We start from the raw sequence: 63,770 nt of genomic DNA, 5'->3' as shown, positions 1-63,770 counted from the left end.
CTCTTAATGATATTGGAGGACGAAGGCAAGGGTGTAACAGAAAACTACAAAAGAGAAGTTCCTTGAATTGTTTATCATTGGATACTTCAATGAAACGGCTGTAGTCCAAGGAGAATGGCCAACAATGTGACAACGATGTGATAGATGATTCATTTCATAGGGATTTGTGGGATTTTATTTCCTGCTGCATTCGACTAGAGAGATTCAGCTATACAGAATGTGCCTCAGGACTAGAGAGATTCAGCTATACAGAATGTGCCTCAGGACTAGAGCGCTATATAAGTCTCGGAGAGTGTGAATGGATTTATATGAGTTGACACATAGGGTTGATGAGGTCTATAGTGGGTCCTTGGCACCCGGGTTACAGCTGAAGGATTTAAGGTCCAAAATGATGGTGTGTCCTGTCCTGAAATGGAGTCTGTGAGACGGTGTACTGTCAGTATATACGATATACTATATATTTACAGTATATGACTAAGCATCTCCAACCAACTGCTAGAGGTTCAAAACCAGCTGTGAACAGTGTAAAGGCCCACGAGCAAATCTACGCTTGAAAGAGGGAGGATCGAATTTGAGGTAAACCAACTTTGACATCTGAACAGACTACAGTTTAAGTACGAGCCCTAACAAATGGTATTTGATGTCAGTTTGAGGGGTTGAAGGTCAAATCCACGAACATACTCAGACAATTTAGAAACACACACAACCTTATGAAAGACGCTTAAAAGAATGCAATCACTGACAGAAAAGAGGCCAACATGCCGTCTAAACAGATTTAAAACCTTAGGATAATTTGTAAGCCCCTTGTAATTGATCTTAAATACACTGTAATTAAATGTTATTAAACAGTCTCTTCTGGAGTTGGAAGAATTTTATTCACAAGTAAATATGCCTGACTATTGAAAGACATTGGTAAACATCATTTAGGCATTGTGTGTGGTCCCCAATTCAGCAACTTGATCCCTGTCTGTGTACATGCGTATCCAGATTAATTTCACTAGTGAGAATGCACACAAGATCAATCCCCTATTGAAAGGAATTCTTTCTGTGTGAACTTTTCAATACAGGTTGGGAAAGCTAGTAAGTATGGAAGAAAAGCCTACATCCCTTAAGAAGCACTTTTATAGCGTGTAGGCTACAGTTGTCTGTTGTAATACACTGTCAGTCTGTTTTATTGAAACAGGCTACGCACATACAGGTCCTTCAGAAAGTATTCACACCCCTGGACTCTCCACATTTTGTTGTGTTACAGACGGAATTTAAAATGGATTAAATTGAGATTTTGTGTCTCACTCTGTGTGCAATAATAGTGTTTAACATGATATTTGAATGACTACCTCATCTCTGTACCCCACACATACAATTATCTGTAAGGTCCCTCAGTCGAGCAGTGAGTTTCAAACACAGATTCAACCATAAAGAGCAGGGAGGTTTTCCATTGCCTCACAAAGAAGGGCACCTATTGGTGGTATAAAATCAAATAAATCAGACGTTGAATATGGAGCTATGGAGCTAAGCACAGGCAAAATCGTATAGGAAAACCTGGTTCAATCTGCTTTCCACCAGACACTGGGAAATTAATTCAACTTTCAGTAGGACAATAACCTAAAACACAATGCCAAATGTACACTGATTACCTAGAAGACAATAAATGTTCGTAAGTGACCGAGTTATAGTTTTGACTTAAATCTGCTTCAAACTCTGTGGCAGGACTTGAAAATGGCTGTAAATTTACAAAGATTTTGAAAACCATGTTTTCACTTTGTCATTATGGGGTATTGTGTGTAGATGGGTGTGGAAAAAAACATACATTTATTGCATTTTGAATTCAGGCTGTAACACAACAAAATGGTTATGGTTCATGGTTATGATCAGGACTTTTTTTTTTTTACTGAAAATGTGAATCAGTCAATATTTCATAATTTGATACAAAACAAAATACATCTGTATCCTATTATGTTGCAGTCCAACCATAGACACAATGTACATGCATTATTGATACAAACTCAGCGTTTTAAAAATGGCTGCTTCAGAGAAAGAGAAGAAGACGGCAGTAAGTAAGTAAACCACTTCCCGCCGGTCTGTCTGTGGCCTCTGTTTGTCAGGTGATTTGAAGTCACTCCACCAACATGCTGTGACAGGAAAGGAATTAACTGAGAAGAGGGAAAAAAATAAAACACTAGAAGAATAGGCTAATAAAACAGTGAAGAGCAGTGATGTTGGATTGGATTTAATCCGTATTTTCATTGGTATGACCGACAACAGTTAAGAAGTGTTTCCTCTCATTTGGCAAACGTAAGAGGAACAGCTATGTATATGGGCACCACTGAGCTTTGATAAGGCACCTACACTGCCTGTAACATGCAGAAGATGGAAGTATATGATACTGTTTTGTAAATTGTGGTTTCTTGACGGTTGAGAATTGAACTGATACTGAAGGTTATATAAACAGGTTACAGTAGATTGTGTATGCATAACAATTAAGAGATACAATCTGTGCTATAGAGACCTGTTGCCAGTAGTTTACATAGGATGAAATAGGAGCCTACATGGTGACCAGACCAGTGACAATAATGACCAATGCAATGTTATCAGATGTCACTGTGTCACCATGGGGTCAATAACATGGGTGACTTGTATTGGTGAACTCAGCTTTGATATTTTTGAATGATTCATAGCTTATTCAGTTATAAATTATTTATTATTTTTAACAGGCAATCTAATAAAAAAGTAGGCTACTGTATTGTAAGTGACTAGCTGCTAGCAATGCATTAGTGCATTGCGACATAATTCTTTATAGAATTGCTTTGAGTAAAGTTTTTCTGAGAGTAAGTCGCAGTGGGCAAATATTAGAGCCATTTGAAATACAAGTATTATACACTGAGACAACCCCAAATGATGTAACAAGAGAGTTCAAAGAGTTGTCAACTTTCTAATGGGTCCGAATGTTGTAACGTAAGTGAGCCATGCCCATGTACCATCTTCAAAGGAAAGGCACACACCGAAAGGGGGCGGAGCCTGCGAGAAGAAAAAGAGACATAGCCTATTATAAACTTTACCACCATTGAGTATGCTTACCTGTACGTGGAAGCGTTGTCTTGTCTCACCTGAACTGCTCGAGATGGAGGGAACTTTATGATATATCAGGATATCTATTTCTTTATTCGAGTTTTTTTTATTTTACCAAAGGCTTTTACTTGACTTCTGCCAAGGTGATTTATTTATTTTCATACCAGTGAATATAATAGGCTACAAAAAGCTATTCGTACATCGCGTCGGAATAGAACTACGGGCACCATTGGATAAACAGGTAGCTATATATGTTTCAATATAAAGTTTTTTGTTTCATAAGCATCGCATTGTTTACCAACGATGTAACCGTTGCATTGTATTTCTTGTGTAGTGGAACAATATCGAAGTGACGGGTACATCCTTTTGACAGTTGCATGAACAATGAAACAGAGAGAGGACTGTACCTGGAATAACTAGAACCACTTGAAATAAAGAAATATGGTAAAAATTTAAGCATTTCTTTTAAAGAAAAGTAATATTGGAAATATCGTAGTGTAAGTATTTATTATCTTCAATTTGTATTTTAATTTAGATTTAGAAAGACATATTTCAATTCATAATCTGTAATGAAAGTCGTGAAGTCATGAATATATATATAAATATATATATTATTGTAGGCCTAATTCAAATTCCTTCCCCACTCATGGAAAGGATTGGGTTTGAGTGACAGGTTGTGCATTTGATACCATATTTGAAAATAGAAAAATGTGTACAATTTGCATCAAAATAAAGTTAGAATAAAGTAGAAATTTGAATAAATCTCCTTTCCAGTTTGAGTTCATAGTTAGGGGAATGTTTCCTGGTGACAGATGAAACATAAAGCAGGAGGTAGAGTCCCTAAAAGGTTGTTGAATGTCTCGTGTTTTTATGTTTTCACCACCCCAAAGACCTCGATTTAGAAATTGGTTATCGCACACAAGGGTATTCATTATGATTGAGGGAACAATTAGCACCAGTAATCTGTATGCCTTCCAATGTTGAAAAGCACACCAAGGATGATGGTGAACCATCATCACCATCAAAACCAACAATCAAAATCAACGAAAAAGCATTTTAGGAACTTTTTTAAATATATATATTTTTTTACAATAAATGGTATTCCAATTATTAGAATATGTTATAGTGAATCTTTTACCAATTTATATAGGGGGGTAGCCTATCTTGCACTCTCTCGTACAATATATTCCAATGCTGTAGTAGACTACAAAACTACAGTATGAATGTTATGGTGACTGAAATGCATCACAAGGTGACTTTTAGTTGACAGAAATAAAACAACATTACATCATGCCTCACATAGAGCTGCGTAGGCCTGATTCTCTTCAACCCAAATTGATCCAAGACATTCAGGACCTTGATAATGTATCTGTAATCAACGGGGGCAGGGAACAACGCATTCAGTGAAAGGGAATGATATAATCCTAGGTGATTTCAAAAATAAAAAATGAAACAGGAAATCACAAATGTCAGAACTAATCCAGTTGACAACCCAAATAATACTGTATTAGAAATCCAAATGCAATCTATGTGTATATACACCAAAAACAAGCAGTACATTGAGAAGCAGTAGATTGACAATCCAGTATATGTAACAGAATGCAATGTACTGCAGTAGATACAGTGCCTTCAGAAAGTATTCACACCCCTTGACTTTTTCCACATTATTGTTATGTTACAGCCTACATTTAAAATGTATTCAATTTAGATTTTGTGTCACTGGCCTATAAACAATACCCCCATAATGTCAAAGTGGAAAAATGAGTCAATAAGTATATTATGGCAAGCCTAAATAAGTTCAGGGGTAAAAATGTGCTTAACAAGTCACATAATAACTTGCATGGACTCACTCTGTGTGCAATAATAGTGTTTAACATGATTTTTGAATGACTACCTCGTCTCTGTACCCCACATACAATTATCTGTATGGTCCCTCAGCCGAGCAGTGAATTTCTAACACAGTTTCAACTACAAAGACCAGGGAGGTTTTCCAATGCCTCGCAAAGAAGGGCACCTATTGGTATGACTGTAAGTCGCTTTGGATAAAAGCGTCTGCTAAATGGCATATATTATTATTATTATTATAAAACGGTTTTAAAAAAGCAGACATTGAATATCTCTTTAAGCATGGTGAAGTTATGAATTACACTTTGGATCAGGTGTCAATACACCCAGTCACTGTCACGTTCTGACCTTTATTTCCTTTGTTTTGTATTTATTTAGTATGGTCAGGGCGTGAGTTGGGTGGGCAGTCTATGTTTGTTTTTCTATGTTTTGGGGTATTTCTATGTTTCGGCCTAGTATGGTTCTCAATCAGAGGCAGGTGTCATTAGTTGTCTCTGATTGAGAATCATACTTAGGTAGCCTGGGTTGCACTGTTTGTTTGTGGGTGATTGTCTATGTTGATGGCTTGTTTCAGCGCAGCTCACATTAGCTTCACGGTTGTCATTTTGTTTACTGTTTTTGTATAGTGTTTCAGTGTTCAGTTCTTTCTTTAATTAAACATTCAACATGAACACATATCACGCTGCATATTGGTCCTCCGATCCTTCTCGCCTCTCCTCTTCAGATGAAGAAGAGGACGACCGTGACAGTCACTACAAAGATACTGTCGTCCTTCCTAACGCAGTTGCTGGGGAGGAAGGAAACCACACAGGGATTTCACCAGTCCAATGGTGACTTTAAAACAGTTACAAGTTTAATGGCTGTGATAGGAAAAACATATGGATGTATCAACAACATTGTAGTTACTCCACAATACTAACCTAAATGACAGAATAAAAATATTCCAAAACATGCATCCTGTTTGCAATAAAGCACTAAAGTAAAACTGCAAGAAATGTGGCCAAAAACACAACACATCACTGAGTACCACTCTTCATATTTTCAAGCAAGGTGGTGGCTGCATCATGTTATGGGTATGCTTGTCAAGGACTAGAGAGTTTTTAGGATAGAAATAAACGGAATAGAGCTAAGCACGGGGAAAATCCTTGAGGAAAACCTGGATTAGTGTGCTTTCCACCAGACACTGGGAGACAAATTCACCTTTCAGCAAGTCAATAACCTAAAACACATGGCCAAATATACTTACCAAGACGACATTGAATGTTCCTGAGTGACCTAGTTACAGTTTTGACTTAAATTCTCTTGAAAATCTATGGCAAGACTTGAAAATGTTTGTCTAGCAATGATCAACAACCAACTTGACAGAGCTTGAAGACTTTTAAAAATAATAATGTGCCAATATCATACAATCCAGGTCGGCAATCTCTTAGAGACATACCCAGAAATATCCACAGCTGTAATCGCTGCCAAAGGTGACTCTAACATGTATTGACTCAGGGGTGTGAATATTTACACTACAGTTCAAAAGTTTGGGGTCACTTAGAAATGTCCTTGTTTTTGAAAGAAAATCACATTTTTTGTCCATTAAAATAACATGAAATTGATCAGAAATACAGTGTAGACACTGATAATGTTGTAAATTACTATTGTAGCTGGAAATGGCTGATTTTTAATGGAATATCTACATAGGCGTACAGAGGCCCATTTATCAGCAACCATCACTCCTGTGATCCAATAGCACGTTGTGTTATCTAATCCAATTTTATAATTTTAAAAGGCTAATTGATCATTAGAAAACCCTTTTGCAAATAAGTTTGCACAGCTGAAAACTGTTGTCGGATTAAAAAAGCAATAAAACTGGCCTTATTTAGACTAGCTGAGTAATTGGAGCATCAGCAGTTGTGGGTTCGATTACAGGCTCAAAATTATCAGAAACAAATAACTTTCTTCTGAAACTCATCAGTCTATTCTTGTTCTGAGAAAGGAAGGCTATTCCAAGAGAGAAATTGCCAAGAAGCTGAAGATGTAGTACAACGCTGTGTACTACTCCCTTCACAGAACAGCACAAACTGTCTCTAACCTGAATAGAAAGAGGAGTGGGAGGCCCCAGTGCACAGCTGAGAAAGAGGACAAGTAAATTAGTGTCTAGTTTGAGAAACAGAAGCCTCACAAGTCCTCAACTGGCAGCTTCATTAAATAGTACCCGCAAAACACCAGTCTCAACGTCAACAGTGAAGAGGCGACTACGAGATTCTGGCCTTCTAGGCAGAGTTGCTAAAAAAACAAACATATCTCAGACAGGCCAATGAAAAGAAAAGATTAAGATGGGCAAAAAAACACAGACAACTGACAGAGGAACTCTGCCTAGAAGGCCAGCATCCTGGAGTCGCCTCTTCACTGTTGATGTCGAGACTGGTGTTTTGTGGGAACTATTTGATGAAGCTGCCAGTTTCCAGCTACAATAGACAATTACAACATTAACAAAGTCTACACAAAAAAATTGTTTTTCTTTCAAAAACAGGGAATTTCTAAGTGACCCCAAACTTTTGAACGGTAGTGTATGTAAATTAGATTTCTATGTATTTCGTTTTCAATAAATCTTCAATAGATTTCTGATTTTTTTCTTCGCTTTGGGATTATGGAGTATTGTGTGTAGATGGGTGAGAAAAAACATCTATTTAATCTATTTTGAATACGAGGCTGTAACAAAATGTGAAATAAGTCAAGGGGTGTGAAAACTTTCCGAATGTACTGTATATTACAATGCCATATGAAGCTATATGAAGAATACAGTATATTAATACACAGAGTAAACAAAAATATAAAATAAACGGTCCAGTGTTTAATGTCTCTATATACATGGGACATTAGCGTTGGCTGTGTGTGTGTGTGTGTGTGTGTGTGTGTGTGTGTGTGTGTGTGTGTGTGTGTGTGTGTGTGTGTGTGTGTGTGTGTGTGTGTGTGTGTGTGTGTGTGTGTGTGTGTGTGTGTGTGTGTGTGTGTGTGTGTGTGTGTGTGTGTGTGTGTGTGTGTGTGTGTGTACTATGTGCATGTGTTTGTGAGTTTGTGAGCCTATTTGTGAGACAGTGTGTGTATGAGGTGTGTGTGTGCGTGTGCATGTAAGCTTGTGTGTGTGTTTTGTGTGAGTGAGTGAGTCTATCTTTGTCTCTTGCTACAGAAGATGGCTCGATGGATGTTGATCAGTCTGATGGCCTGGAGATGTCCCAACTTTGATGCACCTGTACTGTCTGCTAAATGGTAGCAGAGTGAACAGACCGTGACTCGTGTGCCCCTGGTGATGTGTTGTGCTGACCACACCACCGTCTAGAGAGCGATTTGGTTGAGGGTGGTGCAGTTGCCTTACTAAGCGGTGATGCAGCCCGACAGAATGCTCTCAATGGTGCATCTGTAAGGGTCTTAGGGGCCATGCTGATTTTTTTCAGCCGTCCGAGGTTGTATAGATGCTGTTGCGCCCTCTTCACCATGGTGTCGGTGTGGTGGGACTAATTCAGGTCCTCAGTGATGTGTACTCCAAGGAACTTGAAGCTTTTGACCCTCTCCACTGGGAGAGGGTCACGATCAACTCCTTTGTTGTTTTTTACATTGAGGGAGAGGCTATTTTCCTGGCACCACTTTGCCAGGCTCTTACCTCCTCCCTGTAGACTGTCTAGGCAGGTTTCCATTGACCCAGGTTTATTCGACAAAAGCAATGTTGAATAAATCATTGCGACATGTATAATGGAAACTGCAGTAATAAGCACATTTTTATAAAGATCGACAACATTTTATTCCATTCGACGGGTGGATATTTATTTTGTCTAACTTTCTTTATTGTGACAAATGGTGATGGAAACTGTGTTTTTCAAATAAATGATGATTGACAAATAATTGTTTATTATCATCACTTAACATAAAGCTCTTCAACCACTTCCTGTTATTCGAAGTAGGGGTGCGGAGGGTGCTGCAGCACCCCTTTGATAAATACAAATGGAATACAAATCAAACATTTCATAAATCACAAAATACTTTTACTGTTGTGTGAACTAGAGCTTTTACTACTCCTGTATGAGCGAACAAAAAAATAGTCCTCAGTACAAGTTACATAGCTACTTGTGAGTTTGAGTAGAATACTGATCAACCAGTGTATGGTAGGCCTACACAATAATCACTATACTAGCCCTACTTGTGTAAGCTCAACCTTGGAGATCAATTTAGGGCTTATTGTCAAACAGCTACAGTGGGGAAAAAAAGTATTTAGTCAGCCACCAATTGTGCAAGTTCTCCCACTTAAAAAGATGAGAGAGGCCTATGACAGACAACTATGACAGACACAGTGAGAAGAAAAAAAATCCAGAAAATCACATTGAGGATTTTTTATGAATTTATTTGCAAATTATGGTGGAAAAAAAGTATTTGGTCACCTACAAACAAGCAGGATTTCTGGCTCTCACAGACCTGTAACTTCTTCGTTAAGAGGCTCCTCTGTCCTCCACTCGTTACCTGTATTAACGGCACCTGTTTGAACTTGTTATCAGTATAAAATACACCTGTCCACAACCTCAAACAGTCACACTCCAAACTCCACTATGGCCAAGACCAAAGAGCTGTCAAAGGACACCAGAAACAAAATTGTAGACCTGCACCAAGCTGGGAAGACTGAATCTGCAATAGGTAAGCAGCTTGATTTGATGAAATCAACTGTGGGAGCAAATATTAGGACATGGAAGACATACAAGACCACTGATAATCTCCATCGAACTGGGGCTCCACGCAAGATCTCAAAATGATCACAAGAACAGTGAGCAAAAATCCCAGAACCACACGGGGTACCTAGTGAATGACCTGTAGAGAGCTGGGACCAAAGTAACAAAGCCTACCATCAGTAACACACTACGCCGTCAGGGACTCAAATCCTGCAGTGCCAGATGTGTCCCTCTGCTTAAGCCAGTACATGTCCAGGCCCATCTGAAGTTTGCTAGAGAGCATTTGGATGATCGAGAAGAAGATTGGGAGAATGTCATATGGTCAGATGAAACCAAAATATAACTTTTTGGTATAAACTCAACTCGTCGTGTTTGGAGGACAAAGAATGCTGAGTAGCATCCAAAGAACACCATAACTACTGTGAAGCATGGGGGTGGAAACATCATGCTTTGGGGCTGTTTTTCTGCAAAGGGACCAGGACGACTGATCCGTGTAAAGGAAAGAATGAATGGGGCCATGTATCATGAGATTTTGAGTGAAAACCTCCTTCCATCAGCAAGGGCATTGAAGATGAAACGTGGCTGGGTCTTTCAGCATGACAATGATCCCAAACACACTGCCTGGGCAATGAAGGAGTGGCTTCGTAAGAAGCATTTCAAGGTCCTGGAGTGGCCTAGCCAGTCTCCAGATCTCAACCCCATAGAAATTCTTTGGAGGGAGTTGAAAAGTTGCCCAGCAACAGCCCCAAAACATCACTGCTCTAGAGGAGATCTGCATGGAGGGCCAAAATACCAGCAAGAGTGTGTGAAAACCTTTTAATTTTATTACCTTTATTTAAACAGGCAAGTCAGTTAAGAACAAATTCTTATTTTCAATGATGGCCTACGAACAGTGAGTTAACTGCCTGTTCAGGGGCAGAATGACAGAACGACAGATTTGTACCTTGTCAGCTTGGGGGTTTGAACTTCCGGTTACAAGACCAACTCTCTAACCACTAGGCTACCCTGCCGCCCCTGAAAACCTTGTGAAGACTTACAGAAAACGTTTGACCTCTGTCATTGCCAACAAAGGGTATATAACAAAGTATTGAGATAAACTTTTGTTATTGACCAAATACTTATTTTCCACCATAATTTGCAAATAAATTCATTCAAAATCCTACAATGTGATTTTCTTGATTTCTTTTCCCATTTTGTCTGTCATAGTTGAAGTGTACCTATGATGAAAATTACAGGCCTCTCTCATCTTTTTAAGTGGGAGAACTTGCACAATTGGTGGCTGACTAAATACTTTTTTGCCCCACTATAAATACTTACCTCAAACATAGGCGTTTAAGAAGGATACCGTAATTTGTAATTAAGTCTAAAAGGAATTTGGGTGCCAAACCTACCAGAGCACTTGACTTTCTAAATGACATTTAAATGTCAAAGTTGACAGGCAATATGCCTCAGAGGACCCTAAGCCTCACGGGTTTTCACAATGGCTAGGGAGTTTTCCCATTCAATTACCATAGAAAATGGAAGGTGTATTAGAAGTTTCTTTCGTTGTCTAATACAATGAGACAGGAGGTGTCATATCTCTCGTGTACTCTATGTCCAACTGTCAACACATGGGTTGTGCTCCTCTGTGTAGACCTGCCTCGATATGAGTCATGATGATTTATTGACACACTAGTTGAGACACTTCCTCTACTCCATCTTCACATGTTGATTGAGTATTTGAATTGGAATTTCATGTCTGTGCAAGAGTGTTTACAAATATGCTCCAATTTGGACACATAATGCGTAACATTTACAACATTTGATGTAAAACCACATGAACATACAACAAATCAAGGTTGTTGCATTTGTCCATGATACTAGTAGACAAACAACTGTCAGGCAGTCACTATCCTACAGGGATCTTAGTCTTCTATAACGTCTTGGAACCTGTGACGTTATATCACATATCAGACTAAACTACAAGATTTTCTCAACTCAAACACCATTCAAACACAAACACAGATATTTAGAAGTAGGCGTACAGATACGTTATACTGAACTGACCATTCTAAATGTCTGTGTTTGATAGAAATACATTTTGGATGGTAAAAAAGAAAAGTATGGAGAATCCACAAACTCCGGTCCATTATCAGTTTTTATTCATTGGTGTGACAGTTAAGATTGGGAATCTTATTCTGCTATTAAATTGAATCTGTACTTTTCCCTTTACTGGCTGAATCAGAACGATAACCAACATGGAATAACCCCAAAGTCAGTTCGTCATCTACCGTGATGCGTTCCTCCCCTGGAGCACCTCCTCCTCTCTGGCAGACTAGTAAACCGGGGGGGGGGGGACTTTGTTAAGTCTTGGTCGGGCAGGTTTTACGATACAGCCCTGTCGTCCTGCACCTTCCTCCTCCCCGGCTCCCCACCCCCAGGGGCCCCATGCCAGCTGTTACTCTCAGGATACTCTTGAGTGTTCCAGCCAGCCACTTTTGTGAATGGAGGAGGATCGGCCACTTTCTTACTTGCTTACAGGGCTATTATATCAGAGAGCGAACGAGTGGAGGGGGAAGAGAGAGAGAAAGAGGGGGACGCTTCACGCCACAGTGCATCTGACTCGCATTCCCCCAAAATTACAGAGCATCGGTGGAGCTCTGGCTCCAGGGCGACGTGAAATAAACCAGCTTGACCTTTAACACCAGACCTCTAATTCTGGAATTCCAAACTAATCGCTTTACGATTTCATTCCAAATCAAGAGCATCTCCTCTCTAGTGTCTGAAGAGGGCCATGGGAAGACCAGTTCAAAGCATAGTTCGTAATCCTGTTGGTCTTCAAGGCTTTGTTTGTTGTCTCAGCAAATTGAAAATCAATTGAAGGGATCTGCGCTTGAGTTAGCCCCGTGCTCATTGGTAGGGAGTACCCGCACCCCAAATGTTCTATTGCTTGAGTACCAGTACCTAACATGTACTGATACCTTGTCCATTCCCTTTCAAGCACTGGAAGGGATAAGAGTGAATCTGAATCTCACAAGTTGTATGCTATCTTTTCAAAGTTTCTGTAAGTTGTGGAAATAACTTGGCTTTAATGGTTTTGTGGACAAGGGACAGGATGCAGGTCTACCATTGAACCTTGACCTTTCTATTGAAGCTTAATTGTCTGGGTGCTGTATGGTCTCTCCCTCCCAGATATGGTATCACGACCTAGGATCTTCAGACAAACAAGATAGTAACCTCTTCCGACCCTTACTGCTTTACTGTTTCCTGCAGTAAAAATAATGGCATATATTTGGGGGGTAGACGACAACTCATAATTTTGGGCCAGAACATTTTTTGAATCATTTTCGTGTCTTGAACCAAGTAAGCGTCTCCTGTAGATTGGGTTACAGCTTTTTGGCAAAAATGTCTCTCGACTCCTATAATTTGAACAGGTGCATTCCGTCACCTCTCAAAATTCTAAGGTAACCTAATTTGTGGGGTATGTTTTATAGCATTTGTATGGTCCATTGGAGTTTACCCACTGCAATGGAATGGGGACAAGATGCTGACTGTCTTCGAGCATGCTGCCATAATTATATGGATAAAGTCATTGTTCTTGTGTTATTGTTGGACTTGTATTCGCAGGCTCCTGAAAGCCGTCAGTCAGAAACGGCTGCCGCCAGTGTGTAGGAGGCGGGTTTTTCATCGCAACGTCTCTTTTTTTGTTAGTCGCCTCGAAGGGATGTTGTTGTAAATCATGTGTGATTCATAAAAAAACTGGTTCTTCTGTCTGCTAGGACTCATCTCCAAAAATCTCAGAGATGTACAAACACTGTAGATCTTGGCCCGCAGCCATTACCTCCCTGGATCTTCTTCCTTTTTTTTAACCTCCGTCTCTGCACGGGGCTGTTCCTGTCAACACTCCTCTCTCTCTTTCTTGCTCTCCTCCTCCTTCCTCCGCCACCTTTCGTATTTATCTCCACTCTGCCTCTGCCTCTTCATAGGGCTGCTCAAGTTGTTTTCTTTAGCTTTCTCTTTGACTGTCCTCCGCCATGGGAAGTACCTGGCATCGGATGCATTTGGCAGGTTTCTGTCCGGACACGTTTCTGTTCCCCTCGTCTCCTTCCCCTCATTCCGTCTGCTCTCTCCTCGGCCACGCAGCGTGAGAAATGGGGTGGGTGTCCATAAAGACAGGGGCGTGTCTGTTGGGTTTGGAGGGGGTGGGGGGGTTACATGTGGTTGGAGGATTTGAAATCAAGTATTTGCATGTTTTGTGTTTGTTACATTGTAGCCCAACAGTATTTCAAGTCATTTGGCTAGAAGCAGTAATCTTACAATAATTTACATTCCGTTTTTTTTGTCCACAGGTCTGTAATCGTGGACAGAACCCTCAAGCTCTCCATCCAGCCATGTGGTAGTCTACACATCTTTACCCAGTTATCAGTCAGCCCACCACACCCTGGACCCACCCGGCTACCGCTCACTCCTCACCAGACACAGCCTTCAACACCAGTATCCCACAGACAGCAGCTGGTCTCATGGCCCACCCCTATGAACCCTGGTTACGGACAGCACCCCCTGGGGGCAGCTCAGATGAGATGAACGTTCCCTCATGGTGGGACCTCCACACCGGGCCAGGGAGTTGGATGGACCTGCAGGCGGGCCAGGGTGTGGGCTTACAGGCAGTTGGTCAGAGCTCCATGGGGCTGCAGTCTTCCCTGGGGCCTTACGGCTCCGAGCCCCAGCTGTGTTCTTCTGCTCAGCTAGCCCAGCTCGCCCCAGCCTCACACTCAGCTCACTCTCACCTCTACCCCCAGGATGGCTTCAAGATGGAGCCGCTGGGAGGACCTGAGCTCCTGCAGCCGGAGTCATACTCCCTGGAGGAGCCACAGGAGGGTGCCACCTCGGTCCGGCCCAAGCCCCAGCGCCGCTCTGCCTCCAGGGGCTCAGGCCAGTCTGTGTGCCGGTGCCCCAACTGTGTCCATGCCGAGCAGATGGGCCAGAGCACTGATGACGACCGGAGGAAACACATGCACAACTGCCACATCCCGGGCTGCGGCAAGGCCTACGCCAAGACCTCTCACCTGAAGGCCCACCTGCGCTGGCACAGCGGGGACCGGCCCTTCGTCTGCAACTGGCTCTTCTGCGGCAAGCGCTTCACACGCTCTGACGAACTTCAGCGACACCTGCAGACACACACCGGTGCCAAGAAGTTCAGCTGCACCATGTGCCCCCGCGTGTTCATGCGCAACGACCACCTGGCCAAGCACATGCGTACGCACGAGTCTCCATCCGGTCCAGGGGAGGAGAGGATGTATGGAGAGGGGGGCCGGATGGGGAAGAGCTTTGACACGCCTTCTCCTCAGCCCTCCCACGCCACTGCATCTGACACAGAGGCACCCCTTAAGCAGCCGAAATGTGAGAAAGACCCCTCTGGGACAGGACAGTCCAGCTAACTGTATCCCGTCCACATCTGGAATGCTATACAGATAACGTACAGTCGGTGGGCTACTATCAGCCCCTTTCTATCAGACAGAGAATCCATAGTTTATAATACATGTAGTCCAGTGGAGGTAGAATCATAGAGGGTTTTATATTATAAATTGACAGTTTATTTCTACCAGATGCATTCAACAACATAAGGCAACAAAGGCCCCTCTGATTTTAAGAATGCATCATATCACACATAACAGCACCATACAGCATAGACAGACATAAAACCAAAGAGCATATGTTACATCACCAACAGAGGACAAGCTGTCAAGTACCTTACTGGAAGGATATCCATCTAAGGAATCAAGGAAAATGATTTTTTAGATGTTGTCTTCCATTTAAGGATAGCTTTGGTGGCAACCAAACCAGAGCCAAAGCTTGCTAGGTGCTAGGACTTCCGTTGCTGCTACTACTATTATACCATCCATCCACAGAGACTTTGAGAACGAGCTAAACTGAAGATGGTGCTTGATGTGTTTACAGTAAAACTACTAGCTACTTGGAGAGATATTTATTTCCAGGAAGCCATCAATCTCTCCAGTCTCCACTGCACACATCTAACTGAATTTAAGGCAATGGAAGTAGAGGGTTAGAATATGTTGGTATGTTGTGTTGGCTGCCTTTCCCCACCCTTTAACCCACCCCCTTGCCTTGCTGTGTATAATATACTGTACGTGAGTGTATGAACATGTCACTGGAAAATTCCACACTTTATTTTTGGTTTTGACCACGCATAATGTTGGCGTCAACCTTTCGCCAAAGAGCACCACAGTAAAGCACCACTAAAGTTCTTTTTGGTGCGGTATGTGGGCGGTTCAAATAAAAAGGACGGCATTTGCTCTGTAGACGGCAAATGAATAGAAAGTATGGCACTTGAAGTGCAGAGATGTCCCACTACAGCACATTACAGCATGGTATTCATACTCCGTGTTTTACGTCAACAAATATATTTTCTGTTTAATGTACATTAAGAAGACATTAATTGTGTTATCCATGTATTTCACTTACAGTAAATGCACCGTATGTATCATCACGTTTAAATATCCCTCAGCTGTGACTGAAAAGCACCGTTGCTCATCTTTTGACACTCCTTATCTCGGCTATGCTGGTGTGAATGTCACATGATGACAGCATATCTCATTCACAGGAAATGTGTAATTCCTTGGTCTTGTCGCTGATAGTGTACGATCCACACAATACCCATTTCACACTTCACAGAACCTACTGTAGTAACAGGCTGATAAGGATTCCCTTGGACAAAAGACAGGCTGGATACATCACTAATCATGAAATGTATGCTGCACTGAAATGTAAGCTGAACTGAAATCCCTAATTGAGAGGAACTTATGTAAACCATATTTTGTCACAATAACAACTTCCAGGGTAAGCAACAATTCTTCCTCCAAGGTTGTTCAAGCATAAAGCCAAAAACAGATGGAGTGGAATTGTTTAGAACCCATTTTGATATTAATAGTCATAAATAACCATTTATATCTTGATAGAAGATGCACTTCGATAAAGTTTTAGGAATCCAGTATAGACCTTTCTAAATAGGCTTAGGCCTGTGTGCCGTGGTTTAGGCTTCTTAGCTTATAGTGCTCACTGTAAAACAAATTAGCCTTGTTAGAAAAACATTGTTGCATTTTGAGTCAAAATGTGCTTAGCTATGTAGAGATCTCTTACTGAGGTGTTTATTGAACCCCGTATTAGAAACATCCCTAAATAAAATAAAATGTGTTTTTTTGATGGTTTTACTTGCCTTTTGTGTATCAAATGTGATGAAATGACATCACTTTGAGACTCATCTATTGCAAATCTCTTGGGGCCTGATTCAGACTTAGGAAATGTATGCCTTTGCTACACACGTCTTTCCTACGCACTTCACAGTAGTTGGTATTCAGTCTTACCTTATGCAGGTGCAGTTCTCTTGCGCGTGCTGATACATATAATTAAACCGCTGAAAACCCGCCCACTTGCTGGCCAATAAATTTTGTTGTGGAGTTTTCTTCCAATAGGGTTTCCAGTACATTTATCTAAAGCTATCCCTTTAAATGTGGTGTACCTTTAATAGAATTGTCTTGACAGACTCATTAGAATATATGGATAGAACAGTTCAGAATATTAGGGATCAATGAAAGAAAGCCATGTAGGCCTAAATACACACATATTCATCTCCTTTTCAGCACCAATTGGTAGATCTTGTATATTATTTAGGGTTAGGAAACGATTTATGAATAATCAGTTATGAGGGAATTAAGTCAAGACAAGGTTCAAATATGGCATATCTGAGGGCCTCCCAAGTGGCACAGCTGTCTAAGGCACTGCATCGCAATGCTAGAGGCGTCACTACAGACCCCGGGAAGTCCCATAGGGCGCCACACAATTGGCCCAGCGCCCTCCGGGTTAAGGGAGGGTTTGACCAGTGGGGCTTTACTTGGCTCATTGTGCTCTTGCGACTCCTTGTGGTGTGCCGGGCGCCTGCAGGCTGACCTGGTTGTCAGGGTTTGGCGGGTCATGTTTCGGAGGACGCATGCCTCGACCTTTGCCTCCCGAGCCCATTGGGGAGTTGCAACGATGAGACAAGATCAAAATTGTGGAGAAAAATACTAAAATAAAAAGAACATGGCGTATCTGTAGACACACCTTCACCACACCTTCTTTAAAAAAAAATGTCCACCCCAAACAAATAACAAGTGAATAGCATGCTATTCTCATGCTTACGTTCAAGGTCAGAATACCTGTAGAGAGAAAAGTGCATAAAAAAGGAATGACATTCCCTACTACACGCGCTTAACTCGGGTCAGAATTCCCCTGTTGTAGTGCATTTCCAATAGGCCTACCTAGGAACACTTGATACATGTATAAAAAAGGCCTATTGGCTATCTCTATTATTATTATCATCAATGCTATTATTGAGTTGTATGTGTTAGATAGGAGCAGATTGAAGATTATTAAAATATTATTTAAAACTTACCTTATTTTAAGGATTACTGTAGTATGTTGTCGCAGTAGATATGAATTTAAACAATATTTTGTAATAATTTAAGTACTGCTGTACTATTGCTTGGTTTTAAGACTTGCTTGTAATTTTAATAGAGAAATGTCCTTTATGGAAATAAAAATAGAAAGAAGTATGACGTATGTTGTCTATTTATTCAGTACTTCATCATGATTTATTATAAGACGCACTGCTGGAACCAGCTCATGTGTGTGTGTGTGTGTGTGTGTGTGTGTGTGTGTGTGTGTGTGTGTGTGTGTGTGTGTGTGTGTGTGTGTGTGTGTGTGTGTGTGTGTGTGTGTGTGTGTGTGTGTGTGTGTGTGTGTGTGTGTGTGTGTGTGTGTGTGTGTGTGCACAATGCTGCGCTGTGCATTGTCCTTGAACGCACCTGGAACAGGTTTTTGATGTGGCTCTTGTCTTGAACGCATTCTATGAGTGAGAGGAGACATAGGGAAAGTTAAAGGAGCATTGAGATGTCTTAAAGAGGAAATGGGAGTCAGGAGATGCAATGGATGCAGAGTTTTCTATGTTTGAGACGACAAGGGCGTTGGAGAGCTGTGGAGAAGATCAAGTGTGTTATATGATGTTTAAGCATGCACTGGACAGTGTGTTGGAAACAGTGTTAGGGTTGTATACCTGCTGGGTGGAAAATGTGCAGTGATATTGCCATCTGTAAAACCAGGTAAAGATCCGACTAGGGCGGGCAGTTATAGGCCTATCGCACTTACAGCCAACGTGTAAGTTGATGGAAAAGATGATAGTGAGTAGGATTATGTATTTCTTGGGAGTTAGGGGTTTGATGAGCTTAGCACAGAGTGGGTTCAGGACAGTGGAGGCTGGTTGGAGGAGATATAAGAGGACAGGTTCATTGTAATGGATGGAATTGGATAAATGTAACGGAGTCAAACGTGGTTGCCATATGTTTGATACCGTTCCATTTATTCCATACCAGCTATTACAATGAGACTGTCCTCCTATAGCTCCTCCCACCTGCCTCCTCTCATTCAGGAGAGGGAGGTCTGCCATGGTTGCCCTGGTGACAGTTAGTACAGAGATAACCAAGGCCCTGACAATAAAAGAGGTGATGAGTGTTGTGTATTTTGACATTGAGAAAGCTTACGATATTGTGTGGAGAAAAGGGTTGTTGATCCAGTTGAGTTCATTGGGAATTGGGGGACGTCTGTATAACTGGATCATGGATTTCCTGTTCGATCGAGTCATACGAGTGAGGGTGGAGTTAGAATTATCATTGCGGTTTGAAGTGGACAATAGTACTCCTCAGGGAAGTGTGGTTAGTCCGATGTTGTTCAACCTGATCATAGATGACAGATTTAAGGAGGTGGGACAGGGAGACTAAAGACGGAAGGAAGGAACGAAGACGGGCAGGTCGGATAGAGGAGACTTGTTGCTGTTAATGAGACTCGAAAGGATGGGAGTGGTGGCAAGCTTTTGTTTGGTTCCTGCCCACGTGAGTGTGGAGGGTAATGAGAAGGTTGATGTGGTGACTAAGAGTGCTGTGAGGAGAGAGGGGGTAGATATTCAGGTCCCACTGGGTCACAGGGAAGTTAAGTCCTTGATCTGGGCAAAAGGGCTCAATTTTTGACAAAGGGAGTGGGATGCTAGTAGTAAGGGGAGGCCATTTTATTGCGTGCATCGATCAGTAAAGGAAGAGGTGGGGATTCTGGGATGTAGGACAGAGGAAGTTGTGTGCAGTAGACTACAATTTGGGCACACAGGTTTGATTGCCATGTTGTGGATAATAGGAAGACGTGAAACAGGTCTGCATGATGAATGTTTAGTGGAGGAAACGGTGGAGCCTGTGTTGATATTTTGTGAATTGTATGACAGGGAGAGATTGTGTGAAAGGGTCTGAGAGGCTGGATGGGGTTGGGGTTTGGGTGGTGTAGTGGGGGAGGGAAGGGGAGGGAAGTGGTGTCTACGGCTCTATTTCACTTTCTTAGAGGAACAGGACTAATGAAGGGAATTTAATATAGTTACACCGTGACTAGCCTCACACTCCAGTACAGTAGGTGGCGGTGTATGCACCTTCAAAGTTTGATGCTATCCGCCAACCCAATCCCCAAGAAGAAGAAGAAGAAGCCAAAGAAGAAGAAGAACGCACTCTTCAACAACCAGACAAATATTCAGAAAGTCCGGAAGTACAAAGAAAACACAACACGCTAACCTAGTATGCAAATGCCGATGTTATTTAGATAATAACATAGATTTTTTTTGTCAGATACAATAACCACATAGGTAGAGGACACGTTTATTCATATCTTATTACTCAATTGGACGATCTAAGTCAAGATGGGAGGAGGTGACCTCGTAAGTATGATAAAATATTAGATTTAAAAGCTAACTAACTTAGCTAGCTACGCATGTTTGTTTTGTTTGTGTCTAGCAAGCTAACTAATCACAAAACCACCTTATTGTTCGACACAATTCAATTACTGCCAACTTCTGAACTAGCGTTAAGTGAAGAGAAACGCTATTACTGCCACGACAACGATGGCTAGTTGGCGTAGCTAGTTAACTAAGTTGACTCCTTAACTAATTATATTTTGAAGGTGTGTTTATTTAATATTTTCCCAGTTATGTTGTTACACAACTACCTAGCTAGTTAACGTCACTCAGAAGTAGTAATTCCTTGCCTTCCCTGAGGAACAATTGGAATTCAGAAATGATGGTTGTATTGATCAATTGTAGCTGTCTTTCCCTGTTCCGTTTAATTATATCGAATGTCACTTTCTCTTATCTCTGTCAGAACTTGAAGAAGAGCTGGCATCCCCAGACTATGAAAAACATAGAGCGGGTATGGAAGGCTGAACAGAAGCACGAGGCTGAGGCAAAGAAGATCGAGGAGCTTCAGAAGGAGCTGAGAGAGGAACGAGCTCGAGAAGATATTACCAGATTCGCTCAGCAGACTGGGGCTCTAAAGTAATGCTCCCCTCACTGACCCTTGTGATGAGGAGGAAGTAGTAGGTCTCACCTTGATAGAGAAACCACTGTCATGTCTAGGTTTAAAAGTCAAATGAGTTAGCTTTATTTGATATTATCCTATTTTCAAGCGTGCCCTCACCACAGACAAATGGATAGAGATACTCCCCTTGGATGTTGTCGCTAACACTCAACTGCTTTTTTGTTGTTTTACTCCAGGAAAAAAGATGACCGGTTGGACTGGATGTACCAGGGGCCAGGTGGTCAGGTGTCCCGTGATGAGTACCTGCTGGGCCGCCCCATCGACAAGCAGATCACCCAGCAGTTTGAGGAGCCAGAGAGCGGTCCATCCGAACAAACCGGCCTGCTGCCTGGCTCAATCTTCAACCCCTCCACCCCTGCATCCAACCTCGACATGGCCGCCAAGATCAGAGAGGACCCGTTGTTTGATATCAAGTCAGTCACTCTTGTCTCTTTCTTTACCATTTAGTGTGTCCAGCTAGCAACTGTTATACCATACACTGATGTTCTGCTGTTAGCCAAGAGCTGATTATAATGATACGTCTTATTTTTCAAGGAAACGGGAGGAGGAGAAGAAGAGGGAGGTCTTGACAAACCCAGTGAAAATGAAGAAGATCAAAGAAATGGTAAGTTGGATGGCTCCATTCAAACTGGGATGAAATCAGTTTCAGCCTGTTGTTGTTTCAGATTAACTGGGTTCTAAAGCAGCAACAGTTTTTCACTTTTTATTTTCTTTCAGCTGCGTCAGAATCTTGAAAAGAAAGACAAGAAAAAGAAGAGGAAGAAGGACAAGAAGGAGAAAAGGGAGGAGAAAGAAAGGAGAAAGGAGAAGAAGCATAAGAGAAGGAGCTTGAGCTCAAGCTCTGTGGACGAAGACAAAATACACAGGTGCCCCTGAATCCTAACTTCAATAGAGGTTTCTCAGGATCAGTAAACAGATGCCAATATGACCAGATGTTCAGTTGAACTGTTTTGATCTTGTAAGCATTTTGTGATAGTTTACAAAATATAGCTTGCCGCTTCTATTGATGACAGCAACTTCTGGATGGGGTAGATTGTTTGTTTATTTTTTAAAAAAAAAGATACATTTTTATTTAACCCAGTTAAGAACAAGTTCTTATTTACAATGATGGCCTAGGAACAGTGGGTTAACTGCCTTGTTCAGGGGCAGAACGACAAATTTTTACCTTGTCAGCTTGGGGATTCGATCTAGTAACCTTTCGGTTACTGGCCCAACGATCTTAACCACTAGGCTACCTGCCGCCCCAATCCTTAGACCCCAGCAAAATTCTGCATGTCTAGCTCTTATGTTTAGCCTCTCAGTGAAGTGTTTTACTCTTTTCTTTTCAGGACAACCAGGGCTACAAGTAGAACACAAAACAATTTGACTTAAGTAGTTGCGTTAATTGACAAATGTCCATAAAGAAAACAGGTCCGCCAAAGCAAAAACCTGATAAAAATGAATTTATATGAATGCTGTAATTACAGAAACTGTTTGCTCACTGGGAAATGGATATCCAACTAGTCAGTGACAACTGAGCTTATTTCAGTGTCATGGACACTATGTCTTGGGATGTCCTATGATATTCTATGTAGAAGAACCTCTTACCTTCTAATGACCCCTTTGTAGCTTGTGAGCGTCATAGAGCAAAACATGTTACGTGTGTGTGTTCTTGAGCTTTTCATAGATGGGTAGCTGAAACCATTCGGACTCTACAGACATTCGCCCGTGTCTCTCAAACACATCTCTATCTCAGCCGCCGTTAATAATCACACAGACTAATGGTTAGCACCGACGGATGCAGAATAAGTAGATTAATCCAATGGTACAACCCATAAGTATGTAGTTCAAACACAGTGTTTAAAAGTGGTTAGAAGTCCAAAACATTTCAGCATTGTGGTGGGACTCATTGGGTTAACTGAGTGATGGATCTTTACTTAGGCACCATTCTAAAGAGGAATCCAAAGAAACAACCTACTCACATTCCCACCATCGCAGTGTCCCCGCTGGCTATGGACTACAGGTCAGTACGGCTCAATCTTTATATATTGACAGTGAACGTTGTTAGATCTTAGTCCAATCAATTCAAAGTGACTTTAATCCTCCTGAGAGAGATGTGTACCGCTCATCGCCTAATTTCTTTCCTCAGTTTCCAGCTGGGAGGCATCATCAGTCTTCAAAGCCCACCAACCACTTAAGGCACCGTTCTCAGGAGAGGAGCCGCTCTCGATCGCCTCAAAGGACAGACTGGAACGGCCATCATTCCTCTCACAGGACAGACAACCACTCCTCTCACAAATCAGAGAACCACTCATCCCACAGGACAGACCAGTTTAAAGTTCCACAGTTCCAGCGCCCCAAAGCCCCCCCCAGCCCACAGAAAGATCGCTACCAAAGGCGTCAGAGCAGTACTACCAAGTAAGAGTCCACAGCACCTGTTTATACAATTATCACACCTGGGTTCAATCATCGGTGAACTAATGGTAATCCCACCACCCCATCCTAAAGTGTTTTCTTATCCCCATATTTATCTGCCTGATATTCTCTTAGATGTCTCTCTGCTGAAGAGCTGGAGAAGAAGAGGAGGGAGATGATGGACTTTGCCAAACAGAGAGACGAAGAGCGCGAAAGCAACATTAGATGTTACAAACGACAGGATGAACAGGAGAAGGAGCGGGAGAAAGAGAAAGGCGGCAAGCATGACCGCAACGCTGGCTTTATCCAGTAAGTATCTCACTGACTGACACGCACGTATGGCATGCTTCCTCTGGCTGTTGTCTGGTCCTCTAAAACTGTTGCGTCCTTCCCTGCAGTAACATGAAGCTGGAGAGTGCCTCCACCTCTTCCTTGGAGGATCGAGTCAAGAGAAACATCCACTCCATACAGAGGACCCCCGCATCCCTGGAGAAGAATTTCATGAGGAGATGAGAACTAGAAGAAGCAGGAATGGGTTGATTGAGGAGAGAGTAAAAATATGCACCAGCTACCACACTGAAATATGTGCACCGGTTTGCCAGGACTGCCAACTAATGTATAATTTAATAAACAAAAAAGACACTGCAGAGGCACCATGTATTTGTACTGGGGGGGGGGGGGGGGGCTGTGAAACTGCCCCTTAGCCATTGCCCTGACTAAAGCAATGCAAAGGATCTGACTTCCTCTGTAATGGAAAAACTCACCCGTGCCATTCACCAGCAACAGCAAGCCATACTCACCTTTTATAGAATGAGCAATGTTGGATTTATTTTAAGTAGAAATTGTATATTGTGTTCTCTGTAATGTTTAGGATTATTCAAATTTATCAGACACAACCCTTTTGTAAATTATGCTTCCTGGAAATCTTTAGTGTATTGCTGTAACAGAGAATAATTTTGGATCTTAATAAAAAATTGTTCCTAGAGCTTCTATTGAGTTGGGGGCTAACAAACTAAATACTATGAGTTTACATGTATGTGATGCTGATTACTGCTTTGATACACCTTCAGAAAACTACAATAATTGAAAACGTCCTACGAAGACAAAATTTTCAGGCACACTGCCACCAGCATCATTATAAAGTAGACATACATTGTTCAATTACTATCATGAAAGCCTTTTGTTTTATAGGATAATAATGCTGGATTTAAGAGGTGCCCATCGCCAGTGGTTCGGTGTTTTAGTCACAGGCTCAAAGTTTACTGTACTTTTTTTCAAAGTTTGGTCCCATAACTTGTCTTTATTTTCATTATTGTTTCACTTTAGCACGCTTCAAACCAACTAGGAACGTTTGCACAGTCCCCTAACAACCGTCAACGATAACACTAATGGCCACCGGAACTTTTTACAGACCCAATCATCGTGTAGTACCGAATGACGTTTCAAACAGCAAGGGTGGCTGATTTCCGACTGTTCCAAATCGTGTAGTCACTGTGGGATTGTTATCCGCAGTCATTAAAAGTGTAAAGTGAAAATTTACAAGATATTTCAACGGCTAAGGAAGATACCTCAACGTATTCACAATGGTAAGACGATGTCAAATAATGTATGCATGTAGCTTGTGGTCCGTAGATTGGTTTGTAAAACTAGCTTAGCTAACGTTAGCAACCGGCTGCCTAATCAGTATGGTAGCTAGCATTTAGCTTGCTAACGTTAGCTAGCTAGTTACCATTGCAGGGGACTTTTGGCATGGCTAACTAACTTGTTCAACGAAAATGTAACTAGTGTTAGTCATTTTCCAAACATAACTACTATATTAACTCGCTACCTAGTTAGCTATAAACTGGATTCTTGTCACTAACGCAAGTCTATGAATGAGCTGACTAATGTTATCACTAGTTATCTGAAGAGGGATGCAACATCATGCAACTTGAGTCTGATGAAGTTTAGAATCTTGTCGTTAATAGTTATGCCAATGTTTCTACTAATTCACCTATGTTTGAAGTAATGAGGGTCACCCGTCAAAGTTAGTAACGCAATAGTTAGTGATGGAAACAATGTTGTTTGGGTTTTGAAATTGACCCCGTCATGTTTGCTACTCATAACTTCTCTCCCTCGTTTCCTTGTGTTCCATCTCCAGTCTATTATGTCCTATAATGGTGGTGCCGTCATGGCGATGAAGGGTAAGCAATGTGTAGCCATTGCAGCAGATCGAAGATTCGGTGTACAGGCTCAGATGGTGACCACAGACTTCCAGAAGATCTTTCCCATGGGAGACAGACTCTACATTGGCCTGGCTGGCCTGGCTACTGACGTACAGACAGTGTAAGTGTGCACTGGTCCATCAGTGCACGTCTTCTCTCCCAAGTTCCAGAGTATTTGGATGGTCAGTGCAACAGATTGACCTTGCAGGTGATATTAATTATCCACTTTATTTTTCTAACAGTTCCCAGAGGCTCAAGTTCAGATTGAACCTCTATGAGCTGAAGGAGGGGCGTCAGATCAAACCCAAGACATTCATGAGCATGGTCTCCAACCTGCTGTATGAGAGGAGGTGAGTTTACTGATGTGAAGAAGCACAGTATTTCATATACATATATAAGTCTCCACTTCCGCCTTGGTGGCAAGTCTGTGACTGATCAAACGTGTATCCCTTGTCTTAGATTTGGACCATACTACATTGAGCCTGTGATCGCTGGGCTGGACCCCAAGACCTTTGAGCCATTTATCTGCTCGCTGGACCTGATTGGCTGCCCCATGGTGACAGAGGACTTTGTTGTGAGCGGCACTTGCTCAGAGCAGATGTACGGCATGTGTGAATCTCTCTGGGAGCCAGACATGGTAGGTTATTGTGTACTGTATTGTAAGATAATACATTGACTGTGATAGTTGATTATATCTCTATTTTTATTTACAATGGTTATTTTTGACACCTGCAGGAACCAGAGGACCTGTTTGAGACCATCTCCCAAGCCATGCTGAATGCAGTGGACAGGGATGCCGTTTCAGGCATGGGTGTCATCGTGCAAGTCATGTAAGTACAGTCATACTTTTCCTCTTCCACTGCCTACATTTTTTATTAAATACCTGCTAAATGTGTAATTAATCAGACGATTCATACAAATGACATTTAGATGGTGATATTAATAATGCTCTGGTCAGTGTTGTTGTAGTGACAGTACCTTGACTAACTTATTTTTACAGTGAGAAGGACAAGATCACCACACGTACCCTGAAGGCCAGAATGGATTAAAGCTCCTCTCCCTTATCTCTACCAGCTCCTATTTTGTATGAAAATGATCAACACTGCTTGTACTGTTTTTCTTAAGATACTGTTCAATAAAATTAATGACTATTAGTGTTACAATGACTCTGGTGTGCCTGGTATGTTATTTGTGAGAAAGTAAATTTTGTTAAATGCCAGATTTATCAGATTAATAAATGTGGATTACCTGTGCTGTGGTGATTTAATCAAATGGAAAGATGGCCAGTAACCTTGTGAGAACAGTCTCCAGGAACTCATTTGAATTAATTGAGTGGCTAAACAGCTATTGACACTTGTCTCTCGACACGGAATAAGTCATTATAATAACCTAATTTAAAACCATCGCTACAAAGCACAAAATAATTCATTGTTAGTCAAAGGTGAGAAAATGAATTAAATTCAGGAAAAAAACAATAACTCCCTTTTAATATGTAATGAATCCTTTTCAAGTAACTTTTCTGATCTAATGTCTGTTACAAAACAATACTGTATACAAACACAAATGCTACATTAATGTAAACAAGATATAAAAATGATTCTTATGGTAATAAAACAAGCATTTGCTTTAGTATTCCCCTTTTTTATGTGGATTTTCCTTTACCAACCAAGTTCATGGTAAAAATGTCAAAAGTTTTCAGAACAATATGGCAACATAACATTCAGACACTTATGTTTTTGTCTTTTTTAGTCATAATGCTCAGATGCTAAATTCAGTGGTTTGACGTTTCAACTAACTGGCAGAGTCATGTACATTTCAGCCATGCATTTTGATATTGCATTTATTTACGTAAAACCCTTATTAATCTCCTGCATTTCCAATTTTGATACTGTCGGCTGCGGATCTCCTGACAAGTCAAGGAGGCAGAGTTTGGTCAAAAGATTCATGCGATCTGACCGCTTCTGTGTCTGTGAGAGGTTTGTGTGTGTCTGAAAATAATAACGAACGGAAACGAACAGACGGTACTAAACAGACTCCTACTGCTGAAGCTGAAACTCTTTCAAGGCATTAGTGAGACAGTTCCCGTGCTGGCGTGAGGACTAGTATAAGGTGGTGGGGAAGGCAGAAAGGGGGAGGGTCTCAAATATCCTATTGAACTCTGTTTCACAAGCCTTCCTTGTCGAGCACTCAGATTGAGGTGGCAGGGCAGGGGGAGTGGGACATGGGGGTGGAGAAGAGACACGTTGCTTTTTTTTTTAAAGAAAAAGTCCGGCGCCCCCTCTCTGTGGGTTAATGTAACAGGCTCTCCGTCTGTGCATCCTTTCAGTCTGTCATCCCCAGAGTGGGAGGGTAAGGGGTGGGGCTAAAGCAGGTGGGAGGGGCAGAAGGGTGGGTGTGGCTGATGACAGGATGTGATTGGCTGGGGTAGGAGAGATGATTCTATGACAGGATGTTGGACATGAACTCAAAGAATCTTTTGGAGTACTGCTCTGGGTTTACGGTGGAGATCTCTGCCCCAGCCTGAAGGAGGGAGAACAGAGTTCAGTGTAAACACATGCACATTAGGAACATACAACTACAATTTATATTTAATAACACATCTTCTCCTTGAAACTACTATATGATCTAGCATCTTTGCAGCCTAATCACTTGGCTTCATGTTTGGTCAAAGGTAGTCCATTACTCACCCCATGTTTCACAGTTTTGGCAGCATGTGCAGCTTTTTTCTTAGCGTCGTAGTGCGTGAGGATGTCGATGATAGCCATGAAGTACACTTCTTTCTTCGCAGCACCTACCACAAGGAGCAAGACAGTGCATAAGAGTATAAATAGCAAGTATTACGTTTCACTGGGCAGTCCCATGATGTCTGTTCTAAAATTAGTTTAATGTTCAATGTTAATTAAAGATGCACTATATAGAAATTGCTCTAGCATTTCCTGGTTGCTTACCCATCTATACACAATACCCCATAATGACAAAGTGAAAACATGTTTTTTGCTAAGTATTGAAAATGAAATATCGAATTTAAATAAGTATTCACACCACTGAGTCAATACTTTGTAGAAGCATCGTTTGGCAGCGATTACAGCTGTGAGTCTTTAAGGGAAAGTCTCTAAGAGCTTTTCACACCTGGATTGTGCAACATTAGCCCATTATTATTTTTTTAAATTCTTAAAGCTCTGTCAAATTGGTTGTTAATCACTGCAAGACAACCATTTCCAGGTCCTTTTTTGCAGTATTATTTAAGTGACTTATTGCAAACAGGATCCATGTTTTGGAATATGTTTAATTCTGTACAGGCTTCCTTTTCACTCTACCAATAAGGTTAGTATTGTGGAGTAACTTCAATGTTGTTAATCCATCCTCAGGTTTCTCCTATCAGTTATTAAACTCTGTAACTGTTTTAAAGCCACCATTGGCCTCATGGTGAAATCCCTGAGTGGTTTCCTTCCTCTCTAGTTCGGAAGGACACCTGTATATTTGTAGTGACTGGGTGTATTGATACACCATACAAAGTGTAATTCATATAACTTTACCATTCCTCAAAGGGACATTCAATGTCTGTATTGTTGTATACCTATCAATAGGTGCCCTTCTTTGAGAGGCATTTCAGATTTCAATTTTTTATTAATATGTAAACATTTAGAAAAACACAAGCCCACTTCGACATTATGGGGCATTTGTGTGCAGGCCAGTGACAAAATCAAAAATGTAATCAATTTTAAATTCAGGCTGTAACACAACAAAATGTGGAAAAAGTCCAGGTGTGAATACTTTCTGAAGGCACTGCAGATAGAGAGTAGCACAAATCTAGCACAATTGCATAAAAAAATCACTTGACAACTCAAGAAAGACAGTCTCTTACTATCGTTGCTCTTGATTGCGTAGACGTCCACGGAGGGGTCGAACTCGCCAGGGCCAAAGAACCCGCCAAAGTTGAGGGGGTTCCCAGGGCTGTCTGGAGGGGTGCCGAAGGAGCCGGTGAGTGCTCCTCCCATCCCATCGTTCTCGTACTCCTCCTCCTCTCCTCCTGCCTCCACCTCCATGTCCTCCTGCTCTGCCCGGTCCACATCATGGATCCCCACCAGTAGACTGTAGTCCATGATCTTTAGAGTGGCTAGGAACTATGTACACAAACAGGTGAAAGATGTCAGATATTGTAACAAATGTTCTTTTGGAAAATTTGGAGGACATTAAACTCACTATTATTTTTCTATTTGTCAACCTAAAGTAATGTCTTTGTTCACAGGTGAAACTGGTTGAAAGGACTAGAAACCAAACATAATGTGCAGAAGTCCATTTACGGATATTTTCACAATGACTGTAATGATAACAAAAACATCAAATCGAGCAGCCGTGAGATGTCTCCTACCTCTACGTCGCGCTTTAGTTTCTCCAAGAAGTACTTCTTGTTGTCATCTCCTATCTGCAGCTTCTGGCCCTCGTTCAGAAAGTCGTTGTCCTTAAAAGTGGGGAGTTCCTTGGCCTGAGCAGAGTAATAGAAATTAGAATCAAAATATTCTGAGATTGGCACAAATGACAGAGGTCTTGATTTAGGATTGACTTTTTAGGAAGAACAACCATTTCAGGCATTTCCTCTCGGTGTAATGGTTTAAGACGTTGGGTTTCTCGAGCGCGAGGTCCGCAGTACGACCAGTGACATTGGCTTCACCAGGTTCTGTCCGTCCCTCACTGGGTGTGAACCAGCAACCTTCTGTTCCCAACAACAACTCAGCACTCACAAAGCAGTATTTACCCACCGCTCTACAAAAGACGTAACCAGGAAGGGAAATAACTACTTCTAGGTTTCAGAGCGGGTAATGTAACTCACATGGATGATACTACTAGAGCACACACAGCTAACTATTCCACATGGACTACACTCACCCCCTTTTGACTGCCCCCTCTGCGCAGCATAGACAGCAGTCGGACATGGCCCAACTGTGGATGTGTTATTTCATTTGTGCTTCATTATCATTAGATGGAAAAAACAGTATTTCTGTACTATTCTAAAAAGTATTTTGGCCTGTAAATGAGTTTTGTTTTTAGCTGGTTAGTTTGATGCTTTTTTTTTAGCACGACCCACAGTTATTTTTGGGGTGCTGTCATTGTACCCCAACACTCCTCTCATCATCGTACATATGTAAAAGAACACACCTTCTCTTTGTCACTGGCTTCCCTTGAGACTGTGGAACCCTGAATGAGAGAAAATAAGATAATTCACAGAGATGTAACGGAATGCAGAGTTAGAGACAGACATTCTTTGCATCTTTGTTCCCCCTTTGTTTCTCCTGGACTTGACAGTATGGTTATAACATTGTCATATTTCAGAAAGCAGAACTGTTTCCCCCTGAGAATGCCTGGCAGCGGCAGAGTTGTTTGTTGTACGGGAAACGGTGTTCTGAGAGCCAATAGGCATGCACGCCGTCACACCTCTGTTCTCAGTGTTGTTGCCCGTGCACAAAGAGACAGATTTGCTGAGCTTTTCCACATGAGCAGCATTCTTAACCATTTCCCCTTCTAGATGCTCCAGAGTGGTGCAGCGGTCTAAGGCACTGCATCTCGTCACTACAGTCTCTGGTTCGACTCCAGACGGTATCACATCCGGCCGTGATTGGGAGTCCCATAGGGGGAGCACAATCGGCCCAGCGTTGTCCGGGTTTGGCCATCATTGTAAATAAGAATTTGTTTTCACCGACTTGCTGAAATAAATAAAGGTTAAATAAAAATGTAATAAAAAAAATATATATCACAACCATTGGAGCAGAAAATAGTCTGGCTCAAGTTCTACTGGGAACCGGAATACTCTGCAAGCACCCTATGCATTGAGCTTGTTACAAATGCCCTTAGCCCAATGAGCACCAACAGTGTTACAGCTGTAAGTGTGCTCCTAGTGCCCTACTGAAGTTAGTGTACTACCAGTAAGTGTTCTCCCAGTTGGTTCCCTCCAAGCTAGTGTGCACATCGACACCTACCTTCAGGTCGTACTTGCGGTGCACGGTGAGACGGTGGCTGAATACATTACGGGTCACCACCATGTACGTCTCAACCCCGTCCACTGTTAGCCGGTACATGCCCAGGAACTGAGGGAGCAGAGTGCTGCCATGACACTCCACTATGAACTGGAGACACCCAATGGAGGAAAGGAGAGAGAGAGGGGAAAGAGGAACGGGAATGAGTAATGCAAAGGAAACAGGGAGAGAGCTCCAGTAATGAAGTCGGCATAAATTGTTAGCTATTACAAAAGGATAGTCCCACCAAATGGAACAATTCACCGATATTTCTTCAGCACCACATTGAAAGGTCCTCAATATTTTAAGCCAACATGCTCCCTTCAACATGTATTAAGAGGGTGTATGTTTGTACAGAAAATACATTTTAAAAATTCAAACGTGTTATATTTGTGCCTGTGGGAACTCTCCCACCTGGTGGTACTTCTTGAGGATGTTGTGCATCTCGGCGATGTCTTCGCTGGACACCGTCTTGATGACGAAGCGGTGGTCGTAGCTGGACAGGAAGCGGTTGCCAAAGCGCCCCTGGGAGTCGCTGTTCAGCGGGGCGCTCCTCGTCAGAGAGTTCTGATGATGATCCACCACAGGAGGGAGCCCGGGGGTGAGAGACATACAGAGCAAAAAATTGAGGCTTTGACATGAATGAAAAGCCCTCTGTAAAGAATGTTTCATAATTATTTCACGAGTTAGTAATGGATCAATGGATTTCATTTACATAGAGCTATTCCAAGCTAAACAAAAAACACTTCACATAGCGATCCAGTCAGCAAGGCTACCAAGTTAGTTGAACTTAATGTAATAAACTATGCTTGGTATCGCTAAACACTAAAAACACCCACTGTTTACATGTGAGAACTCAGTAAACAGGGGACAGTCTTTTTTTTCTATATCAACAAATGCTGATAAAGCCTTACTATATTGGGCTGAGGGATGAAATGCTAATAAAGCCATACTACATTGGGCTGAGGGATGAAATGCTGATAAAGCCTGACTACATTGGGCTGAGGGATGAAATGCTGATAAAGCCTGACTACATTGGGCTGTTGGATGAAATGCTGATAAAGCCTGACTACATTGGGCTGAGGGATGAAATGCTGATAAAGCCTTACTACATTGGGCTGAGGGATGAAATGCTGATAAAGCCTGACAACATTGGGCTGAGGGATGAAATGCTGATAAAGCCTGACTACATTGGGCTGAGGGATGAAATGCTGATAAAGCCTGACTACATTGGGCTGAGGGATGAAATGCTGATAAAGCCTGACTACATTGGGCTGAGGGATGAAATGCTGATAAAGCCTGACTACATTGGGCTGAGGGATGAAATGCTGATAAAGCCTGACTACATTGGGCTGAGGGATGAAATGCTGATAAAGCCTGACTACATTGGGCTGAGGGATGAAATGCTGATAAAGCCTTACTACATTGGGCTGAGGGATGAAATGCTGATAAAGCCTGACTACATTGGGCTGAGGGATGAAATGCTGATAAAGCCTGACTACATTGGGCTGAGGGATGAAATGCTGATAAAGCCTTACTACATTGGGCTGAGGGATGAAATGCTGATAAAGCCTTACTACATTGGGCTGAGGGATGAAATGCTGATAAAGCCTGACTACATTGGGCTGAGGGATGAAATGCTGATAAAGCCTGACTACATTGGGCTGAGGGATGAAATGCTGATAAAGCCTGACTACATTGGGCTGAGGGATGAAATGCTGATAAAGCCTTACTACATTGGGCTGAGGGATGAAATGCTGATAAAGCCTGACTACATTGGGCTGAGGGATGAAATGCTGATAAAGCCTGACAACATTGGGCTGAGGGATGAAATGCTGATAAAGCCTGACTACATTGGGCTGAGGGATGAAATGCTGATAAAGCCTGACAACATTGGGCTGAGGGATGAAATGCTGATAAAGCCTTACTACATTGGGCTGAGGGATGAAATGCTGATAAAGCCTGACTACATTGGGCTGAGGGATGAAATGCTGATAAAGCCTTACTACATTGGGCTGAGGGAAGAATTGACATCTGCTATGAGTCAAACTGGGCAGGGAACAACAGGGAGTTCTGATCTGCACTCTCCTTAATTGTCCTCTACCCGTTTGACATTACTGAGCAGTGCCAAGCAAACGTCTATCCTCATTCTGTCTTTCAGTTCACTACTGTTAACCCATCCTCAAATGGTCTTTCTCTTCAGTTAACCCATCCTACATTCTTCCCCTTAGACATCTCTACACAGGAGACCATATTTTACCTGGTAATCCTGGTCATCGATGCAGAACCTCTCCCTCAGGTTGCGGAACACCATAGGGCAGTACTCTTTGAATTTAAAGCGGCTGGGCAGGTTTTCTCTGAGAGATACAAAAGTATTGAAGAGTGTTAATATAGAAGAGTGTGTTAGCCCATTAGCATTCAGAGTGTTGATGTCATTTGAGGAATCATTGGACTAGATAACGGAAATGTGAGAAGCTCTTGACCAGCATACTAGAGGTGCTTCACTATGAGGATGATTTGCATTGCAAAGATGCTCAGTTAAGTTTTGAATTAATGTTCCGACAACAACATCAGTGTAGTGTGGCGTAGTGGAGATCGCCAGAGGCATAATCTTGATTTTACTTACGCAGGAAAATCAAAGTAAGGAATGTGATATATCCGAAGATGTGTAATATAATTATTACCAACCTAAAATAGTCATATAATCATACAGATCATCCGGCTTTTAAACACATTTTCGGTAAAAATAGCTTCTAAAATATATGTAAACAGACCATTATTTTTAACAGACCAATTCCTATCATCAACTGATTTCAGCCAGTTTATGGCTGTGGATTGATTGCATCGTTTGAATGAAATGTTGGCATATTGGCAGTTCGTTTGAAAAAAGTATGGAATCATTCCTCTAAAAAACTGTCTGGCTAGCTAAATTCTTCAAATGCATCACTTTACACAATATGTCATCACAGCACTGGCACATCATGGTTGACCAACTCCCTGACCCAAATGGCTGACTGTTATCCCATCATATGAAGGTTCATGTCCATTCTAGTATTATAATTCTATAGTTAGTCCATTAGCAGAGTGTTGATGTCATCGGAGGAACCCACTGGACTAGATAATGGAAATGTGAGAAGCTCTTGACCAGCAAACTAGAGGTGCTTCACTACGAGGATGATTTGCATTGCAAGGCTGCTCAGTTAAGTGTTGAATTCATGTTTTTACTACAACTCCAGTGTAGTGGGGATCGCTAGACCCATGGTGAGTTATATTACAGGTGATAGGGGAGCTTGATCTTGCTAGTGATTTAAAAGGACACCACGTCATAGACCATTGGGCCAACCAAGCCAAGACCTTCTCTCTCCTAATCAGTAGCATAACATAGTGTTAACAGACTTCAGGTCTGTACTGTATATTTCTAAACAATGCAGCTAAATTGGCCTCTTGTTTGAGTTTATATGGGCAGTAATATGGTGTGCAGTAATATGGTATGGCAGGTTGCAAAGTTAGAACTCAGGATACCTACTTGTTAAATAGGTGGTTGTCCACTTTGATCTTACTGTAGGCTTTAAAATCATCAGGCATCAGCATTACTGGTACAGGAACGTTACTTAACTCGTTGATCTGAAACAGAGGGGAGATAGAAAGAGCAGGAGATCAGAAGATCAGAATAGAATGCTAGAGCAGGGAAGAGGAGGTCAACACACTAATCCCCACACCAGACCAAACTGCAGTGAACCAGTGTCTATTTACTGACAATCATTCACTTTGGACCAAAGAGTCCCCTTGTCACATTGTTGATCTTATCTACCCGGACAGATTCACTGTAAGGAACAGACTGATTCCCCGAGCGAGCCTTCTCCGTAGATGTATAAACCCCAGACAGTAAGAGGAGTGGCAGGGAGGGAACGTGAATAAACACTTCAAAGAAAAAAGGAGACAAGAACACATCCAGGAGACGCAGACATGGCTGAAATAGGGGAGACATTTGAGAAGTTATCTTGAGGTGGGAAAATAATAGCATATGGAGCACAAACACATCGAGTTGTATGGAATATGCAGGACATAGCCGAGTCGCCTCTCATAGAGCTGCTGCTTCAAGGGATAGACTCTCATTCAACTGTCTGACATGCTATGAGGAATCACTGTTTAACATGCCCACAGGTTAGGCTCTGGTAGATAGTGTGTCCTTCAAAAGTATCCTATTTCTTTGTCATTAGAGGCATAGCTTAATGCCTTCAGCAGGCAGACAATCGATATCCTGACTATATGTTGGATTATGTCTAATCAACCTACACACAAGGTTTGATGAAGGCGGTCCGTTGTCGCTCAGTTGGTAGAGCTTGTAAAGGCAGGGTAGTGGGTTCGATTCCTGGGACCACCCATCCGTAAAATGTATGCACGCATGACTGTAAGTCGCCGAAGATGTAAGTGTCTGCTAAATGGCAGATTTTATTTTAAGTATGACGAAGGCTCATATCAGATTTGAAGATGTAGGCTGTTCCCAGTGTTGGAAAGCCTGTAAGGCTGGCATTATCTACCATCAAGACTGAATCCGTTTTTGAAGGGAGTTTCAATTAAATCTGTATTTGGCTATATGCTCCGACTGACAAAGGTCTTCTCTGAGCAAAAGCTTAGCTTGGGACTGAATTCATCCAGATTTGTGACGAGCAGAACAATGTTACGACTGACTACCAAGGTGAAATATATTGTGGTTATGACTAAGGTTATGAGGGCCTCGAGGAGAAGGCTCTTTGACGTCTTTCTTGCAATCGCCTAAATTAGCCTGCCGCCTACACCTTGAATCTACACCCAGCATCCACAACACACTGAACTTGTCCATGATGATTATTGCAGAATGTGTCACAGGATGATTATTACAGCTTCACTAAATATGCAAATTGGTTAATTAAATGCCATTGTCTTCTCCATACAATCAATAACTGTCCGTTTGACTATAGTCTATATTTATCCTTATCTTTCTTATATAAGGTATTTAAATATACATAAAATAGCCTCACTAAAAACACAGCAAATAGAGGGGGAAATCAATAATAATTACAGACAATAGTACATGCAAGATGTAATGTACATGTTAGTGTAGGCAACATATTGGAATGCATGCAAACATTGGAAGTGAAATTATGCATCAGCACTGTTATTCAAATGGTGAATGAAGCGAATCAAAAACCGCAAGCCTGGGGCATCATATTCATGCCAGAGATATTGATCTGGAGGTGTCAGTCAAGCAGGGAAGGGGGTGTGTTCGCCTACTACTGCTGGCCACAAAAATGGAGCCTTGAAGCTCTCTGCAATCCATTTGGTGATCGCATCATTCATTTGAGTGAGAAACTTGATGCATTTGGTGAAAAACAGTATCAATAAAGTGTCTTTTAGGATGTGTTGAAGACACTGTCCATCCTTCTCCCACTAAAATTAGACTGTGAACCTATTATTTTTATGGTTGAGTGTTCGAATGTGTACTTCACACTAAACCACATTAAATCAGGAATATAGGCTAGAATATGCTAAATGTTAGATTGCCGCTTTCTCATTCATTGATGCCTGTAAAACAATAGGCAGACAGGCAGCGGTTGAGTCTCAATGCAACCTGCTGCTCTCCAACAGTCACACCCCTCTCTGGCCTGCGCTAGACATAATGAATGCTTAGGTTGGAGCAGTGCTCACGACCTCCTCTCCTAACCAACTAACTAGCTCACTTCAGACCACCACACATCCCACAGAACACGTTATGCAGGTTGTCCCAAATAATGCCTGCAAATTGCGCGGGTAATGTGAAATGTTTATGTTCAACGTCGCAGCTATTTGCTGCACATTTTTAAAGCGCACGCGACTGGCACACCAAATAGCTAGATTGTTGCTACGTTTATATTCCTGACCAGGGAGGATGGTGAATGAAGGGTTAACAGCTTTCACCTGAGCATCAGACTAAGTACCTGGCTAACACCCATACACTACAGACGATGGATGAGTTCTAAAATTGGATTTTGTCAATCAAGCAGCTGGCTAACTATCGCGTTACCGTTAGCTAGTCAAAACACCACATAGACAAACAAGCTAGCTTGGGAACATGAACAAAAATACATTTACCGTATGGTTGACACCCCACATTAAAACGCTGAGAATAGGCTCACTTGCACGGAATAATTTCACTTTCTGTCCTATAAAATGTTTCTTTTTCGTCTTCGTTTTGCTAGCGCTCACCGGCGCAACGCTGGTACAGTTGGATGACATGTCTCCTGTTGGGAATAATTTAGGCAACGCAAGACAGCACTGTAATCAAACAGGCTAGCTGGGTCTTATCACTCCAGACAACGAAATTTGCAGTAAGAGCGTGATATCTATACATGCATTGTCGTATCCGCTATCCGATTTGCAGGGTCTTTGAATCAAATTAGATTCTGTAGTAAATTAACGGGATTGCATGTTGCGCGGTCACCACCCTTCCTCCAGAGCAGGCCGCACGGTTTCAGTCCAGAGCGGCACACAGACCAGTTTCTGGCATAGATTGTTAGCCGGCCATCCAGCTACAGGCAAGGTTGCCTTTAGCTAAGCCGCAGTCTTCTTTGATAAGTAATACACTATTGGTGGACGACTCCTCTCTTTTCTGGTGTCGTTTGCTACCCACAACGATTTGAGGTGATTTTATTTAGAGGTTAGTAATCCCATTATGATGCGCCTGAGATTGTTGTCACCAGTTTTGGGGTCTCCTCAAGATGGCGTCTAGACTGAACGTAGCAACGCGAAGTGCGCCCCCAAGAGGCAGAGAGTAGAAGCGCGTACTGTAGTTGGTACCTTGAAAGTGCAGCGACATTTTGGTCAGTAAATCTCTGTATTTGTAAAAGCTGCTGATGGCAAAATGAATACTATAAATCATATATCAGGATTTATCAGAGTAAATGTCTCATTCTAATTGAGTGGTGATGAAGCAGAAGAGGCATATATTTCATGTGTAGGCCTATGGCTATGAAGCTTGCACTTTTTACAGTCAAATTGACCCGCAACATTCTACAATAAATCCAATAATATGGTCAATGGTCTGTAGTAAAAACTTCAGGATTCTCTCTAGAGGAGCATTGTCTAGGGGGGCGTGGTTTTCCGTCTAGGGATGGTTGTCAAAAAGAAGATGCATGCAATGACTCCATCATGAACAAATGTGGTTAATGTATAGGGGTGGTGGGTGTTTTAGCTACTTATCAGCGACAGTTGTATTTTTTTTATATGTAGCAAATACATCGTATATGGCAGGCGGCAGGGACTGGAAATAATATCACGTGACCACAATGGGCGGTCCTCTGACTATGTGGGGGAAAAAAAGCCATTTTCTGGCGCTGCTGCAAAATCTAACGTTAACCGACTCAAAATAATTTACCTGTATCCACGTCGGGCGGTACTGGTGTTTTTCATGTCAAATCAGGTAGGAAGCAAAGAAAGGCATCAATTGTTTTTATTCGCATAATGCGATGCACAGGTACATCAACTCACAAACTGAGGTACTCGGTGTTATGTTTGGATTCTCTCTTGTTCGTTTCTCATATCCAGTCCTGTCACTGAATTTAAGATGGCTGCTTTGTTTCCCACTATCCATCTAAGCTTATTTTTCGTCTATCTTTACATAGTTTTTATTAGATTTTTCTATGATGCATAAGAACCCACTGGTACAGGAGGGGCTCATTGTGGGTCTTCTCGGGGTTTGGGGTACGTGCCTCACCGTGCACAGGAGGCCCCACTGGGGTAGTCGGGTCTAGACTACAGCAGTTCCAAACGTATTTTGTTAGATTGGTGGATGGGTAATATCTAAAAAAAAAACAACCAGGCTGGAAATAATTACAAAATAAATGGTCATACATTAGTAGCCATTCTATGTAGTAGCTATGACACTGGTCCATTACAAGAAGCATAACTGCTTCTAACAAAAAAAGTGATCCATATTATTATAGACAATATCCGTGGACCACATCAATATGTCTACACATTTTGTATGTGTAGGCTTTGTGTTTGAAAACATGTCAACAACAGCAAAAAAAAAGGTCACTAAATGTGTCATGTACTTTAGTGGTTCAAATCTTGCTATCCAATAAATAATCAGTCATTCTTTGGCTGATGGTTGTTCTTTTTGCAGATCCTTCCAGATGGATAAAATGCAACCCAGTCTGCTAAAAATCACAGAGCTGAATCCTAACCTGATATGCCCACTGTGTGTGGGCTACTTCATCGATGCCACAACCATCGTGGAGTGCTTGCACTCATGTAAGATTCCTAAGTCCACTGCATTATTCTACATGCATATGGGCTAGACTATATGGCCTATAAACTGATGTAGAAAAGGAATGTAGATTTACAATGCATTTTCTTTTCATAAAAAGTCCTACAGTAAGTCACCTGCTTTAAGTCTGTCTGTCTTACTTCAGTCTGCAAGACGTGCATTGTTGCCTTCCTGGAAACCAACAAGTTCTGCCCCAGATGTGATGTGCAAGTACACAAGACGTGTCCACAGCTCAGCATCAGGTTAGTCACATTGTGTGTGTGTGTGTGCGCGCACACGTCTCTCTCGGACTACTTGTGTTATTATCTGTCTATAAGTGCAACCAACATGGTCTTATCTTTAGTAAGTGGCTTTATCATTTGCATATCCTTTCTCAGGTCAGACAAGACTCTACAGGACATTGTATACAAGTTGGTGCCTGGATTATTCAAAGGTAAGACCATATCTCTTGAGATAAGGAGTTGTCTATACAAATACTGAACAAAAAATATAAACGCAAACTATTTTACTGAGTTACAATCCATAGAAGGAAATCAGTCAATTTAAATAAATTCATTAGGTCCTAATCTATGAATTTCACATGACTGGGCAGGGGCACAGGCCCACCCACTGGGGAGCCAGGCCAAGCCAATCCGAATGAGCTTTTCCCCAAAAAAGGGCTTTTATTAAAGCCAGAAATACTCCTCAACACCCCCAGGTTGAAGAATATGAAGGTCTTGGGGCTGGCATGGTTACTCAAGATCTGCGGTTGTAAGGCCGGTTGAATGTCCTTTTTTAGGGGGTAGATCAGCTTTAATATTGAAGATTGATAGAAGCCACAATCTATGTAATTGTCTGCATCATTTCCAAAAACCTATATATATATATATATATACATATACACACACACACAAACACAGCTGTCATCAAGGCAAAAAGGTGGCTACTTTGAGGAATATCAAATATAAAATAGATGTTGATTTGTTTAACACTTATTTGGTTACTACATGATTCCATATGTGTTATTTCATAGTTCACTATTATTCTATGTTGTAATGAGTAGGTGTGTCCAAACGTTTGACTTGTACTCTATGTGTGTGTGTATGTGTGTATATATATATATATATAATTGTGTATAATAATTTTAATTTAACTTTCGCTGTCATTTGTGTATCTGTTTTTAAGCAATGTGCAATGGAATCAGTACATCCCTAATCTCTTCACAACTATTTTGCAATCTGTATGGCACAGCTGTCAATTTTCTGGTCCTTAAATGAAACGGGGATACTTTTTTATCACAATTTCCTTTAACCAATTATGGTCTTTAATGCAGGGCCGACACAGGTTTTTCCCCCATCCTCTTGCCTCTTCCATTTTTTGTGGTAATGCTGCAATTAGTTGGTTGTAATTTTGGATAGAGCAGACCTTTCCATATATTTTTGTTAGCTGCTAGTGTGACTCCACCAGTCCTATTTATGATATAATTTACAAAGATTATACTGTTTTCAACTCCATTTTTATTTTATCGGTTAGTATATTTGTTGTAATATTTGTTCAGTCTTTTCTGGTGGATTAAACTGAAATTACAACCAACTTTAGGATTTGTTTTAAAAATGGCAGTATTTCTTAGATTATTTCATTTTCAAATAACCGAAAGTGAGAGGTTGTAATCTGTTGGATGTACTTCCAAATTCTCTAAAACAACGTATGAGGTGGCTTATGGTAGAGAAATTAACATGAAATTCTCTGGTAACAGCTCTGTTGGACATTCCTGCAGTCAGCATGCCAATTGCACGCTCCATCAAAACTTGAGACATTTGTAGCATTGTGTTGTGGCCTTTAATTGTCCCCAGCACAAGGTGCACCTGTGTAATGATCATGGTGTTTAATCTGCTTCTTGATATGTCACACCTGTCTGGTATCTTGGCAAATGAGAAATACTCACCAACAGGGATGTAAACAAATGTGGGTGCACAATTTGAGATAAATGTTTTTTGTGCGTATGGGACATTTTTTATATTTTATTTCAGCTCATGAAAAATGGGACTTTACATGTTGCATTTATATTTGTGTTCAGTGTACATTGCAGTATTTTACAAGGAGCATATTTAGTGCTAATTACAGTACAATAAGCCTGTTTGAGCCCGTGAACAGTTGCCCCCTTTTCATAATTAAAAGCGGACATATGCCAACGTCTTTTTCACTCTGACTTTTTGTTTACATCAGATGAGATGAAACGAAGGCGGGACTTCTACACAAACCAGGAAAACCAACACCTGGAGCCAGGAGAAGTGGTGGAGGAGCCAACTATTATTGCAGAAGATGAAATCATCAGTCTCTCCATTCAGTTCCATGAGAAGAACAAGTAAGTTCTAGAATGTGTGATCTCTTAGTCTTTTTCATGCAACCAATTAGATAGGATGTTTCCTGTAGAACAGACCAAATGTGTTATAATAGGGCTGTTTCCTGTAGAACAGACCAAATGTGTTATAATAGGGCTGTTTCATGTAGAACAGACCACATGTGTTATAATAGGGCTGTATCTCTTCGTGCTAATAAGTTTGTTAACAGAAAGCTGGGTAAAAAAGCATTTCAAAACAAAGCTATGCTCATCTTAACCCATGCTGTTTTTCCATTTTCTTATAGAAGTGACACACAACCTATGAATACAGAAGGAGACAATGTGAGTGATTCAACCATAAAATGCTAACCCAGTAAATGCTGATGTAAATTTGTCACCCACACTATCTAAATGATAATACATTTATTTTAAAAACAACTGTCATGCGTGCATACATTGCAAGCGCCATGCTCTACCAACTGAGCCATACAGGACCACATTTTTCTAACCTTTCATATTATGTCCTGCCCTTACCCTCTAGTTATAAAATCGGTTCTAACCACACGTACTGTTCTCCTCATTTTCAGACCAACAGCAAACGCTTCCTGCAATGCCCGGCAGCCATGACCGTCCTGCACTTAGCCAAGTTCTTGCGTAGCAAGATGGACATTCCAAACACCTTACGGGTAATTCCTACAGGCTGCACAGAACCGCCTCACAACTCCATAGATAGCCATAGCATACACCAACAACGGCTTTGTCGCAATACTGTATTTTAGTGACAAGCTGCATTCCTATACAGTAGATCATGTGTGCTTTCACTTAGGTGGACTAGCCCCATACTTCATACTTATTCCCATACTTCACCACCACACCCTTCTCTTGGACTTGTGTGCTATTAATGTGTAATAGTGATCTCTACCTTAACAGATTGAAGTGCTGTACGCTGATGAGCCCTTAAAGGACTACTACACGCTGATGGATATTGCCTACATGTATTCTTGGCGACGTGTAAGTGCCAACTGACACACTGGCTATAACAACAACACTGACCAAGCTTCAGTTGTCACTTCCAACCCTAATCCCAACTTCACTAAACATCTACGTTGCTAGGTCCTAGGATCTGAGTGATCTTTCACGTGTCTGGAGAGTTCTCATCTTCTCTCTGTGACTCTTTGCAGAATGGCCCCCTCCCCCTGCAGTACTGGGTCAAGCCCACCCGGAAGCGTCGACGGCTGTCCCAAGGTGCCGCCCAGGCCCACTCCGACGGTGTCAACACAAGCCCCACCTCTGAGAGTGACTCCCACAGCGACAAGGCCCTGAGCCCGGCTGGTCAGGCCCCCAGAGCCTCCACCCTGCCCAGCCCTGCCCTCCGAGGCCAGCCCTCCACCCTTCAGAGCCCCAGCGGTACCACAGGACCCAACGGTACTCAACGGCTCCCTCTAGCCTCCAAGTCAGGGAGCAACACCCGCAAGGTGAACGTCAACGGCAAAAGCAATGGAGCGGCGACTGAGACTAGGGGAGGGGACAAAGGGGCGGTATCACCACCAACCTAAATCTGATACATCCCAGGAACATGGAGAGTGGAACGGAATTGCCCCAAAATGTTGGAGTAGCCCCTCAATGGACCAATGGACAGAGAAGGAGAAAATCTGCCAAGAGAGTACTAAGAGAGAGGGCGATTGTGATCAGCAAAAGACTGTCAAGTGCAGCCAAATGGACATTTAATTTCAATGTGTGTGTGTGACTGTGTGTTAGAGTAAAACATACATACAAAATGTACAATATGTATCCAATGTGAGCATTCGTACATACCTGGTGATGTATATAGTATCTTTTATACAGGATATTGTAATTGTTTTGTAACTGTATAATATGCAGTCGGTTCAACGATTCCTTCCCCCAATTCTTCAGAATTAATTTGGCTTTAAAATATCAATTATGACAAAATGCTGAATGGAATTGCAAAGCCAATGTCCATATATATAAATATTAACTAGAAATAAAAAAGCAAGATGTCTTCTTGCCGTCGGTCATACTGTATATAATAACTCTGGTGTATGTAGATAGATGCAGTACTTTCTACTGGTAATGGCCCCAATCACCAAGGACAATAGATATGTACGAAACGTTTGATGCACTTTCTTTGAAATGCAGATCACAGTATACGAGTACTGAACTTCCCTGTGCTTTGACATTAGAAAGCCATTATTTATCAAGCCCCAAGCAGCACTACAATTGTCTGAAAAAACATAGCTTACTGTACATGTTTTTCAACATTACATACTGGTACCCGTTCTACTTACAGAGAAATGAGCTCAAAGGGAATTGTATATCTGACCATGTACACCATGTTGTATTTTCATACACTTTTGACATTCCCTCAATGTATATTTTGACCATTCAATGATATTATTCTAAAATATCAGCCATATGTGCATGTTTAGGTCATTAAAAAGTTTACTTACTTGGTTTTGAGTTCAGTGTCCCATTCTGATTAGTTTGAGTTATTTTCTCAAGCAGTTCAAATATCAGAACTTGCCAGTGCCCTTGTGATAAGTCTCCATTTGGACTTTTAATACAAAGAAATCTGAAATTGCTATCAACAACCAGTCATGAGTAGCAGAGCTTTAAAGCATGTATTATCATTATGCTGCTATTTAGAAATGTTTAACTTGATTTTAAGTTGGGATCCATGGCAACTATGTGCTCTCCAAAGAATCTGGATTTTCACGACTTCAATGCAGAGGATGCTTTAGGTTGAACCATTGCATTTCTTCATAAGTGACATACAAAACAGTTTATAGCATGGCAAAATGTGACCGTAATTAAGAGAAAGTAAAAAATGTATTTGATCATTTTAATTTCAACCGACAGAATACACCATGGAGGGAATAATACATCTTAAACAATTAATCTTATAGAAAGCCTATGATTTAGTGTTCTATTACAATACTTGATTTGGAGAAACAGTCCATCACAATACTTGTGCGTATCATTAGCAGAGCATTAACATTTTAAATCTGTTTCATCACAATTTACAGAAGCACCAGTGCATACCACACACAGGGCTATTCCACAGTAACTATTTTTCACTTTAAAATGTATGCCAAACAAACCAATGATTACAAAGAATGAGAGACTGACACTGTTACCTAACTTTGCATTTGCACTCTTCAAGTAAATGTTTTTTTTTTGTGGAAATTGTTAAAACTAGCCATTGTGCATAAAGTTGAATGGTTTGATTAACTTTAATCATTGGTTTTCATATTTTAAAGTGAAATCTCAGCATCATTCTGTTATTGTAGAATTGCCCCATAACAAGTATCAGTCTATCATAGGATGCATCCTCAATTGAGTTGTTCACAGCGCTCTTATGTCATGTAAATCTTGTATGGACTACAGTGGGAGATTTGTTCAAAGCTAGTGCTAAGCCGAGAGTTTCCCATTATATTATAATGGGGTTCCTAATGCTGCGTTTAGACATGTAGCCCAATTCTGATATTTTTTCCACTAATCAGTCTTTTGACCAATCACAGATCTTTTCACATCAGATCTAAGCATGTCACAGTATGTCAGATATGTACATAAGTCATCTGTTTGCCATCAATCACCCAAGTGCAGAGCTACTTTCAGAACCAGTGATTCTGGTCCTACATCTCCAGGACCAGAACTCAGAGGACCCACAGCTCAGTGATTTGGACAAAAACATATTCAGCGCCTAGCCATTCAGGAGTCGGTGTTCTCTGGGAACAGGGCAGACTGGATGAATTCCTGCTTGTGAGTGCCATCGCAGTATGGTGGGTTAGCGGTGTACTTGCAGCCACACAGCCAAGCTTTGGAGTCCTTCTCAGGGATGAAGCGCAGAGGCATCAGGCCCTGGGCTTTAGTCTTGTGGGTTCCATCACAGAAAGGCTAAGACAGAAAGATGGGAGAAACACGACAGCGTTTGAGGACCTCAAATTCTAAATTAGTTACTGCTGCTAGATTCTGTGGCACTGAATAATCTGCTGCGTTGGTATGCTAAAGCAAATCTGATCCAATTCCACATGACAGAGTTCAATGAACCTGTTTCATTGAAAGTAGAGTGATGGGCGCATGGTGACCAATGTAAAGCATGATTGTAGTGCCCTCACCTGTTTCTTGCTGTGTCCACAAGTGCACCATGAGTAACGCTTTCCCCCTACAAGCTCCACCTTGAAAGGCTTTTTGGAAGCGATGACAGGCTCACTGGATAGACTGGAGAGCTGGACCTGTAACGATAAGTTTCAGATTTAGGGTAGCAAAACTGATTTCTAATGTGCAAATTCTGTGAATGCATCCTACAAATGCCTGTGTGTGGTCAGCAAACAAGAAAATGGAAAATTATATTACGGCAGATAACAATAAATCACTTCCTCCCAATGCTATAGAGTGGGAGTAAATCCTCACCTCACAACATTGTAATCCACCATTTGAACACTAGGCTGCCGTTGCAACCAAAGACAACTTGTTTACATGCACAAGATATGTGTTTTGTTGTTAACCATGTGAAACGTCTTCCTTGAGACTTTAATCGTTTGCTTACCTTTGGGGCAGTAATAATCGGCCACGTCCAAGGTTGTATCAAGGTTGCAGAAACTAATTTGCGCACTCTGTCTGACATGATCGTGTTCATATTTGGTTGTGGGTGCGTGCTATTAAGTAGCCTGCGGCTGCTACTCTGTGGTCTTGTATATTGTTATTTATAAATAAAGCCTTCAAATTCAACGTATTCATATTAGTGACAGACAATTAGCAACAAAATGAAAATGGCATCAACAACCAACGTTAGCTTCACTTGAGATAAGGACGAGCGGAGACTGTGTAGCTAACAGCTGGTCATGTAGAGGTGGCTTCCGGGAATTAGTCACGTGAGCCGCTGCATGCGCTTCTCTCACACAAGATGCGCAGCATTGAGGGGATTCGATTATCTGGCCTTGGTTACCCGGTTGGAAAGAGTTTCACCGGGTGAAAAGTGAATTAGTTTAACCCTTTAACCTAACTCATAACCTTGACCCTAACTCCAAGCCTAGCTAGGTTGCCACCTAGCTAACATTAGCTACAACAAATTCGTAACATATCAAACGTTTAACAAATGTGTAACATATTATAAGAATTGTAATCCGTAAAGTATCATAGACAATGGATTGAGTATCCCGGATTACGTTTACTATGTTACATATACCCCAGAGTCCAGGTTGCAAGCCCAGGAAGCAGCCCAGTTCCATAAAGTAGGTAGCCTGGCGGTTAGAGAGGTGAACCAGTGGCCGGAGGGTTGCGAGTTTGTATCTCAGGTCCGACTGAAAAAATCTGTCGGGAAGTGAGCTGGCAACAATTGGTTGCTAGCATTACATTTCTAGATGCCATTTGCCTGCTGTTGTGCCCCTGAGAAAGGCACTTGACCCTCACAACAACAGCTCCCCAAGTGTTCAGTGTGGCAGCCACCCTGCACCTCTCCAAAAACCTGTGTTTTGGGGTTGGGTTAAAAGCAGAAGTCACATTTTGTTTCTTTTTTTTTCACACATGAACTTAGTTTAATAACGATCATCATATATCAGCTATATGAACTTGCCCGACGCCAGCATGTTAGACAAATATGAATACAACATATTTTTATTTGATTTGTTGCAGTAGGCCTATTTCACTATCCTTGCATCATGTCTTGCCTCCAGTTTGAGCTCAGGCTCCTTGAAGATTTCCTTTGAACATGAACATGAGCTTTGTTCTATGTAGGCCAAAAGTCACAGTTTTCTTTTAATATCTACATTGCCTGACTGTTTCTCAAAATAATGCATGGTTTAAGGGGAAAAAAATAAGAATGACACAATGTGTATTGAAATAGTAGGCTGTTATTTATTACCATATGGACAGTGACAAAACATAAATGCCTTTATCCATTTATCATAAATAAAATGTGTGTCAACAAGTGATTTATGAACAATCAATATAGGCAGTACAGTATAAGGAAGTTAGCAGCTTCATGACATGTTTAATTTATTTTTTAATAAGTTATTCATTTTAAACACTTTTTTTCCACTGAGCTGACTAGATGCTAGAAGATGACCTTGAAATGTGTGCCACCACAGTAAAGTACATTTTTGGTTTGCTTACAAGGACACAGCATAAGGGTGCTGTCCTTCTCGGGAGTGAAGTGTGGTGGAGAGATGCTGGGTGCTTTAGACCTGTGAGCACCGTCACAGAAGGGCTGACAGAGAAAGGGCGTCAGAGAGAGAGAGGTAGCGAGACTGTCAGAGCTATTGTTTCACTGATTTCATTTGTAAATTATAGCACAGATTACAATCTGAAACATTATTCTCATGTAGAAGACCTAAAAATAGCATATAGGCATAAATCACCTCTGCTGGAATTGAAAAGGGTTAATATTGCATACATTTTGGCTCATCAGTTCTAACCCTTCTTTAGTTTTTTCGTTTTTTTACATTCAATGCCTTGAACTAGAACTCTGCTACACGACCCGAGCCCGACAGGCCCCGACATTATACATCAGGTTAGTCAGGCTTGTTTTTTTCATCAATAACTAGGGTACAGGCTAGAGTTCTGCACAGGCAGGAATTTTAAGCCAGAGTACTCTACTTTGAACATTCAATGCCTAACACTCACCTGTTTCTTGCTGTGTCCACATGCACACCAGACATAGCATTTGCCTCCAGTCACTTTCCCCCTGAAAGGCATCTTGGCAGTAACGACTGGCTTATTGATCTGAGCGGAACACTGCATCTGAGGAAGAGGTAGTTTAGTCACACAATAATAGAGTATTGCTTAGTCTTGTCGTATGACATAAGTGTTGATCCTGGCACTGAGAACTCATGGTGCAGTGGTTCCCAAACTGTAGCAATAAATGTAATTTTATTTTAAATTTACTCTTGAAAGTTGTAATAGTAGAATGCGCAAGGTGACATTCAGAAATGGGATAGTGCATCATCAGTATTCTTCTTGTCATGTCAGTCATTGCATACCTTAGAGAATTATTTATAACAGAAATGTCCAGATCAACTAGCCCATGTCAGCTAATGTTTTTAAGATACGTTTTTTTAGTCCAAATATTTTGTAGTAATGGTCAAGTCACTCAATATTAGATGAATACACATTAGAAATGGCAAAATGTATAGAATTACAAGAAATTTGCTTTAAAATGGCAAAATAATTATCTGCACCCCATGACAAAATGTGTAGAATTGCAGAAAAAAAGTTTCAAATATGAAAAATGTTCTCTCTAAATACTGGAGGCTGAGACAGGAGGGTTCAGGAGACACTGTGGCCCCATCCCAAAAGCACAGCCCCCACACCACTAGAGGGATATCTTCAACCACCAATTTACCATCCTGAGACAAGGCCGAGTATAGCCCACAAAGATCTCCGCCACGGCACAACCAAAGAGGGGGGGGGGGGCACGTCAGTGACTCAACCCACTCAAGTGATGCACCCCTCCTCTTCACTACCATATGAATGGCAGTTCTGTGCCATGGGTGAATAAGGTGTGTTCTCTAATGACTATGCAGGTTTTCTTTGAACAGTTGCCCTTTCTTTATCTACTATAAAAAAACATGCATGTTGTTATTTCATACAGTGCCGTATAATTAGTCTTTAAACGCTAGAATCTAGATTTATATATTCAAATATATAATAATAATAATATAATTGAATATATTTATTCAAATACACGTCAACAGTGATACTTTAATACTCATATCGTCTATTTGAAGTATTTTAGTGAGGCTTTACAGAGAGGCTGGAATCCAGATCACACCAGAAAGCTGACAAAAGGTGTTATTCAAATCTCACAAGCGACCTACTTACAAAAATGTATTTGCCTTGAGTTTATACATACACTTGAATTGGTAACAGCTGCAAATAGCCGAGGTTGCCTCAAAATTGCAACGGTCCCATTACGCCTTGTTCCTATGATCACGTTTATTCTTCCTGAAGCAGCGCGCGAGCATCTTTGTTGACGTCCCGGTTTTTAGTAAGGCTACCTCCTAAGAAATGTCAGACAAAACAATCTCCAGTAGCTTTCACTTCACCCTTTTCACAAAAAAATGAATTAAAAAGACAAGTTAGACCGCCCACAACAAGTATCAACTTCCAAATGTGTTTATATCGCCAATGACAATGATTGTAGCAATATTTTGTAACACAGACAGGTAAGCTATTGGCCTATAAATGTAAAAAGACGTCCCAGGGCGAGGCCCACTTCCATACAAATCAAATGTTATTAGTCACATACACATGGTTAGCAGATGTTATTGTGAGTGTAGCGAAATGCTTGTGCTTCTAGTTCGGACAATGCAGCAATATCTAACATGTAATCTAACAATTCCACAACAGCAACCTAATACACACACATCTAAGTAAGGAATTGAGTAAGAATATATACATATAACACCGATCCCGAAGAAGTTAAAGTGACTAGTGATCCATTTATTAAAGTGTCCAATGATTTCAAGTCTCTATGTAGGCAGCAGCCTCTCTGTGTTAGTGATGGCTGTTTAACAGTGTGATAGCTTTGAGATATAAGCTATTTTTCAGTCTCTCGGTCCCACCTTTGATGCACCTGTACTGACCTCGCCTTCTGGATGGTAGCGGGGTTAACAGGGAGTGGATCGGGTGGTTGTTGTCTTTGATGATATTTTTTGGCCTTCCTGTGACATCGGGTGCTGTAGGTGTCATGGAGGGCAGGTAGTTTGCCACCGGCGATGTGTGGTGCAGACCGCACCACCCTCTGGAGAGCCTTGCCGTTGTGGGAGGTGCAGTTGCCATACCAGGCGGTGATACAGCCCAACAGGATGCTCTCAATTGTGCATCTGTAAAATTTTGTGAGGATCTTCAGTGAGGGTTTTCGGTGAAGCCAAATTTCTTCAGCCATCACCGATCATAGAGGAAGATAGAGGCCTCTAGTGACCAAAAGCCTGTTTTAGCAAAGGCTGTGCCATTGAGGGTTTCAAATCAAATCAAACTTTATTTGTCACATGCCCTGAATACATGCTCTGAAGTGTAGACCTTACCGTGAAATGCTTCCTTACAAGCCCTTAACCAACAGTACAGTTCAAGAATAGTTAAGAACATATTTACCAAATAAGCTAAAGTAAAACATTATAAAAAGTAACACAATAAAATAACTCATAACAAGGCTATATCCAGGGGGGTACAGTACCGTGTCAGTGTGTGGGGGTAGAGGTGAGTTGAGGTCATTTGTACACGTAGGTAGGGAGTGAAGTGACTATGCATAGATAATAAACAGCGAGTAGCAGCGTACAAAACAAATGGGGGGGGGGGGGGGGGGCATTTGAATAATTGCAGTCCTATGGCTTGGGGGTAGAAGTCTAGGATACTTTTGGTCCTACACTTGGTGCTCCGGTACCTCTTGCCGTGCAAAATCAGAGAAAACAGTCTCTGACTTGGGTGATTGGAGTCTCTGACAATTTTATGGACTATTTTCTGACACCGCCTATTGTATAGGTCCTGGATCGCAGGAAGCTTGGTCCCAGTGATGTCCTGGGCCGCATGCACTACCCTCTGTAGCATCTTATGGTCAGATGCCGAGCAGTTGCCATACCAGGCGGTGATGCAACCGGTCAGGATGCTCTCGATGGTGCTATCACGTTTTAAGGTAAGATCCAGATGCAGACTGTGTCGAAGTAACAATGTTTATTACAAGAACAAGGATGGCAGTCAGGCTCAGGGTCAGGTCAGGCAGAGGTCGGTAATCCAGATTAGTGAGGAAAAGGAACAGGAGGGTAGACAGGCTCAGGGTCAGGACAGGTAGAAGGGTCAAAGCCGGGAAAAACTAGAAAACAGGAACTAATACAGGAGCAAGGGGAAAAACGCTGGTAGGTTCTATGAACAAAACGAACTGGCAACAGACAAACAGAGAACACAGGTATAAATACACGGGATGATGGTGAAGATGGGCGACACCTGGAGGCGGGGGGAGACAAGCACAAAGACAGGTGAAATAGATCAGGGCGTGACAGGTGCAGCTGTCAAACTTTTTGATCTGGGGACCCATGCCAAATCTTTTCAGTCTCCTGAGGGGGAAAAGGTTTTGTCATGCCCTCTTCAAAACTGGCTTGGTGTGTTTGGACCATGATAATTAGTTGGTGATGTGGACACCAAGGAACTTGAAATACACGACCCGCTCCACTACAGCCCCGTCGATGTTAATGGAGGCCTGTTTGGCCCGCCTTTTCCTGCAGTCTACGATCAGCTCTTTTGTCTTGCTCACATTGAGGGAGAGGTTGTTGTTAGTCTCTTTCCACCATACTTCCAGCATTTTAAAGTAGTCAAATTAGTCAACTGGGTGGGGATTCCTATTAGTTGTAGCCTTGATGGTGCTGCCCATGCTGTCACAGATGCTACAATGGTACAGATATAAAGAGGAGTCCTCTATCCAAGGGTGAAAGTAGAATTAATTATATGTGCAAACATGTTTATGGGCCTGATCATAGAATTACATATAGATTCCCTATTAATTCAATAGGATTTCTGTGGGCCTAGTCGTAAATAATTGTCATTTAATTTTTAAAATGTATTCACTTTATTGTGGAATAAACACAACCAGTTATGATGTTTTAATCTGATTGTCAAATAATCACTTCAAAGGGCTCCTTTACTCGGCTACCTGTGCAAGTTCATCCACTTGTAAAATATTCCCAGCCTCCAAACAGTGGTGAATGGAATGAGACAACTGTTACACAGAACACCAAAAAGTGTCATGAGATTTGGCGATTTCCATTAGGCCAGAACTGTCCGTGAGCGTCTCCGTTTCGGCCACTCATCTCTGCCTTTGCAAATTGTCAGTATTCTCATCTAACCACATCACATTTTGGATCGTAGGCTATACCACCCATTTTCAAGTCCATTCACTCATTTTTGCTCATGTTTTACCGATATGGCCTTCCCACCCTATTTATTTTGCCGGGACCATACCGCCTTACTTGCTCCTTCTTCTACAGTGTTTTGACTGGTTCATGACACTGTTATTGTTACAGATTCCCCTGGCTTTGAGTTTTTTAAACTTCATGCAGCTAACTCCACCCATCCCTTGGCGGTGCCCGAGACTAGGCCAGGGACATGTGGGTACGCAGACCCGGGAGCAACTGCAGCCCCTCATGATGAATTCAGATTTTTTTTGTGTCTCCTACTTCCATCAAAGTGACCCATCCCTGGACTAGAGGGATCATAAACTGTCTCCCCAAACTACTCATTTGTCTTGTGCTATTACTCAGAACCACATCCATCTCATAAATATGTTCTCTGGAAATAACATTTTATATTGTGTGTAACTCTCTGTGAGGTTTCCTTATTCCTCTGACTGGAAACTGTGTTAGTGCGTCACAGGCCAGCCCAACTGGGGAGCCGCTCTCTTTCAGTTATGACTGTTCATAACACTGTTATGACTGATTCATGAAGGCATTATGACAGGCTGCTTCAAGTAAGTGATGCAACACAATGAGGACTTTGTCAATGCCGCGGTCTGTAAATAACGCTTTGAAACCAAGAGAACATGCAAATCAACTCAGTAAAATACATTTATTGACAGTAAAAGTTCAGTCGTCTTAATTGTGCCTTTTTAATTTTTACACAAAAATATCAAAATACTTTACAGGGCATTAAATCTGAATATTGGCAAATTCATTGTTGATTAATTCTCTCAAACAAATACACTGTACATTGACAACAATGCTTGTCTTTTCTCAAATGCAGTGCTCAATTTAAATTTCATAAAACATTTTTTGAGAACAATGCATTTAAAAACTCTGCGTAGTCTAACTTGGTATTTAGCTACTGATTTGCGAGACTTAACTGCATTTCATGCATTTTATGTCCCAAGAAGTTAGTTCCATTTTCATCAAACTTCTTTAAGAGAGGTGCTTAAATATGCTGTATTACATAACAGATACACATAACTACATACATACATACATAACAACATGGATTATCTTGGTTACCCAACTTCAAAGCTTAGAAAATGAATGTGTCTATACACAAACACATTTAAGTATACAATTTGTACTCAAACAATAAAAAAGAACAAAAGTATATTTTAAAAATTATTTACATTTCATTGGGCCAAATCGCCCCAGTGCAACATGGGAAAGATTCCCTTTCAAGATTCCTTTGCAGTACTCTGTCAGTCAAAAACAATCTCTTCGACATGTTCTTTCCTAGATTATGACCTTAATCGTACAACAACTCATAAAGGATGTACTTGTTCAACCGCAGATCTCCTTCGGAAGTCCTGTCAATATGGAGGAATAGGCTCATGTGTTGTCAACGTTAACATTCCCCTATAGTCTCGTTGCTACGGTATTTTACCAACTAACATAGTCGCGTGAAAGTTCCTCACTGACAACAAACTACAAAAAACAGAACAGTTCCAATACTTACCGACATCACATGTACGGGAGGTCAATATCGAGGTTGCAAACAGAAAACGAATACACATTTGGAAATGATCTTCGACCATATTTAAATTAGGAAATGATCAAATAAGATGAGTAACGGACACCACAAAGGAAAAATATTATTCCAGTCCAACAGTGAGTTAAAAGACCTGGGAGAACGGCCAATGATAATAGATTAGCTTGATCCCAGCACAGAAGGACCTGTTATTATGTGCCACACAGGAATGTAGATGCAGCAGGCAGTAAAGAAAGCTACATATTAGAGTTCCCGAGTTGCCTATGTGTTCTGAATGGTAACATGTATGACTTGGCATCATGATCTCAGTAGTAAGACATACTGTACATAATGGTGTTACTAGAATGACGTAACAGATGTCATGGGCAGTCGTATCATAACAGATAAAGTCAGCTGATGACAATTGATTCAACACTGACCCGATGAAAGCAATAAGAGTTTGAGTCACAATTGTATAAGAACATAGTCACAAATACCATGACTGCTATGTCATTGCTATGACAGCATTTTATAGATCTTAAGACAAAGTATAGTGATACCATCTAACATGGGATGTTGCTTGTCAGTTCTTCTAAAAAACAGAACATTGAGGAGCAGCATCTTAAGACACAATTACAGATGATTTCAGACTTACCAATAAACATATTTTCATTTTTACAATTGTTGACATTATCACCGTTGCCTATCAATAGTATAAATGGTAAGATTGAAAAGAGTGTTTTCACCTAAATCAGAAATAACGGTAAATGTAACCAGAACAAAAACTAGACTAAGAAATGGATAAGAGAAAAGAAGCTGCCTTTTGGCTGTTAAGGGGGAGTTGATTTTCCTCAGTAACTCTAGCATTATTTTAAGGCATTGACAACTATACAGTATTGCTAAAAGAACAACTAGTTTTCCGGGCATCAAAAGAACAATATGTACAACCGAAACAAATAAGAAAACACTAACACTTCAGGATAGAGTGCAAAATATTCATACTAATCAATCACTAACTTGTCAGTTCCAAGTAGCCTAGAAACAGTAAGTACCAAATTTCCCTTATTCGGTTCTATATCAGCAAAGTACACATGGGTTGAGGAAACAAAAATATTAATTTCTTACATATTTACTTTGACAAATTTCAAATGTTTGGTTTCGTTTGATTAATCTCGGCAGTGGCACACATATTGAACATCATACATTCTCTCTAAATTCTCAGGGGTGGACTGAGGCATAGTTATCATTCTACACTGTCAATGCCAGTCCCCAGATCATTTGGTGCCAGTCTGTAGCTGTGACATTTAATAGGATAGAATAGGAATATCATAGTTGTACAATATATGGGAGGGAAGAAAATGAAAGGAAGACAGACCTTGAGGAAGACAGTTGATGTTTAGAGAGGTGTCAGACAGTTTGTCCTCAACAAGGATGTTTGAAGGGATACATTGGTTCCACAGGGTTATACTTGCTTAAGTGGAGGGTCAGTGCTTCAGTAAAGTTATGGCCTAAGGACACTTTGGCCCAAAACACTCACACCCAAATTCCAAGTCGACATTTAGCCCTACCCATAGGCACTCCAGTAGATCTAAAAGGATTGGATAGGTTTAAAGTTACAAGGTAATTGATTTACCTTGTCTTCTGATTGGCTAGGTGGAATAGTCATCATATTGTTTACGCCCATCTAATCATTTCAGATCTCAGGAAGTGCCTTGAGAGTAGCGGCTAGGGGTTGATTTGGAATTGATCACCAGAGTCCAATTTCTATGCTGGACCCCAATACTCTCCACATTTACCGTCAGGACCCCAGAGTCTCTGGCTCTGCTACAAGAGCAAACGCAATTGGTCTATCTAACAGATTAGTGCAATTCAATTACAGACCACTGTATTCATGCTCTCTGAAAGCTGCCTACACACACACAGACCTAGAAGAAGAAAAACGTCCTCAAATAAAAGGAATTCAATGCATTAAAAAAACTATAACCGTTTAAATTGAATCCATTATACATTCATAAAAGAGGGGGAAAGACAGAGATGATAGAAGACAGAGAGTTCAAGAGTCTTTCAGGTAGAGATTAAAGGTGACATTAGTTTCTGATGGAACAGCTCAATTACGTTCCTTTCACCCGGCTATAGCTGCTGTTACAACTGCAACAGTTCAGACATGAAGATGACATGTCAGCCATTCTTGTCTCCGCCCTTCTCTCCCACCCCCTGAAATCAAACACATGTAAAAGTTTAGATGTTCGGCCCACACATACATTTATCAACATTGATGAGGTATACAGCTACAGTATATCATCCGGTTTAACAGCGTTACAAAGCAGGTCAACCTCCTACAAAGCAGTTGATTTTTTATAGCTTCAGTTGATCAAGAATTGACCTATACAATGGTCTATTCAAATAAGGAATCTCGAACAACTGCATATTGACACTCACCCCGGGCTTGTGAAGTGCATTATCCTGCAGGCCGAAGAGTGGGTTTCCCTGGCCACCCTGCAGTGGCGAGGCCCCCAGGTTGGGGGACTGGGAAGTGGGGGTGGAGGTGAGGGCCCCGGTTAGCGTGAGTCGCTGTAGCTCCCTCTGCCGCTGCTGCTGCAGTATCTGAAAGACCACCACCTGCTGCTCCTGAGACACACACAGCACAAGACATAAGGGGCATTGAAAATGTGTAGTGATATGCACATCCAAAATGAATCCAACGGTGTTGGGCCCAACAAAAGACTGCAGCATATACTGTATGCTGTTTTTCTTCTCCATTTATTTTTTGGGATCGAAATAAACTTGGCAATGGTCACACTCATTGAATAATTAGGGGTTAACAGCCAAGCAGATTGTTAACTCTTTAAAAATTCATGTGGCACTAGAGGCCATGAGCAACTTGGGCAAAAATTGTCCTATAAACCGATATGCCTATAGGTACTGTTATAAGCAGTCTTACTTAAACCGTCATATCCACCGCCCCATTTGACCTCGAGTCTTGAAACTTTGTATGTACAGTCCCTTCAGAAAGTATTCAAGTGTTACAGCCCAAATTTAAAATGGATTAAATTGAGATTTTGTGTCACAGGCTTACACACAATACCCCACAACGTCAATGTGGAATTATGTTTTTAGAAATGTTTACAAATTAATTAAAAATGAAAAGCAGAAATGTCTTGAGTCAAGTATTTAACCCCTTTGTTATGGCAAGCCTAAATAAGTTCAGTAGTAGAAGTTGCTCAACAAGTCACATAATACATTGCATGGACTAATAATAGTGTTTAAGATGTTTTTGAATGACAACCTCATCTCTGTACCCCACACATACAATTATTTGTAAGGTCCCTCAGTTGAGCAGTGAATTTCAAACACTAGGGAGGTTATCCAATGCTTGGCAAAGAAGAGCCACCTATTGGTAGATGAGTAAAACAATTTAAAAGCAGACATTGAATATCCCTGTGATATAAGTTATTAATTACACTTTGGATGGTGTATCAATACACCCAGTCACTACAAATATACAGGTGTCCTTACTAACTCAGTTGCAGGAGAGTAAGGAAACCGCTCAGGGAAAAGAAGAAAGACTGTAAAGAGTAAACATATTCCAAAACATGCATCCTGTTTGCACTAAGACAATAAAGTAAAACTGCAAAGAAATGTACTTCATGTCTTGAATACCAAGTGTTATGTTTTGGCAAATCCAACACAACACATCACTGAGTACCAGTCTGCTTTCCAACAGAAACTGTGAGACAAATTGACCTTTCAACTGGACAATAACCTAAAACGCAAGGCCAAATACATTTGAAGTCAGAAGTTTACGTACACCGTAGCCAAATATATTTAAACTCAGTTTTTCCCAATTCTTGACATTTAATCCTAGTGAAATCCTAGCCATTTTGCCACAACTTTGGAAGTATGCTTGGGGATATTGTCCATTTGGAAGACCCGTTTGCGACCAAGCTTTAACTTCCTGACTGATGTCTGGAGATGTTGCTTCAATATATACACATAATTTTCCTCCCTCATGATGCCATCTATTTTGTGAAGTGCACAAGTCCCTCCTACAGCAAAGCACCCCCATGCTTCACGGTTGGGATGGTGTTCTTCGGCTTGCAAGCCTCCCCCTTTTTCCTCCAAACGGTCATTATGGCCAAACTGTTCTATTTTTGTTACGTCAGACCAGAGGACATTTCTCCAAAAAGTACAATCTTTGTCCCCATGTGCAGTTGCAAACGGTAGTCTGGCTTTTTATGGCGGTTTTGGAGCAGTGGCTTCTTCCTTGCTGAGCGGCCTTTCAGGTTATGTCGATATAGGACTCGTTTTACTGTGGATATAGGTACTTTTGTCTGTAAACAATTGTTGGAAAAATGTATTGTGTCATGCACAATGTAGATGTCCTAACTGACTTGCCAAAACTATAGTTTGTTAACAAGAAATGTGTGGAGTGGTTGAAAAACAAGTTTTTATGAATCCAACCTAAGTGTATGTAAACTTCTGACTTCAACTGTATATACTGGAGTTGGTTACCAAGATGACATTGAATGTTCCTGAGTTGCCTAGTTACAGTTTCTATTTAAATTTCCTTTAAAGTAATAATGTGCAACTATTGTACAATCCAGGTGTGCAAAGCTCTTAAGAGACTTACCAAGAAAGACTCACAGCTCTAATCGCTGCCAAAGGTGATTCTAACATTTATTGACTCAGGGGTGTGAATACTTATGTAAATGAGATATTTCTGTATTTCATTATCAATACATTTGCAAACATTTCTAAAAACATGTTTTCACTTTGTCATTATGGGGTATTGTGTGTAGATGGGTGGAAAAAACAAATATTTAATACATTTTGAATTTTGGCTGTAACATAACAAAATGTGGAATAAATCAAGGGGATTGAATACTTTCTGAAGACAACGTAGGTGTCTTTCCTCATGCTGAACAAATTTGCCCCCAGGACCCATAACGTCAGTGAGGACAGATTTTCCTCCATCTTGGAAATTTTGGAAAACCTTGGAAAAACATATTGTCATGAATCATAAATCCAAATAAGGGATTGGTTGAGAGATGGCTAAGTTTTTTAAAATTGAAATCCTTTGTAAATCCACTTCACAATGGCCTATCAACTTTAAACTTTTTAGGTCATCAAAGACATTACCACAAAGAACCATACGTTTGGCATTGATATCTTAAAACAATATGGAAACTATTAACAATTCACTTTTTGACGCTAATGCTTAATAGAGTCATAAAAACATTTTATTCTCATGGACTAAAAGTCAGATTCAGTCCAAATTTGGTTTGAGAAAGAGTTTGAGAAAATATCATTGATGCATTCAAAGATGGTCACACTATATTTGTTACAAAGGCTCATGGCAGAAGCCAGGTTTCCCCTCTACTCTGGCCACGCCCCACCCTTGCCAATCACCTCACCTGCTCCATTCTGCTCATTAGCATCCTTCACTATTTAAGCAAGCAGTTTCTCCCGCCAATCTTTCTTATCCCTGTTGGTGAATGCATGGGGTGGCCATCTCATGTTTTCCTGTCCATGTTGTGCATGACTGACAAGTGAGTACTTTATATTATTGAAGATGTAGAAATGTTAATATTAAGATCCTTTTTAGTTGATGTTAAAGTTGTATACTGCTGCCAAATGACTTAATACAAATTCCTGTCAGTCTGGCATGTGAGATGCATGTCATTTATTTATCCCTTCTGAGCTTGTCAGTCATGCTTATGTTAACATGTGTTTATCTCCCTCTTGTATTTCCCTAGTAAACCACAACATAATCCTGCAACCTTTCCCCATGCGATCCCTATTTCCGATCACAACTTGCAGACTTGTTTACGTGCTGCTGTGCATTTTGTTGTTAACCTTACTTTGCTACCTGACAACTTTATGGTTTTTACTTTTTAATCACCGTTTATATTTTTAGTTTTCCCCCACTCAACTTTTTTTCATTCAACTTTTTCACTCCGGACGCTTTATCTGGACATGGTTCGTCAGGACCACCACCAGCCGACGCTAAGTAGTAACATTAACATGATGCCTTCTAATTGCAGTCGCTGTACTCATAATATACACAAGAACGATTGCTTTACGGTGAGGATAGCTGTGCTGCAAGCCCAGCTTCAGATGCAATTGTTAGGCAAGGGTAATTTCAGTGTAGGAAAGGATGAAACGGTGTCTGTGCCACCAGTAAGTACAAAGAGTAGTATAAATCCCCTCGCACGGTCCCTGCAGCCGGACAACTTTCTCATGGCTTCTGTAGGAATGCTCAATCAGTGTCGCTCATTCAGCCGGCAAACTTTCAACCGGTTCTCCCCATTAAGCAATGAGTCTGAGTCAGAGGCCGAGCCTTCTCTGGTCTCTACTCCTCCCGTTACGGGGTCTGAGATGCCGAAGCCTCCCACCATTAGCTCTGACAAATTGAAAACCGTAGTCATTGGCAACTCCATTACCCGCAGTATTAGACTTAAAAACTAATCATCCAGCGATCATACACTGTTTATCAGGGGGCAGGGCTACTGATGGTAAGGCTAATCTGAAGATGGTGCTGGCTAAACCTAAAACTGGCGAGTGTAGAGTATAAGGATATTGCTATCCACGTTGGCACCAATGATGTTATGATGAAACAGTCAAGAGGTCACCTAGCGCAACAAAGCTTCAGCGTGTAAATCAGCTAGAAAGATGTGTCGGCATTGAGTAATTGTCTCTGGCCCCCTCCCAGTTAGGGGGAGTGATGAGCTCTACAGCAGTGTCTCTCAACTCAATCGCTGATTGAAAACTTTTTTCTGCCACACCCAAAAGAAAGAATTTGTAGATAATTGGCCATCTTTCTGGAACCAAGCCTGGCCTGTTGAGGAGTGATGGACTCCATCCTAGCTGGAGACGTGCTCTCATCTTATCTACGAACATAGACAGAGCCCTAGCTCGACAATGAAATGGGGTGCAGGCCAGGCAGCAGGCTGTTAGCCAGCCTGCCAGCTTAGTGGAGTCTGCCACTAGCACAGTCAGTATAGTCAGCTCCGCTATCCCCATTGAGACCGTGTCTGTGCCTCGACCTAGGTTGGGCAAAACTAAACATGGCGGTGTTCGCCTAAGCAATCTCACTAGGATAAAGACCTCCATTCCTGCCATTATTGAAAGATTGTGATACCTCTCATCTCAAAATAGGGCTACTTAATGTTTGATCCCTCACTTCCAAGGCAGTTATAGTCAATGAGCTAATCACTGATCATAATCTTGATGTTATTGGCCTACCTGAAACATGGCTTAAGCCTGATGAATTTACTGTGTTAAATGAGGCCTCACCTCCTGGTTACACTAGTGACCATATCCCCCGCACATCCCGCAAAGGCGGAGGTGTTGTTAACATTTGCGATAGCAAATTTCAATTTACAAAAAAAAACTACGTTTTCGTCTTTTGAGCTTCTAGTCATGAAATCCATGCAGCCTCCTCAATCTCTTTTTATAGCTTCTTTCTTCTTTCTTCTTTCTTTCTTATAGCTACTATTTACAGGCCTCATGGGCCATATGCAGCATTCCTCACGGAGTTCCCTGAATTCCTATCTGCCCTAGTAGTCATAGCAGATAATATTCCAATTTTTGGTGACTTTAATATTCACATGGAAAAGTCCACAGACCCACTCCAAAAGGCTTTCGGAGCCATCATCGACTCAGTGGGTTTTGTACAACATGTCCCCGGACATACTCACTGTCACAGTCATACTCTGGACCTAGTTTTGTCCCATGGAATAAATGTTGTGGATCTTAATGTTTTTCCTCATAATCCTGGACTATCGGACCACCATTTTATTATGTTTGCAATCGCAACAAATAATCTGCTCAGACCCCCAACCAAAGATCCTCAGAAGTCGTGCTATACATTCTCAGACAACTCAAAGCTTCCTTGATGCCCTTCCAGACTCCCTCTACCTACCCAGAGGACACAAATCAGTTAACCACCTAACTGAGGAACTCAATTTAAATTTGTGCAATACCCTAGATGCAGTCGCACCCCTAAAAACATTTGTCATAACAAGCTAGCTCCCTGGTATACAGAAAATACCCGAGCTCTGAAGCAAGCTTTCAGAAAATTGGAACGGAAATGGCGCCACACCAAACTGGAAGTCTTCCGAGTAGCTTGGAAAGACGGTACAGTGCAGTATCGAAGAGCCCTCACTGCTGCTCGATCATCCTATTTTTCCAACTTATTTGAGGGAAATAAGAACCATCCAAAATGTATTTTGATTCTGTTGCAAAGCTAACTAAAAAGCCACAATCCCCAAGAGAGGATGGCTTTCACTTGTGTATATGTATTGATATGTTATGCTGTGTGCCATTTTTCAATTGATGTAGTTCTGTCCTTGAGCTGTTCTTGTGTATAATGTTCTGTATTTCATGTTTTGTGTGGATCCCAGAAAGGGTAGCTGCTGCTTTAGCAACAGCTAATGGTGATCCTAATAAAATACCAAGTTAAAGGTCATACATATGAAAAGTTAAATGACAATTCTTTATGACTAGGCCCACAGAGATCCTATTGGATTAATAGGGATTCTATATGTTACTACATTTGTTTTGGTGCACTACAGGACGTCCCGTACCGGAAATAAATGAATTCTACTTTCACCCCTGCACAGGAGTACAAAGAATCTGAGGAGGAACAAATGGGAGACTTCAAAGTTCAACCCTAATCCAGGTCCAAACCCTATAACCGGACACCAAAGACAACCCATGACCTCATCCATCATAGGTCATGACAATCCCATCCACAAAAAGCTATGATGCAAGCTTTATAGGCAACTGTTGAAAATCATGGAGTAATCTTGGAGAAGCTGAGGTTTCAGATAGCACCCTCTAGCACAAATTCCAGTCCAAAACGGTACACAAACGCAGCTCCCGCTGTTGGCATTAGCTACACCTGATCAAGCTCAGGCAACACCTGAACCACCAGCAGTGGGCCGCCATTCCAGGGCTGCTGCAGCCGCCCCTTACCAATCACCTCTGCCACCTCACCCCCAGACTCATCCTATCTAACCTCACCCTATACAGCTCCAGCCTGTAGCTCCCCCCCCAA

At 41.4% G+C, this 63,770-nt stretch overlaps 7 protein-coding genes across 10 annotated transcripts in view; 4 read left to right on the top strand and 3 right to left on the bottom strand.

Annotated features, from left to right (window-relative positions):
- The first annotated feature begins 3,091 nt into the window (after positions 1 to 3,091).
- Positions 3,092 to 17,473, top strand: LOC124003695 (transcription factor Sp6-like). Its single transcript, XM_046312226.1, has 2 exons — positions 3,092 to 3,310; positions 13,946 to 17,473. The coding sequence occupies exon 2, from the start codon at positions 14,117 to 14,119 to the stop codon at positions 15,032 to 15,034; it is 918 nt and encodes a 305-aa protein (XP_046168182.1). The 5' UTR covers positions 3,092 to 3,310; positions 13,946 to 14,116; the 3' UTR covers positions 15,035 to 17,473.
- A 2,703-nt stretch (positions 17,474 to 20,176) lies between these two features.
- On the top strand, positions 20,177 to 24,463 carry LOC124002916 (pre-mRNA-splicing factor CWC25 homolog). The gene is made up of 9 exons (XM_046310752.1): positions 20,177 to 20,397; positions 20,837 to 21,009; positions 21,229 to 21,465; positions 21,587 to 21,656; positions 21,770 to 21,918; positions 22,973 to 23,054; positions 23,181 to 23,449; positions 23,582 to 23,755; positions 23,845 to 24,463. The coding sequence occupies exons 1-9, from the start codon at positions 20,380 to 20,382 to the stop codon at positions 23,957 to 23,959; spliced, it is 1,287 nt and encodes a 428-aa protein (XP_046166708.1). The 5' UTR covers positions 20,177 to 20,379; the 3' UTR covers positions 23,960 to 24,463.
- A 410-nt stretch (positions 24,464 to 24,873) lies between these two features.
- Positions 24,874 to 26,816, top strand: LOC124002917 (proteasome subunit beta type-3-like). The gene is made up of 6 exons (XM_046310753.1): positions 24,874 to 25,032; positions 25,587 to 25,771; positions 25,893 to 26,000; positions 26,110 to 26,287; positions 26,386 to 26,480; positions 26,651 to 26,816. Exons 1-6 carry the CDS (start codon positions 25,030 to 25,032, stop codon positions 26,697 to 26,699), a joined length of 618 nt encoding a protein of 205 aa, XP_046166709.1. The 5' UTR covers positions 24,874 to 25,029; the 3' UTR covers positions 26,700 to 26,816.
- Positions 26,817 to 27,120: 304 nt separating this feature from the next.
- Positions 27,121 to 38,423, bottom strand: LOC124002915 (phosphatidylinositol 5-phosphate 4-kinase type-2 beta). Of its 3 annotated transcripts, none has more exons than XM_046310751.1 (11): positions 37,887 to 38,423; positions 35,188 to 35,285; positions 33,922 to 34,018; positions 32,076 to 32,228; positions 31,626 to 31,772; positions 30,808 to 30,846; positions 30,538 to 30,591; positions 30,023 to 30,136; positions 29,516 to 29,774; positions 28,338 to 28,441; positions 27,121 to 28,170 (listed from the first exon to the last, which is right to left on the bottom strand). In XM_046310751.1, exons 1-11 carry the CDS (start codon positions 37,914 to 37,916, stop codon positions 28,090 to 28,092), a joined length of 1,176 nt encoding a protein of 391 aa, XP_046166707.1. In that variant the 5' UTR covers positions 37,917 to 38,423; the 3' UTR covers positions 27,121 to 28,089. The 3 variants fall into 3 exon arrangements, with proteins under 3 accessions (XP_046166707.1, XP_046166704.1, XP_046166706.1); XM_046310748.1 differs by having other exon boundaries at positions 37,773 to 38,422; XM_046310750.1 differs by lacking the exon at positions 30,538 to 30,591 and having other exon boundaries at positions 37,773 to 38,421.
- A 524-nt stretch (positions 38,424 to 38,947) lies between these two features.
- LOC124003648 (polycomb complex protein BMI-1-like) lies at positions 38,948 to 44,740 on the top strand. Its single transcript, XM_046312136.1, has 9 exons — positions 38,948 to 39,099; positions 39,805 to 39,932; positions 40,094 to 40,190; positions 40,326 to 40,381; positions 42,154 to 42,292; positions 42,574 to 42,610; positions 42,856 to 42,954; positions 43,199 to 43,279; positions 43,450 to 44,740. The coding sequence occupies exons 2-9, from the start codon at positions 39,815 to 39,817 to the stop codon at positions 43,822 to 43,824; spliced, it is 1,002 nt and encodes a 333-aa protein (XP_046168092.1). The 5' UTR covers positions 38,948 to 39,099; positions 39,805 to 39,814; the 3' UTR covers positions 43,825 to 44,740.
- A 374-nt stretch (positions 44,741 to 45,114) lies between these two features.
- Positions 45,115 to 47,268, bottom strand: LOC124003649 (CDGSH iron-sulfur domain-containing protein 3, mitochondrial-like). Its single transcript, XM_046312138.1, has 3 exons — positions 46,836 to 47,268; positions 46,405 to 46,521; positions 45,115 to 46,183 (listed from the first exon to the last, which is right to left on the bottom strand). Exons 1-3 carry the CDS (start codon positions 46,923 to 46,925, stop codon positions 45,998 to 46,000), a joined length of 393 nt encoding a protein of 130 aa, XP_046168094.1. The 5' UTR covers positions 46,926 to 47,268; the 3' UTR covers positions 45,115 to 45,997.
- A 6,556-nt stretch (positions 47,269 to 53,824) lies between these two features.
- Positions 53,825 to 63,770, bottom strand: part of LOC124002860 (protein AF-17-like) — a 48,003-nt gene continuing 38,057 nt past the window's right edge. For both annotated transcript variants that reach the window (XM_046310617.1, XM_046310618.1), the window contains 2 exons: positions 57,149 to 57,337; positions 53,825 to 56,923 (listed from right to left, as the gene is read on the bottom strand). In XM_046310617.1, the coding sequence (XP_046166573.1) occupies positions 56,888 to 56,923; positions 57,149 to 57,337 (225 nt within the window). In that variant the 3' untranslated portion in view covers positions 53,825 to 56,887. The remainder of the gene's footprint in view (positions 56,924 to 57,148; positions 57,338 to 63,770) is intronic.

The sequence above is a fragment of the Oncorhynchus gorbuscha genome, linkage group LG18, assembly GCF_021184085.1.
Source record: "Oncorhynchus gorbuscha isolate QuinsamMale2020 ecotype Even-year linkage group LG18, OgorEven_v1.0, whole genome shotgun sequence".
NCBI classification, from domain to species: Eukaryota; Metazoa; Chordata; class Actinopteri; order Salmoniformes; family Salmonidae; genus Oncorhynchus; species Oncorhynchus gorbuscha.
This window is presented reverse-complemented; position numbering and strand designations above follow the sequence as displayed.

What these genes read in the sequence shown, in the direction of transcription:
- LOC124003695 (XM_046312226.1), top strand. Translation starts at nt 14,117, where the DNA reads ATGGCCCACCCCTATGAACCCTGGTTACGGACAGCACCCCCTGGGGGC.
- LOC124002916 (XM_046310752.1), top strand. An exon ending in CAGCAGACTGGGGCTCTAAA is followed by an intron (nt 21,010 to 21,228) that starts GTAATGCTCCCC and finishes GTTTTACTCCAG; the next exon opens with GAAAAAAGATGACCGGTTGG. An exon ending in TGAAGAAGATCAAAGAAATG is followed by an intron (nt 21,657 to 21,769) that starts GTAAGTTGGATG and finishes ATTTTCTTTCAG; the next exon opens with CTGCGTCAGAATCTTGAAAA.
- LOC124002917 (XM_046310753.1), top strand. An exon ending in GCTACTGACGTACAGACAGT is followed by an intron (nt 25,772 to 25,892) that starts GTAAGTGTGCAC and finishes TTTTTCTAACAG; the next exon opens with TTCCCAGAGGCTCAAGTTCA. An exon ending in GGTGTCATCGTGCAAGTCAT is followed by an intron (nt 26,481 to 26,650) that starts GTAAGTACAGTC and finishes TTATTTTTACAG; the next exon opens with TGAGAAGGACAAGATCACCA.
- LOC124003648 (XM_046312136.1), top strand. Translation starts at nt 39,815, where the DNA reads ATGGATAAAATGCAACCCAGTCTGCTAAAAATCACAGAGCTGAATCCT. An exon ending in TGTCCACAGCTCAGCATCAG is followed by an intron (nt 40,191 to 40,325) that starts GTTAGTCACATT and finishes ATCCTTTCTCAG; the next exon opens with GTCAGACAAGACTCTACAGG. An exon ending in CAGTTCCATGAGAAGAACAA is followed by an intron (nt 42,293 to 42,573) that starts GTAAGTTCTAGA and finishes ATTTTCTTATAG; the next exon opens with AAGTGACACACAACCTATGA.
- LOC124003649 (XM_046312138.1), bottom strand. Translation starts at nt 46,925, where the DNA reads ATGAACACGATCATGTCAGACAGAGTGCGCAAATTAGTTTCTGCAACC. An exon ending in CGATTATTACTGCCCCAAAG is followed by an intron (nt 46,522 to 46,835) that starts GTAAGCAAACGA and finishes TTATCGTTACAG; the next exon opens with GTCCAGCTCTCCAGTCTATC. An exon ending in GTGGACACAGCAAGAAACAG is followed by an intron (nt 46,184 to 46,404) that starts GTGAGGGCACTA and finishes TTTCTGTCTTAG; the next exon opens with CCTTTCTGTGATGGAACCCA.
- LOC124002915 (XM_046310748.1), bottom strand. Translation starts at nt 37,916, where the DNA reads ATGTCATCCAACTGTACCAGCGTTGCGCCGGTGAGCGCTAGCAAAACG. An exon ending in AAGCCAGTGACAAAGAGAAG is followed by an intron (nt 30,592 to 30,807) that starts GTGTGTTCTTTT and finishes ACACATCCACAG; the next exon opens with TTGGGCCATGTCCGACTGCT. An exon ending in CGCAATCAAGAGCAACGATA is followed by an intron (nt 28,442 to 29,515) that starts GTAAGAGACTGT and finishes TCCTTGTGGTAG; the next exon opens with GTGCTGCGAAGAAAGAAGTG.